The 53,639-nt window shown below is 36.7% G+C and overlaps 6 protein-coding genes across 11 annotated transcripts; 2 read left to right on the forward strand and 4 right to left on the reverse strand.

The window, feature by feature from the left end:
* Nucleotides 1–682: 682 nt before the first annotated feature.
* LOC128856833 (E3 ubiquitin-protein ligase Ubr3) lies at nt 683–29,645 on the reverse strand. The gene is made up of 12 exons (XM_054092208.1): nt 28,143–29,645; nt 26,463–26,935; nt 26,136–26,399; nt 24,692–24,920; nt 24,216–24,628; nt 22,750–22,908; nt 3,685–6,690; nt 3,183–3,609; nt 2,336–3,117; nt 2,140–2,271; nt 1,905–2,044; nt 683–1,834 (listed from the first exon to the last, which is right to left on the reverse strand). The coding sequence occupies exons 1-12, from the start codon at nt 28,768–28,770 to the stop codon at nt 1,717–1,719; spliced, it is 6,771 nt and encodes a 2,256-aa protein (XP_053948183.1). The 5' UTR covers nt 28,771–29,645; the 3' UTR covers nt 683–1,716.
* Nucleotides 10,932–17,428, forward strand: LOC128856836 (uncharacterized). 2 transcript variants are annotated; one of them, XM_054092213.1, is made up of 8 exons: nt 10,932–11,448; nt 11,518–11,835; nt 15,431–15,572; nt 15,633–15,988; nt 16,057–16,149; nt 16,220–16,347; nt 16,424–16,810; nt 16,868–17,428. In XM_054092213.1, the coding sequence occupies exons 1-8, from the start codon at nt 11,179–11,181 to the stop codon at nt 17,160–17,162; spliced, it is 1,989 nt and encodes a 662-aa protein (XP_053948188.1). In that variant the 5' UTR covers nt 10,932–11,178; the 3' UTR covers nt 17,163–17,428. The 2 variants fall into 2 exon arrangements, with proteins under 2 accessions (XP_053948188.1, XP_053948189.1); XM_054092214.1 differs by lacking the exons at nt 10,932–11,448; nt 11,518–11,835 and adding exons at nt 13,304–14,286; nt 14,381–14,545.
* Nucleotides 29,646–32,596: 2,951 nt separating the features above from the next.
* On the reverse strand, nt 32,597–37,588 carry LOC128856837 (F-box/LRR-repeat protein 4). Of its 4 annotated transcripts, none has more exons than XM_054092218.1 (12): nt 36,855–37,588; nt 36,692–36,785; nt 36,414–36,624; nt 36,223–36,356; nt 34,351–34,544; nt 33,913–34,163; nt 33,729–33,838; nt 33,565–33,662; nt 33,268–33,497; nt 33,024–33,215; nt 32,891–32,960; nt 32,597–32,824 (listed from the first exon to the last, which is right to left on the reverse strand). In XM_054092218.1, exons 1-12 carry the CDS (start codon nt 37,152–37,154, stop codon nt 32,744–32,746), a joined length of 1,965 nt encoding a protein of 654 aa, XP_053948193.1. In that variant the 5' UTR covers nt 37,155–37,588; the 3' UTR covers nt 32,597–32,743. The 4 variants fall into 4 exon arrangements, with proteins under 4 accessions (XP_053948193.1, XP_053948192.1, XP_053948194.1 ...); XM_054092217.1 differs by having other exon boundaries at nt 32,610–32,824; nt 33,271–33,433; nt 33,498–33,662; nt 36,855–37,586; XM_054092219.1 differs by having other exon boundaries at nt 32,610–32,824; nt 33,268–33,433; nt 33,498–33,662; nt 36,414–36,594; nt 36,855–37,585.
* A 355-nt stretch (nt 37,589–37,943) lies between these two features.
* Nucleotides 37,944–40,814, forward strand: LOC128856840 (zinc finger protein OZF-like). The gene is made up of 5 exons (XM_054092223.1): nt 37,944–38,529; nt 38,601–38,858; nt 38,929–39,226; nt 39,278–39,809; nt 39,868–40,814. The coding sequence occupies exons 1-5, from the start codon at nt 38,149–38,151 to the stop codon at nt 39,956–39,958; spliced, it is 1,560 nt and encodes a 519-aa protein (XP_053948198.1). The 5' UTR covers nt 37,944–38,148; the 3' UTR covers nt 39,959–40,814.
* Nucleotides 40,815–42,008: 1,194 nt separating this feature from the next.
* Nucleotides 42,009–44,090, reverse strand: LOC128856841 (zinc finger protein 239-like). Its single transcript, XM_054092225.1, has 4 exons — nt 43,386–44,090; nt 42,947–43,325; nt 42,349–42,880; nt 42,009–42,270 (listed from the first exon to the last, which is right to left on the reverse strand). Exons 1-4 carry the CDS (start codon nt 43,755–43,757, stop codon nt 42,132–42,134), a joined length of 1,422 nt encoding a protein of 473 aa, XP_053948200.1. The 5' UTR covers nt 43,758–44,090; the 3' UTR covers nt 42,009–42,131.
* A 4,020-nt stretch (nt 44,091–48,110) lies between these two features.
* LOC128856843 (zinc finger protein 62-like) lies at nt 48,111–49,665 on the reverse strand. 2 transcript variants are annotated; one of them, XM_054092229.1, is made up of 4 exons: nt 49,190–49,665; nt 48,610–49,129; nt 48,223–48,543; nt 48,111–48,168 (listed from the first exon to the last, which is right to left on the reverse strand). In XM_054092229.1, exons 1-3 carry the CDS (start codon nt 49,559–49,561, stop codon nt 48,314–48,316), a joined length of 1,122 nt encoding a protein of 373 aa, XP_053948204.1. In that variant the 5' UTR covers nt 49,562–49,665; the 3' UTR covers nt 48,111–48,168; nt 48,223–48,313. The 2 variants fall into 2 exon arrangements, with proteins under 2 accessions (XP_053948204.1, XP_053948203.1); XM_054092228.1 differs by having other exon boundaries at nt 48,219–48,543.
* Between the last annotated feature and the right edge of the window lie 3,974 nt (nt 49,666–53,639).

Consider the following 53,639-nt stretch of genomic DNA (forward strand, 5'->3'; position numbering starts at 1 on the left):
GACAATTGAATCCGGCTTATTTGGGTCCCACGACACAGGGGTATAAATGGGAACGAAATGGCGCATGCATTGGCGAAAGAGGCTGCGGTCTTGCCTTTAATAGGACGCGAACCCTTCCTTGCTGTGGGATAACACACCATCAAGAAGAAGCTTAGAAGTGAAGAGCTAGGGCTGAGAGAGGTTTGCTGGCACCAAACTATGGGGCTACGCCAGGCGAAACCCCTTCTTTGAGGGTACAAGCAACCCTCCCCAAGGATAAACTGAGAATGCTCACGGGCATTCTCACAGACTACTACAGACTGCGAGTTCATCCGCACTTGATCGGGATTTGCAGCCAGAAAAAAGACACATACGCTCATTTCAACCCAACTCCATCCTGAGTTTAATAAGGGCACTGGGTCTGGTTGAGATACTGTGATGAATAGAAGCCACAAAAGACCATGAGGTCAAATTGCAAAGCTCATAAGGATCTAATCTAATCCAATATAAATCCCTAATATTGGCAAACCTACAAGCTCCGTCTGCATTTCGGTTTCTAGGGAGGAATGTAAATTACACAAGGCATTGGTTATCACTTAAGTTTTGCTACTCCATTCCCAAATATGTAAACAAAAATCAGCTGAAAACAAACGAAAATATCTCATGCATATATCTATGTGCATATATAAAATGAGTTCAAATATATGTTGGAAGTACGATTTATTTTTCTTTATTTCATTAAATAATGTGTCTCGAAAGAAATTTATATCTTCATCTAGCTAATGATAATATTAAATATAAGAGCATTATCGTAATTTAAATGTCACCCATTCATTCAATTTGATTACTATAGTTTCTTATTTCGAATGCAAAATGAAAAAAATAAGTCTCATTCCGAATATTCAAATACGTTTAGTTCTTTCACATTTTTATTTAATTGTCGCATAATATTATTTTATATCACATAAATGAATATTAAATATTTTACGTTTTAAACTATTATATGTTTCCATTTTGCTTTCTCTAGCCTTAGTCAAATGAATTTCTCATAGCAAATATATTACACAAGCATAAAATACACCATACCAAGACCGGCTTGAAATCGCCATATGCCATATGCCAACCGCCATTGCAAATCTGTGCATACAGATTGTATATTTTTTATATTTATGCTGTTTTAACCGCTGTAACCGGATGTTTTATCCTATATTTATTGTTTTTCGAACACTACTCCAAGTTATTGTAATATCAATATAAAGAACACTTCAGCAATATTTGAATATCCGTTACAAAAGTTTGTAATTGGATATCACTTAGTTTCTAAGCTGCCTTTTGATTTTTGCTTAAACATTTCATATGCTTTAAATATTAGATCTGACAAACTCCAGCTTCTCATAAGCCATTTTCCATTTCGGGTTTCATATTTATTTTCCGCGTTTTCAGCTACGTTATTTAAACGCAAATAAACTGCATTACAACTGAAACTCCTATAGCTTATAAATAATATAAAAGCAAAGCGATTATTTGCTGCATTTTACTTGTAACGCATTTTACAAACACGACTGATTATTATTTTACTGCTTTGTCTCGTCAACTTTTCGAGATTTTTCATATTTTAAATTAGACTTGAACATATTGTTCATAATATACGTATTTCGTTACATTTTTTGCTAAGCGAACAACTATTTAGATTTGTCCCACTAGCTCTTGTATGCTTCTTAATAATTCTTCCATATTTCACAACAAATCCCGATGGAACACCCAAGTGTGTTTCGTATGCGCAAACTTATGTGAAAGCCATTGCGACTCTAATAATGTGAAGCGGTCCTGGCTGAGATACAGTGGCTTTCCACGCCTGTACACGAAATGAATAGATGGTTAAGAAAGTTCCTAATATACAAAACATGCGACAGCATTCAACTCACTTAAGATCCCGATCTTCTTCATCGAAGTCATCTAAATACAGCGATCCCCAAAGGCAGGCGCGTCGCCCCCGAATCACTATTATGTATGTGGATGTAACTACAAGAAATATTCCGATTCCCCCTCCACAAGTTATTGTATGCTAAAGTTGAGTCCGAAATGAGTCATAATAGGATATATTATACAAACATACACATTCAACCATATTTTTTCATGCTTAGATAAATGTATACTTACGCGCACAGCCTCGCAACAATCGTTTTCTGCACAGCAAGTTTGTTTAAGGCACACTATTGTGCCGCACAATAAACAAATGGAGCTCTCCTTTGGCACTTTGTAGCAATTCAGACAAGGTCTTTCGTGATAATACTGCAAGCAACACCAAAAAGAAATCAAAATACATTTTCGATACCTATTTTGATTACAATCTTACCGTGAATAAGCGCTCATACTCGCGTGGTAGCTCAAGAAGTTTCGGTTGCTGCCAGGATGCGTGCTGGTTTATGATGACGAGCTCGCGCACCGTATCGGTTGGTGGTCGAATATCCATCAGTTGCTCACACCAAAACTTGGGCAAAGTTTGTTCAGTGCCAGCGATAAAACATAAACCTTTTGAAGCATTAAAGCAGTCCCAATCCATGGAGTCAGTTACTAGTTCCAAGTAATAAACGAGTCGTACAAACTCTAAGCCTGGTGCTGATATCTCAGGCATGTCATGCCTATAAAGATGTTGCCTTAACAGTGCTGCAATACGTAGAAAGGGCAGGCAAAGTGTTTGCAATCGAGCTTCCATGGATTTTAGGTTTACTTCAACCTCAGAATTTGGAGCTCCGGCGCCAACGCCATTTCCACTGCTAGTCGATGGGTATGCAGGATTACAGAATGTATTTAATCCAGCCGATGCTGTCATTGCGGCCATTGCAGCGGCCGTTGAAGTACTCGGTATGCTTTCACGACGCAAATGCGACATGCGATTTGTGTGGTTCAATACCAACGCCATAGCGCGGCCTAAATAGGGCATATTCGATGCACCGCCTCCACTTGTTCGAGAGGAGTTACGACGGGAGCCAGCGTCACCGTCATCCACGGAAGGAGATTTGTTATATTTGGATATGATGTAATCACATTCCATGTCAGTGAGCGTAACACAAAGTTGTACGACTATTTGATAGTACAACAAATTGTACATAACCTTTACCATGCATGTGAAGAAATCTGTAGGAAGTTGCAATTAGTTTTAAATGTTGCTCAATCATACAGTTCGGATATACCACACATACCTTGGTCCAGATGTAAAGGAGCCAGTAGAATAAATTTCAGCAGCAATGCTATGGGATCGGCTAAAAGGCTTGGTATCAGTTCGCGACAATGCGAAGGCACTGGAGCCGCATCGGTCACTGGTAAACCAGCAAGTGAAGCCCACGACCGCCACAGGGGCCATTCGACCAGCACCCGAACATGTACTGACAATACATGCAAAAGGGGAACAATGCAGTCACGCTTGGGCTTGTAACGTGTGAGATTAGTTGTGCATAGAGATCCGCCACGCTGTATAATTTCAGACTCTAAGTTCGTGCGGGCGATTGAAGTGACGAAGACAAATAAACTGCGAAACGTTGGTGGCACACGCTTCATTTTACGATGAGTTATATTAGTCATGTCCTCCATAGCACGACCCATGGCTTCCGAGAGCTTCGTAGACGTCTGCTAAAGCGAGAAAACCCGAAAAGGAAAATATTCAAGTAACAATTGAGGCAATAATTTATATGCATATGCGCTTACCATTGGTCGCACGTTTTCTTTGATTAGGTTCGTCAACTCCGCAACTAGTTGCTCAAAGGGTTGCGTACCCGAGCGCACCATGGGAGTTGGTCTGTCCAGTTGGGGGCTCAATGGCAATACCGAGTTTGACAGCTGCCTGCATACTGGACAATAAAACTCCCCGCGTTCATGTTGATGCTGACGCTGTGTCGCGTACAGTGTTTTTAAGTAAGCATCGAGGCAACTGAGGTGAACATGGTGGCCACATGATTGCACGTGCACACCATTTTCATAAGCCATGTTGTTGGACAGATACCAAGACTCTTCGCCAAACTTCAAACTCAATAGGTCAGTGCGTCGGTTAAACTCAGTAGCTAACCGTGTGGTCTGCTGCAGACGCTTTTCGTCTTCGTCGCAAAGCGGTAGCGGCAAACGTTCAGCAGTACGACGTCGATGTCCGACAATGCCACTAGATTCTACTAATACCACAAGCCCAATAGGATTGGATTCCGTACTAGGTGTCGTGCAGTTGCAAATAATACAGTCGTACTCCTTTTCGCGCGGCTGCTCTTCGTACAGATCGTCATCTTCGTCGTCCATACCGCACTCCATGTTATGAGCTGTCGTTTGCATAAATTCCTTTTGTTTATTTGCGAAATCTTGCATCATCTTCATTTGTCGTTCGCGGGCGCGCTTCCGACGCTCTTCTTTTTCCCTGGCTTCGCGCGCCTTTTGTTCGGCTTGCTTCTCTCGTTGATTTGGCCAAAGTCTCGAACGTATCTCGTCAATGCTTTGCGCACACAACTCATCGCGTTTGGCTATTTTACGTATAAGATTACCGATAAAATATGGGCCATCGCCAATACGCGAATCAGATACGCGTATTTTTTTATAATTACGACTTCGCTTCCTACTTGTGCTGCTGTACTGGTGTTCTCGTTGACTAGAATCCAAACTCAAGTTGGAAGCAGCAGCCGAAGTGCTTGCCTCCGAACAGTCTATATCCATGGCGGCAGGGGTTTCAAAGGTGTTCTTCGATTTCTCACTTGATGCGTCTACCTTAAATACTTCTCCTATGTCGGAAGTACTTACAAATGAGGCTGTCGCTGTTTTTCCTGATTCAGCGTTTTCTTTTTCCACGTTTCTATTAGGAATTTGCATCATTTCTGCTGCATCTTCTTCTTCCTCCTCATCTTCAACATCACTCAATGAGAAGCTATCCAATGTACCACTAAGTTGGGAATGCAGCTTTAAAAGCAGAGAAAGAATGCTCTCCTCGATGGGAACTTCGTCCTTGTTTTGTCCCCCGATTGCGTTGTCCACCAATTGTGTAGTGCGCTTACGTGTGCCCGAATCGAAACCTCGACGTCCGCCCAAAGTAGGTACTCCTAAAACGCCTCGCATTGTTGTTGCGGGAACTATACTTCTGTTACTGACCGGCACAGCCACAGGCTGCACTCGCTGAAATGGCAGTAACATACTGTTAGTATTATTAGTGGTAGGTGAAAACATCTCATTCTGTTGCTGTGGGTGGTGTTGAGCTTCCGTAGTCCTTCTTAAGCCACCGCCCGACGTGCTACTTGCACCACCAGTCGTAACGCTACCGCCAGCTAGCATCTGCAATTCTCTGCGTATAGCCACTTCCATTCCGCTCTCAGGCAATGTAATAGGTTGCAACGAGAAACGAAATCCAACTGATGGCGAGGCACCCTCAATAGCATCATCCGTCTCTGGCAACGTATCGTCTTCTTCACTATCCTGTCTGATTACCAAGCCCTGTTCTGGCACTACAGAAAGGTCCGGTGGCAAAGCCACCTCCATATTCTGCATGCGTACCATTGCAGTCGAAGTCGGACCCATCACACTTACACTCATCGAATCTTCATCCAAGTCATCATCACTACCACCAATCATAGGCAAAGACCCCGCCGCATCTGTTTCCACATCATAATCTAAATCTCCGTAAAATTGACTGGAACGATAATTCGCAGGCGAAACCTGTGGCTCGTGAGACTTTAGGGAAAGTTTCGTGACAACGTATCGCAAATTACATCTAAGATTATCTGTCGGATAGCAATGGAAAAGTTTGGGTGGATCGCGTCTCATTGCAAATGAGTAACCAGGTTTGCCTTTCGGCTCACACTCTACTACAGCAGCCTTATCATTGCTAGAGCTGATAGCATCCTCGCTCTTTTCGACAGCAACTTCCAACAGAAAAATTGCCAGTGCTAACAAGTGCTCAGACACATCACGTGAGTGCACCGCCCGAAACAAAATCGACAGTATGGTCGAGTGAAATATCCGAGAGTTCAAAATCCGACAGGGATCGTTGAAGGCTTCACCCACAGGACGTGGCATACGAAACGGTGGCCATAAATTGCCACTCGCTGGCATCTTATTTTTACTCTTGACGTAGTTTGTAAACCGATCGAGAGACGATTGAAAATCCCGACGATGTACTGCACGTAGTAGTACATGCAAAGGATCATAATACTCCTCCCACACATCGTCTATAGGCGTGAAAAGACCCTGTTCCAAATTCTCCGAGCCTGAAGACGGTGCCTTGTACACCGACAACTTTTTAAGAAAGTTTTCGAAATTTTTCGTATGCACATTACCAGATCTCTCAGGCATCAACTCGAGCAGTTGTGAATGCGTTTTATTTTCCGTAGCCAGTAAGGCGCTGATCTCAATAATACATTGTGTAGCCTCGTCGTTACCAAGATTGGTGCGACTGGTAACTAGTGTTGCTAGGAACGTTAGAAATCCCTCTAACATTGAGCATTGCTCCATCTTTTGAGGTTGCTTCAAAGGTGCCAATTCTAACCATTGGCCAACACCAAACAGCTCGATTGTGTTCTGCAAAAAGAAGTACTGTGGCAAATTTGTAGCGCAGATTTGCAAAAAGAATAAGTCCATATCAGCCATAGAATTGCAAAAGTTCGCCTGTATATAGGTCATGGCTTGGCCTTTGATTTGTAATCCGTTGCGCACCCATTTACCAGCCAGAATCTCATAGAAGAAACTCTATCAAAGAACACACAAAAAGATTTTATACATTATAATGTGCCCCTAGAAAGTGGTCAGTGAGAGTTACATATTTAAACTATATCGATACAATAAATAAAACTCACACTAATCAATAGTTTAAAAATAAGGAAATATGAGAAAATTCGGAGAAATTAATATTGCCTACATTTCAAACAACTTTTTATAAAGGGCCGTGTGCCAATACTTATGTCCGGGTCTGTATATCCGGCATGTGAAGGTACCACGCATGGCGCTAACCACCTATTCACGTATCACGTTAAACCTACTCATTTAACACCCCTTTTAGCCTCTTAATCCATCCCGTCGAAACAGCATGTTGAAGATGAGAAATTCACGATGACGAGGTTGGTTCAACAGCAGCAAACAACAGACAGGCGGTGGAGGTAGTATAATGCAGTGGGGCTGCTTTTCAGCAAGCGGAGTCGGGCCATTATATAAAATTAATGGCATTATGGGCAAATACCAGTACAAAATATTTTAGGGACTCTTAATTTGCCATATACGGAGTGGAAAATGCCGTTTAATTGGGTATTTCAACAACAAAAGCTCAAAGTACAGAGCTAAATATGTTAGTGCCAAAAACGCCACGCTCAAAAACCCGATTGAGCTTGTGGAATCTGGTTAAAAGGCGGAGAAGCGTGAACAATTTCGATCATCTTTTCAATAGACTTCAACATATCTGGAAACTAATTCCTATGAAAACTATAATAAATTAATTGGATAAATGCAAAGACGATGGTATGGCAATGATAAAAACGAATAGATTAGTTTATTGTACATATGTACATACATACGTATTCATATATTCGTATATATGTATGTATTCATGAGATTTGATCGTTTTATCGTTTTGAAAAGAAAATTCCTTGTTTCGAAATATATATTATACTAAAATTCTTTTTTAATTGTACAATGTTTGTATGTATTGTACTCTTCTAACGGGCTCTCTTAAGCGGAGAGCTCCCACAAACAAACCGTTTTTTTTAGTACTAAAAATATCCTTAAAGATTCTTTAATTTTTCTCTCTTGAGCGGACAACTCTCTCATAACAGATCGCGGGCACTTGTATTCCACCCCAAAGGGTATTTTAATTCCCCTTAACCGGATAGGCAACAACATTCTTTTTCCGTTTACTCTTTACCATATCCCTATAGCTGTCGCTTATTCAATAATACATGAACAAGTATGTATGTAGGGGAATTCCCTTACTTGCTTTTAATGCAGTAAAAAACATACATAAGTATGTATGTATGTACACACACACACACATGTATTTAGTTTCTTATCATATGCGTACAAGGCAAAGCTAACATTTCATTCATTGAAAACATAATCCAAACTCAAGAATGACAGACAAACAGATTGATTGTGCCGATGAGCCGATGAAAAAACAAGCAAAAGGAAGGGAAATTACTTGTTTGTGAAGAAGAAGAATAGGCGAAAACAAGGGAAAAAAAACCAAACACAATGAATTATACACACACTTCCTTGCCACTTCATTGGTTTGATTATTTTAAATCTCACAAATCACAATACTACCAAGCCAAATTTGTTAATTTGAATTTCCTACTTTTATTTGTTTTGTATTACGAACTGAGCTGACGTCATAATAAAGTAACTGTTTTTTAATGGCGCCACCAACTCAAAAATACTTCAAAGATATAGAGTGCAAAAGTCTCCGTACAAATTAAGGCAGGTACTAAGCACTTAGAACTACAATTAGTAAGACGTTAGATAACCTTTCCTTCTGATAACCTCTAGTAAATGTCTTGGCATAGATTCCACTAACTTTAACGTTTCGTTGGATGTGATTCTGTCCCACTCATCTATCATTAAATTTTTGAGCATTTCCTTGGATGTAATGGTATTCTGGCGAATCCTACGCTCCAATAAATCCCATACATGGTCTATAGGATTTAAATCAGGACTGTGGAGGACTTTTAAGCTGTTTTGGGACGTTGTATAACAACCAAAGCTACGTAACAAAAGCAGTATGCTTGGGGTCATTGTCTTGTTGAAATAAATAATCGGGCTCCAATCCTAATTTATCCACACTTGGCTTCAAATTATCTTTCATGATGCCCAAATACACTTTGTGATCCATAGTTGCCGGTATAACCTCCCACTCATTTTGCACAAATGCAACCCAAAACCATAACTCCGGCGGAGGCCATGTTTCACATTCGCTTTCAAATTTTGAACATCAAGGGCGCTTCCTGGTTTTCTCCACACAAGTTGTATACCTTTGAGACCAAAAATGCAGCACTTACTCTAATCTATGAAAAGCACCTTATTCCATAACTCTTTGGACTTATTTACATATTCTTTGGCAAAGGCGAGTCACTTCTGTAATTTACTAGGGCTATAAAATGCAACCTTTTTCACAGTTCTTCGCACAACATCTTTGTTTTCTACAATTTTTCTTGCCTTAACCGTAGGCTTATTTTGTACTTGCTGCACGATATATCGTTCTTGCCGATTTGTAAGTAGTGGAGGTCGGCCAGTTCGTAGACGGGATGCGTAACTCTACTTTCTTTAAAGTTTTTAATGACTCTCTGGACTGAGAACTGGTTCTTCCGACGGTTGCTCCTATTTCGGGAAAAGTTTTTCCTTCCTTCCAGAACATTGTAATAATTTTTCTTTCACCAACTTCAAATGATGGGCACACGCATACATACTAAATACCAATGACGCACCCACGCTACTTCAAGAAAGTACCAAATTGTTTGTACACACACTTTTGCTGCGCAATATATGGCAAGCGTTATCGATATTTATCTATAGCTTAGGGCCAAAAGTAGTACTTAAGATTATTCTTAGTGGAATATTTTAAGTAAGGATTGAGTTAAATTCGAAAAAGTATTTTGTAAAATTTTGATCATTTTCTGACATACATACATATGTATATGAGCATAAATGCTAAGGAAAATAGTTTGTGCGCACAGTTTTGCTGCTCAGTGTAGGTGAATCGCAATCATTTTACAGATCCATAAGTAACATAAGTCACACCCAGAGTGCCCGACAAAAAAAAAAACAGGAAGAAGAAGAGTGCGTTCACTTGTAAGAGTGTGTTTACCTGTACAATGATTGCAATGCTCAAAGCGGAGTATACACACTCCACCCGTTGTATCAACATAGGTATGTTAGATAGACGGTTCTACCATGTATAGTACAACCGATTTCCATTTTGGTCCAACGGTTGCTTGGCCTGGCTTGTTTTTCCGAGCATTATACGATAGACCATTGCATTAAAAGGTGAAAAAGCACAGGTGAAAAAATGGCTAGGAATAGGGTCACGAATTTATACTGCGTCAATATAGCTGGAGAAAATAACGCCTTTTTGTTAATGGGAAATCTGCAAGACCTCGGGCGTTTGTTAAAGCTGGATTTGGGAAAACAGATATGCCCAATGGCGATAGAGATTGAGCCGCTTCCGCTATCAGCACTTGCTCAGTTCTCCAACGTTATTAATCGAGTTTAGAGCGTAATCCAAATAGAAAATGAGGTTGACAATTTAACTTCTTATAAAAAGGCTGATTTAGCTATGTATAAGGAAACCAAAAGCTTCTTCTTTAAATAACAGCAACCTTAAGAGTGTTGAACTGCTTGCTGATCTTCAAATATATCTTCAAAATGCTGAAATTAAAGGAAAACCCCGCCAAGCGAAGATTTCTGATTTATAAATAATTTTGAATATCTTGTATACAAAATTTTGTTTTGTAATCCTTGAAGAAATTGTTATGAAAATCTTGAATTTTCCTATTATGTATGTATGTATGTATTTATGTTCTAGTTTTGGAAATAAAACGGTTTAAACATGCATCTATTAGATATTTTATAAACTCTTTTTTAAACTTTTCTCATAAGCAGACACCTTTTATAAACGAATGAATTTGTCAGTGCCTTAGGTGTGCCCGCTTAAGAGAGAGTAAACTGTATATGTAAATATCATACATGTATACATCCTTACGATAATTTTACTTATCACTTTTAAATTATGGATCCCTAACTTGGAGTGAAATAAAAGTTCCGTTTGCCCATATGCACTTTTCCACTTTTGCAGTTAGCAAACAGTTGAATTTAAGAACTGATGTGAGATTTAACATTTCGGAGTAGGAGTTCAGATAACAGAGAGTATCATTCTGTTGTTATTATAAGATAGCAGCATTTACGAATGCTCTTTGAATATATAATATTTGACACTCTCTGAGTTAGTCAACAATTTTCATTATTCGTTTACTGGCCTCTGACGAGCGTTGATGCGGTGTTTGGTGTTTGGTGTGCGTGAAGCGTCACTTTCGGTTAAACGCGTTTTAATAATTTATACATGTTCTCTTAGTTTTGTGCTAAAAATTTTCATAAAACGCGATCTCCGCTATAGTATAATAAAATATGTGTTAAATTTGTAAAAATTACAAAGATCTCATTCAAACACCTATAACAATAGAAATAAAAAAAAGAACTATGCATTTCAAAAGAGACTGGTCTTGGCTTGTGGTTGTTTTTCTTCTCTTCTTCGCCACACCACCGCCCGCCGATGCTGTTATTGAGGACGTACTTGATATTATTCATGTAGTGAAAGAAGTTACTGTTGGAATACTAAAGGCTTGGGACATTGTTCAACAATCACAATTTGCTCAAAATATCGAGTTTCCGCTGATGCGTGAAAAACAACGTAAAGTTTTGCAACGGCTGAAAGAATTGGGCCGCCAGATAGACCAAACGGAGCAAAAGGTTTGCACACACATACATACTTATGTATAAACATTACAATTCGCTTCAATAAAATTTTCTTTTCTTAAGTATGCTCAAAACGTCGCTGTGGCAGTTGAATCTGTAACAGAATTCATGAATCAAAATGTGCCACTTATGACTAAGATGAATGATATCCATGACACGATGAATCGCATTTCTTCCCGTTTCCAACAAATGCAGAAATACGAAGCCCACCAGCATAAGCTTGAAGAAAGCACTCTAATAACTTTCGCCGAATGGACAGTTTCACCGAACGCATACTCGGTGCACCATTTGATGGAACGCTTGCATTTAATACTACTCGGGCCGGAGGAAAAGGAAAATACAACAACGAATATGCTATCCTTACTAGCACAAACGTATGAGGTAAAAAATGTACATATGTATAATGCTCCAGACACTCACAGTTGCAGCATACTATGCTGCATATCTTATGTAATCTCGAGGCTACGTTTCTTGTCAGTGACTACCCCTCATTACTTTTTTAAGTTTTTTAAAGAATTTGAATTAATTTTTCGTTTCAATCCACTGCTAACAATGGAGATTTTTATTATTTTTTCGGAGTATCATGATACTTAGTATTCATAGTATTGAGCATAATCTCATATTCAGTATAAAGCTAACAAAGGAACTAAACTCAAGCAATCTGTTTATACTTGTGTACACAAGGCAAACTCGCAAATTGCCACAATGAAGAAAGTGTCAGAGAAATCGGAGAAGCTGTTCAGTTGATACTACATAGTAGAGCATAAATAAACATTTGCATGACTCATTCAACCACTCGTGCGCCGACAAAGACTTAGAAGACCAAGAAATAGCAAGTCTACGAAAGAAACTTAAAGTTGATTTTAAATGAATAAATTAGTTCAATCGCAACGAACAGACGAACAATATTAATACAAGACAAGAATGTGTCATGAGTTTATGAAATTATTTACAATTCCTAGAAAATGCAAATGAAATTTAATGCAAAAGTAAATAACTTTTTTTAGAGTGGCAACACTAAATTGTTGACGTTGTAAAAATAATAGGTAAAAAATGTAAGTGCAATTTATAAATTGTGAGAAAGAGCAATTTACTGAGCGCATTGGTGAAAGAGAAAGGTTGGAAGCAATTGGTTAGGGCGAGACATGTAGCAAAAGAAAAAAATTTTGTTCAAAATTATTAAAATATAAAAATTTGTCATTTGCTTTCGCAGTCTTATTAAAGTTTTTTTTTTCTAACAATGACGGTACAAAAAGTAAAGGTGAATTACATTTAATTTTGAAATCTTTGCAAAAATGTTCATTCAAGTGTTTGCACATACCACGCGAACATGACGCACGTCTCCACCCTCTTCACCTACCCCGAGGATGCTAAGTGCATCTTACAAATCTACATGTATGATCTTTAAAAAAAATATTTTAGAAACATTCCGCAATGGAAAACGTATCTATAATCAAAGCCGAGTAAAAAAGATACGAACTGTAAACGGAAAATTGGTTTATTATTAAATCAAACTAAAACAACATTACGATTAGCTCTGATAAATCGCCAAAGCATGGTATATAATATAATATATGATATTTATATACAAGCATCCACTACATCCGTCTACATGCGGGAGTAAAACAATCGAACAGTACAACATACACCACAGAAGAGGTACACATGCATACATGCATACATGCACAACTCTCTTCGCCTCTCTTTTCTTTGGTCTAACAAATCTCAGCTGGTACTGGTTTGTTGTTCGTCAACTAGGCAGTTCGTTTACATGTGCCATCCTCTATTATTCTCAACTCAATTACGGGTTTTGCATCTCTCTTCACAATAAAATTCTCATTTTTTAGTTGTGTGTTTTACTTTAACTTTGCATATCGAACAAAACAGACTAACTGGCTCGGCACCAGAATTATTTTAAAATTAAAAACAGCTTACTTCCATTGGCATCGCATGATACTGAACATTTCTGCATCGAATAATTAATGAATTATATTTGTTAACACACAAGTTTATATTTTCTCGCGAAATCAGCGTATTATTAAGTATTTATAAAATGTAAAGGTGCTACCACTAAAGTGATAAAATAGTGATAAACGGATTTCCCTATCGGTGTGAGTGGAATTTCGACGAAAAAGAAAAGTTCAATGCGCGTTATTCGTCATAAATACAGAACAAGCGTTTGTGTGAACTGAAGGAGAAAACAAAGACTTGCAAATATTGAAATGTGCTGAGGTTTTATTTTCCGTAGAAACAACAAAGCATAATAATACATAGCCATACACACACACACCTATGTATGTACATATGAAAAATATTCGAATGCTATAAAAGTTGGCCACATAGTCTACGCTTTACGTAAACACCCGCATACAGATTTCTAAACTAATATTGTAATGGTTTTAATTTGTAACATATATTCAGGCTCGGAAAAAATTTGATTATTGACATTAAAAGAAATACAACAAATATAAAGTTAATTATCAATTCGCAATGTCAACCATTCCAAACGTCGTTTTCTTCCTGGCGTTAATTGGTTTATGCTTAACTGCGTCTGCCGAGATAAAATTTAAGGCGCAACTTCCGGAATTGGAAGTCAACGCAATACGCCACGACCAATTTGCTCTAGAGGACAAACTATGGAATTACTTGAATAAGGAAGGTACCAGCAAAATTTCTCAAGTGCGAAAAGTATTTGACGCCTTTCGCAAGTTCATTAATAATAATCTGCAAAGCAATTTTGAGGTGGGAAAATATGATATACTAAATCACTACGAATGGAGTCTGCTGGAGCGCGATCTGCTGCAAATCGACAGCATATTCGGTTACTATAAGGTGCGCTATACAAATCAATATGGAACATACATTTGGAGCGACTCCTGACCGCAATTTAAATACGTTCACAATGCTTTATTTCATGCATTTGCAGAATTTCATGAACGAGCACAACAACACCGATGAGCTAAGTGAGCGCGCCGTTCTGGACTTTTGCGAAACTGTGCTTCGCAATGATAATACCTTTTCTATGTCGCGCATTTTCCAGGATATCGAGCTAGTCATGGTGAAGCAAACACTCTATTATAGAGCAATGTTGGTTAGTTTATTATCGTTACTTTGTGAACGATATGTACATACACACGCATTTACGTATATCCATCCCACATGTGAAGGATAGGCTCGAAATAGACACCTAGAAATTTTGACTGCAACAAGCCGCTTTTTATTTATCGCAACCTATTAGTGAAAATTAGTCGATGCTTATATTTATAATAAAATAACTTGATTTATTTTTAGATAACTCCGAGGAGTTAAAAGGATAATAGACCGTTTAATATGAGAGATAATATGCAGTTTACAACATATATGTGCATATGTATGCCAAGATAAACGATTACTGTGAAAAACAAATATCATGGAATAATTTTGCATATTTTGTTTAAAAAAAAGAAAACTGAGTTGCCTCAAAGGGTTAAAGTAATTTTCATGTTGTTAAAAAATGATGACAATTTTCTACCTATATATTCGTTTAAAAGCAGCTGCCTGTTCCCATAACGCTCATCCCATTAGAAAGCCACTAAAACGACTACAAGTATGTAATACAAAGGAGTTATTTTACGATGAGTCTTTCAAATTGGAAGCTCTCTAGTGACAAGCATATTTGTAAGTGACATCTGACCACTGCGAACATGGAATAGTTCTTTTCCAGTCACGATATCAAATGCTAGAAATCATAACTAGATACTAATGATACTACACTATATATTTTTCAAAATTATTTTTTCTCCAATTCAAAATTCTATACCATAAAAGAAAATCTGAATGGGGATGATATTGCTTATGCAACATATTTTATGAAACAATAGGCTTTCACTAAAAATTAATATGAATGGGTATGTCGGTAGTAATTACGGTGTAATTTGTAATTTGAAAACTTACTACTGATTTAATTTTTAACACAATGATGATTGTTTGATTCCAGGAATCGACGGACAAAATATGCCATACACAACAGTCAGCACAACAATTCGTCTATTCACTTTATGCCGATATAGCCCTTACTGAACTAAAGGGATACATTATGATGGAGTTTTCCTGGATGATGCTAAGAATCTACGGCAAAGGTAGATTTATGGGCAAAATGTGTTTATTTGTTTACAACATGAGTTCTACCATATTTACAGGCAATTATACCGAAGAAGTGAACTTGACGCGTATGGACTATGAAAAACGTACTGGTCGAACGCTAAAACTATTGCGAGAGGTTATGCGTCGTGCCGACCGCATTGTTTGGCGATGTGACCCAGCTAAATTTATAAGAGGTAAAAATTATGATGAGGTTACTCGGCTTTTACAGGGCTATATCGAAAATGAAGTTGACTTAAACAAAGAGGAAACATGCCGTGAGACTTGTGATTTTTACCAATCAACCAGATCAGAGGGTTGCTTTAAGGATCTGTATTGCGCACGTCAACCTAGATGCTCAGGCAAGGTGTATCACTGCACATTTGTGGACTCAGACATGTGGGTTTGCCCCGCTGTACGTTGAACAACCATAAATTACTAGACAAGATTTTGTTTAATAAAAATAATTATTTTTCATTTCAGGGCCGAAATAGCACGCGTCGCTATGAATATATTGAATATGAAAATGGCCGCGTACTTGGTCAGAGATCAGCTTGTGTGCGTGGTAGTACAAAGGTAAAAGCATATCTCAAGGTGTCTTTAAATCTACATATCTATATTTATTCAATATTACGTATATCTATAGGTGGACTCCTGGTGGCGCTATATTTTGTGGCATTGCAGCTATTGCTTCTGTTTGTGCGATGAAATTAGTATAAAATCGGATCGCTACTTCAATCTACGCGAAACGGTAGCAGACGTAGAAAACAATAGGCAAGTTCTGCGTGAAGATAGTTGGTTGAACAAATCACGAAATCAGTTTTCCGAAACTCCATTTTTAAATTTGTAGAGTAGTCACAGGTTTACGATTCGTAAAAAGTAATCGCGTATTTCACTTGCAAATCGAAGAAGGACAACTTCTGCCAAGAGGTGGCATAAATAGGACTAGCCAAAGATGGAAACCAGTTGACAATTATCAAATATTCGATAGAAACGTGCGCAATGGACGGGATTATCATACACTCAGTTACGAAAGCCGGTCAATGGACTTGGACGACATCTACACAGACGACAATTCATATGTAGTCGTTGGTGTGCGTTTCCGAGTTGTTGGTGCTCATTTAAACGTAGAAGCCAAATTAGCCGAATACGATTTTCTGGAAGGCAAATTAATATCTCCAGAAATTAATAGCTTTTGGAAGTCTAACGATAACACAGACGTAAGCGGAGATCGAAGGTAACTTTAAATCGAATTAGTAGAAGAAACATTTTGATAAATCAATATTATTTGCAGACAAAAAGTAAATCTCAACAACCCAGATATGTCCACCCGCACTATAGTCAAATCTATACCCGACTCTCGACACAACCAGTATATTGATTTTGTCAATACGAACATGGATAAGGATGCCGCGCAAAGTACGGTGCCTTTCATAGATACACAGGAGGTGGTATCTAACCCTCCGGTGCCTCTTTCCGGTCTCGGTATATACCACAAGGGTCGACAAGGTTATGGCGGTTTTCTAGCACCAAAGATTATGACTTACGATTTTACGCCTCACATTCGAGTGCCGCAAAATATAAATTAATTTATAAAGCTTAGGAGGTACCTATAGTTATTTTATGTAGGTGTATGCGTCTGTATATTTTATAATACTAATATATCGTATCTATTTAAATTGGTATTCACTCGAACTAACAAAAGATATCCGTTTGAAAATTGAGAGTATATAATTTTTTAGTGAGCCTCATGTGCGCTTGTAGGAATACATGCATACATTTGAATTGGAACCATTAATTTCACTTATCAAAAGAAAAATAATTTTATTTAAAATAAAACAGAAACTAAACTAAATGGTGTGTCTGCATTGTTTTCTTTTTAATTTGGTATCAACTTTTTTTACCACAGTTTTAGGAGATAGAAGGGAGAGTTTATAAAGGGAATTATTATAATATAACTAAAAGAGATTTGAGGAAAAGGGTATTAAGTTTTCAAATCGAATAAATTTTTAGTTAGTTTGAGACTTTTATAGCGTCCACAATTTTGAACCAGATGAAGCCTAGGTGATAAATTTGCAATTTAATAAAATTAATAAAGAATCCTAAAGATAGCCTTCTTAGCGCGGCCAATACCGAACCTTTAATAAATTTATTTAATACAAGTTAGATTTCCACACAGTTAGATTACCAACGAGCATTCAAAATCTTTTTGTGGTAAACATTTCGTACTCTGACTTTAATGCATTTTCATTCTATGAAGCTACTTTTTTAGTTAAGGCATATTAAAAGTTATTTTCAAATTTTCTATGTATTTCGTACTGGGGCAAGAAATTTCCTAACAATATGGCACGTGCATACTTGGTTAGGTCTTACCCGAGCTCCGCCTCTAATATGTGGTGTGGATTTGATGTACAGCAAATGGAGTGGCCGCCTCTGAATCGCAGATATTTTTTGTGAGAAGCCTTTTCATTGCAAAAATTCAGCCGCAGGTCTGCCATTCCTTGCCCAAGCGCAGTTGCTGTTTGCTGATGTTTCATGTTCAGAGTAGACATCGAACACAATACCAACCGAATGGTCACCACTCACAAATCAAACAGCCGCCGTTGAACTAAAATTACTTAATTGCAAATTCATCTGAGATGTTAAAACAACATATTAGGTTCCCACGAATTCTGCGCGTATATATTTCTAAACCACAGTCTTCTAGATAGCGACCTTCCCTCGAATTCTCGTTTCAGACGCGTCCTGAACCGAATCTTTTATTAACACACCTGATTTTCTTCAAGAAATATTCGCCGCCGGACTTGTCAAATCCTACTTTTGCAGAAAGCGTATTTTTTCGTTGAATCACTTTTAATTAATATATATTAGAACATTAGGCCAATACAGTTTTTTTTAATTGGGCGAATTGTTATGCCCGCAACTGTATATGAACTTATCTATATAGAATTGGCACTTGCACCCTTTTTTTTTTGGTGTTTGGCCGATTTCCTTCTATTTGTTGGACGTATCTTGATGCTGTTCCTTAAATGGAGAAACCTACAGTTTTAAGCGGACTCCGAACGGCAGGTGGTTTTATATGGGGATCTGTTCATGATAGAAATATATGTACACGGAGATTTGTCATTGCCCGACGAGGGGCGACCGCTATTAGGAAAAAACTTGGTCTATCATTTGGTGTTTCATCCCCGGAGTTTAGTACCTGTGCGCTTCCGAATTGCAGTCACGCATCAATCTATTCAGCTACGGCGGCCGTCGACTTATAAACAGTCTACCTAATGGAAGTATATCTCTCCAACGCAAGATCAAAAGATCATTGATTTGTTTGTCGCAAAAGCGAACTTATCCTTACGTGAAAGCAGTTTTAAAGAAAAGTTGTGCTAATTTATCGAAAGACACGATTCGAGGGCGTTTACGTATAGAAAACACAAACTAAGGGCAATTCAGAACGGGGTTGGACAAACGTAATATTCACGGATGAATCTTATTTTTGGGCGGATAGTTGCATACGTCGGTTCTGATGTACTGGTGATAAGCATCCAGTTAAGGCTCATGTTTAAAGATGTTTCTCCGAAAAAGGATTTGGACACTTATTTATTTTTACTGCAAATTTGAATGCAGTCTTGAATAAAATTTACCAAAAAGCATTATTACAGTCAGAGAAGATTTTTAGAAGAACTATGCAACGTTGAATATTACAAGAACACAACGATCCCAAGCATCGAAGCGGAAGCTGTGTAGAGAGGAAACAACAAAATGGGATTGAAATGTTTCATTGGCTTTCACAGTTGCCTGATGCCAACCCAATTGAAAAGTTTGGCCAGCAGTTAAGCAAAAACTCAAAGGAAAATAAAAGATATGACTCGAAACAATTATTGCTAATAGTGGTGACAAACATTTAATTTAATATATTGCGTATAATAAATATTATTAACACATGCAAATCTAGTTTACTCGTATTAGAATCGAATTGGTCAAATAGTTTTTATAGTTGAGTTTAGGCAGACTGTATGCCTATGTGATTCTTTTAATCCTATTGATTTAGTTTTTTACTATTGAGAAAGGGTGAATGGTTACAACCAAAATCATTCGATCCAAAATTTATCACAAGGATGTAGAAAAGGATGCCTCGATAAGCTCATAAATAAGCGTTTGGGTCAATAGGAAAAAAGATTATAATAATGCTAATGATTCTACATAAAAATTAATAAATCAATAAAAATATATTGCCAACTTAACCCTCTAACCGTTTAGACCGTCTGTAGACGGTCAATAATTTTTTGTCAACAACTACGCCTTAAATATTATTTTAGAATAAAAAACCGTTACTCCGCACTGTTGTGAGTATGCTTTTTATGAAGTGAAGCTAACAATCTCAGTTTTCTCTCTATTTTGAGCGCACACGCTAGTGGAGTGCCGCAGATAAGTGTGATAAGTGAAATAAATTATTTTGAAAACTGGTGAAGTTACGATTCGAAAGAAATTGCAATTTTTACTTATGCTGATGCTTTAAAATTTTATGGTAAGCTTAAAATAATATACATTTTGATAATTTATCATGTTCCTTTGAGTAAGCCAAAGGTTATATGTATTATTCTAGCATTTTGTGATGACCGTCTGTAGACGGTCATAACGGTTAATGCGAAATTTTACATATTCATACCAAATATGACTTTCATTTATATATCGGCTATTTTGTAACGTATTTTTTCAAGTAATGGACAAAAAGAGAAAATGTAAGTTGTCTAGGATGTCGGATGAGGAGATAGAAGCATATATGATGTCAGTTGATGAGCAACTCAACGATGATGGCTTCGATAGTGACGACGATATTTCTGACCCTGACTTTCAACCTGATGATTTCATTGAGGAGAGTACCGATAGGGCAATATTGGAGTGCTTAGATGAAATGGAGGAAGCTAACACAAGCTCTGCATTTTTGAATGCTTTGGATTTGCCTTTGAATGTCAGCTCTGTTGAACAAGGTATATCTGAAAACTCCGTACTTTCCTTTACAATGAATTTCGATTTAATTTTTAAGAGAAACTAGCCCCTACCACCTCGGCAGCAACACCTTTTAAACCATCAAAGCGACCACGATCTCCACTTCCTGTGATTGAAATCGAGGGACCTTCGTCAATTCCATCTAACGGAGGATTTAGCTGCAAAAATGTGGGGGAAATCGATATCAGATCGGAAGAATTTCAAAAAATTTGTTGGAAGAAAAAGTCATTACAACTTCACGTTAACGACATCGCATTTCGAGGCAACACATCTTTGCCAGCATTCATTAATAATTTAGAAACGCCATTCCAATTTTTCAAATACTTTTTTTCTTCAGAAATTGTCGACCTAATTGTTATGGAAACAAATCGTTCTGCACATCAGGAAAATGTCAATACTTCGTTTTCAGCTACAGAAGCAGATATTCACAAATTTGTAGGAATTTTGTTGTATATGTCACTGTACCGATATCCAAACATGGAAAGCTACTGGAGCAAAAACGCATTTGAGCCAATACGAAAAGCAATGTCTTGCAGGCAGTTTGAAAATATAAAGCGTTACTTATCATTTGCTGACAAAGAGCAACGCGCGGAAAGAGGAACTGCTGGTTATGATCCGTTGTATCGTCAGACGTATTGCGGAACTGTTTAATGAAAGGTTTGAAAAACAGCACGCCTTTGTGTTGACGAACAAATGTGTGCAACTAAAACTAAGCATCATCTACGTCATCATCTATATGCCGAATAAGCCGCACAAGTGGGGTATAAAATTGTTTGTTTTATGCGATACTTCTGGATATGCGTATAGGTTTGAAGTATTTATCGAAGCGGGCGATAACACTGTTTTGCCAGGAGAACCGGACCTCGGTCCCACAGCAAACGTAGTAGTTCGCCTAAGCCAATCGATTCCTGAATTTCAAAATCACATTTTGTATTTTGACAATTTTTATACCTCACTGCCTCTTTTAGCTTATCTGCGTGCAAAAGGAATTTTTTCTTTGGGAACTATTCACTCTAATCGAATTCCAAACTCAAAGTTGCCAAGTGAGAAAGACGAAGAATATTCAATTTCGAGCAGGGGATATTCCGTTGAGTATGTTGGTGCAGCATATGGTGTGGACATTTCAACAGTGACATGGAAGGATAACAGAGCAGTTCGACTTGCATCGACATATGTAGGGGTGATGCCGTTTTTGAAGACCAACCCCACAGCAGTCTCAACGAAACTACCACGTTACGATCGTAAAAAAAAATCGTATATCGAAGTAGACTGCCCACAAATAATAAAAGAGTACAATACCCACATGGGAGGGGTGGATTTGATGGATGGACTGATGGGACGATACCACATCCGACTTAAGACACGCAACCCAAGGAACCGAATATTTTACCATTTCCTCGATATGGCCGTAACAAATGCATATATACTCTACCATCGCGTCAATCCAAGCGATAAAATTAATCTTCCAGACTTCCGCGAGAAAATCGCTTGTGGCCTTTGTTCTTTTTCGCTTCCAAAGAAAGTAGGGAGACCATCAACAACCTCCTGTCAGCCAACTACAAGCCAAGGGAAAAGGTGTGTCAGACCTATAGATGACATCAGATTTGATAACACTGGACACATTCCCGCTATGTTTGATAAATCAGGAAAAAGGAGATGCAAATATTGCAAACAGTCCGATACTCAAATATATTGCTCGAAATATGAGATAAACTTGTGTTTGACGCCTAACAAAAATTGCTTCAAGGAATTCCACTCGAAATAAAGTTCATTAATAATCTTTTAATATGATTTGTATTTTAAACCATTGCAATGTAGTATATTTTAACTTTAATTGAATTATTAAAATACATTGCTTACCAGATTTCATATTTGATTTGTTTTGCCTCAAACCGTTTTGACCGTCTACAGACGGTCAAACTTTTTTCCTCTCTAATTTCCTCATTTCGGGAATTTTATTGATCTGCAGTATTACAACATTATTCAGACTGCTAAATTCACCGGAAAATAAAATTCGTATGCATTTTAAATCGTTATTTAAAAAAAACGGTTAGAGGGTTAATATGTATACATATTTCTTTTTTTTTTTTTTTGGTTGGAGGCAATTTTTGTTTTCATATTTTAGTAAAATTAACATCTAATCTAAGAGAGTAAAATTTAAAGCGCACTCACCTGCACGCGCAGAGGATGTATCATTAATAGTGGCAGTATATAGGACCTTGTGGGCAGTACTTCCGATAATGACATCCCCATTTTTGTAACAGCCTGGCAAAGAAACGCTGCCAAATAACGATGAAGTGGAAAGTGAAAGGAGGCTTGCATCATTTCATCCTGTTTCAAAATAAAAATACGTTACGATAGTAAATAGATATATGTAAGAATTAATGCATATAGGTATGTATATATATAGGAGGAAAGAAAATTTTACCATAAACTCGTATTTCCCCTCTCTTTTCATTCCAAAAGGCTTTAACAAACAAAGGTAAGACAAACAAATTGCAAATTTATGTAGGATTGGTACTGTAAATGCTTGCAACTTTTCGCTAATGCCATTATACGAAGTATCCGGAATAATTATTAAAATGCTGGTATTTATTTTTGTTTTTTGTCTCATTAAGTAAGAAAAATTAATATGTGACTTACGCTTTATAGCTAAAACTGAAAACTCTAATTGAGACTTCAATAAAAGAGACCTAAGTTCGAAGTATTTAATTTTTCTATTTTGCTGCCGATAAATAAGCATTCCATTCGATACTACCCTTAACCATTCGAGAGTTTGATTAACTAAAAAAAAATTATTTGATATTAGAAAACGGTCGAAAAACTCTTTAGCCGCAATGCTGGTTAAATAAGTAATTAATCAAGATTGGTGATAAAAAATCAAAAAGTTGAGCAAAAGTCAAGGTGCCCGTCATTTTGAATTTTGGAAAAAATGGTAAATTTTTAGGAGTTTAGCTGAATTGCATTTGAATAGTTTGGAAATCGATCGTAAAGAGCTAACCGCATTTTATTCACAACTTCTTTTTTTTACCACATATGCAATTAATAGAGTATAAAATGAGGGGTTAATATGAAGTCTCTAACATGCCAGGCTGTTTCAAAAAGAGAGTTTGAAAACACGGTTTTATAGACTTCTACCTAGCTGACAAGTTCTTTTGGACCCCAGAATCGTGTTCAGTTCAGCAAAATACTTCGGAAACCAATCTCATATAATAAAAAAACCATTAAGACCTGTGCAATTAATCAGAAATCTGTAAACATATACAAAAAATTATAAAATATAAATTATAAAAAAATATATAAACAACATTTGAAACTAAAGGATTTGTAACATTAAGCAGTTTATGCGAGACAAAGAGCAAAATACAAAGAGTCCCCCGAAATATGCCCAAAATGTAAAAAAAAAAAACCGCACGATACTAACCATCATTTCATATGTCAACTAATCTAGCACCACTTTTCATATGGCCTAAACCTGTCAAAAAAGAATGTTTCCTGGCCATACCGTTAGATGACCTCGTTGGCAAGAGCTACCTAGACACATAGGCTACTACAAAAAACTCAACTTTCTAGCTTGCTTTATTCCCACTCATCAATACTCCAGTGTATTGAATAAAAATTTAATAAATTATACCAACCGGCGACAGTTTGGGTTCCAAAAAGTAAATGGCATCCAACCACTCATGTAGAGTATTGACACAGTATGTGATTATCTTTTTGGCTAAATGAGCATGTGTTCCGTCCTGCAGATGCGATATAATAGACCACATGGGATAAGCGCTTGCTTCCAATTCGCACGAGAATGCCGCATAATATGAATTAGGTTCGAATTCCACGTGTGAGGTGGTTTCTCGCACATTTACGTTCATGCCTTGCAGCATTGATAGAAACTGAAACCACATGTCAATTAGATTATCATCACGCAAGAACACCAGAGCTACTGATTCATGAGAGAGTACATTGTTGAAGTCCGACACCAGAGGCCAATAGCAATGATCCTTCATTACTTGACGCGTACAGTCAATTACAAAGTGAAAATTTTTGTTAGGATCTATAAGTACAGAACATGTGGTTATTACACTTAGATTACATATGTAGAATTGTATGCACTTACCGTGTAAAGTATTTTGTATAAGTATCTTCGACATCATTAGCTTAAGACTGATGATCATTACATGCAGTAAAGACAGTTCCTTAACCATTTTCAAAGCTAAGCTTTCATTTGAAAACAGTTGGACGCTCATGTGTACAACTCGATTACTAAGTGTATCTGGATCGCGCGACATTTCCAAAACGGATGGTATGCGGCTGTAGTGCATCACGAAAGTTCGAGTCAAATGTTCCTAGAATGTTGTCAAGAAAGAAATTTAGTAAATTGTAAAATGTATATACGAAAACATATAATAAGTTCCTCTAAGTTACCGAGCGAATGTGTTTGTCGATTATGTTATATTGAATGAAATATGATTCAGATCTGGACTCAAATATCGAGGCAAATATAAATAAATTGAGTCAAACTGAAAAATATCTTCATTTACCTTTATTTATGTTATAGATTCTTAAAAAAAAGTTTAGCTCCACAAAAAAACAAATAAAAAATTGGCGCGTACACTTTTGTTAGGTGTTTGGCAGAGCTCTTCCTGTTTGTGGCGTGCTTCCTGTTGTTGTTCCACAAACTGAGAGACCTACAGTTATAAGCCGACTATGAACGACAGATACTTTTTTATGAGGAGCTTTTTCATGACAGAATGCACTCGGAGGTTTGCCATTGCCTGTCGAGGAGCGACCGTTATCAGAAAAAACTTGTTGTTGTTGTAGCAGCATAAACAATCCCCATACGTATACTGGGAATGCTGCTGAAGTGATAGTCCTTGGCCGGATACAAATCCGGGTCGTTACGTAGAACCGATTGTCGTGGGAACGACTTGTTATACCATTTTGGTGTTTCATGCACGGAGGTTCGAACCTACGTACTCCAAATGGTAATCACGCACCAACCCATTCGGCTACGGAGGTCGCGGTCGGTTCTACATAGGTGTGCGCACAAAACGTGTGATTTTTCGTGACAATTTCCCACGCGCGAACTGTAACGGTTTTGAGAGAAAATCGCGTAAAATGCGCGACTGCGCATTACTGAAATTTTTTACGGCAAGAACGTGTGTTGAGCTAGTTATATTTTACCCATATCAGTATGAATTTTGAAATTATGGAGAAAAGTACTATCTCGAAAAGGGCAAAAATCACCCGACTTTCGAGAATTTCAAAGATATAGCAGATTAATATGTTGAATTGTTTATGATGATGTTTTAAAATTTTGGGAAAAATCTATAAATTTACCACTTTTAAAATCCTTTCAAGCAAAAGACCACCTCGTTAAAAAATAATTAATTTCATGAAAGTCGCTCAGAAAAAAAGTTAAATTACTCAACTGAAATTCAGTTTAACTGGAAACTTAACCACTGAATCTGAACCACTGCACTATCTAAAAATTATGTACATATTTACAAATAACTAAAGATGAGTATATAAAACTCCATTGAAAAGCTGTTTCTGGTTACCTTATAGTCTTGATCGGGCAGCATATTAAGCAAGAAACACACCAAGTTTTGAGGGAATTCAAATTTAAATGTCCAAAATATGAATTCCTCCAAAAGAGTTGTGTGCACGAGCTTTTCTCCCAACGCAGGTAGATGTTTATAATCATCAGGCGGCTCAGGACGAGGAAAGCGGTTGACAGCCTCTTCATATTTCTCACGATTAGACTTCAGAAATCGGCCATGTCGTGTATCTAAGCAAGGTGATTCAGTAAAAAATTTATAGACCTGTAATAAAAAACATTATTGGCCGTTAAGTGAGGAACTAACAATTCATTTCTAATTACTTACATCAGTATTAATGAGGGCCCGTGTCATCACTTTACGCATTATTTCACCCATATTATTCAGATCGATCAACATATTCGCAAATTCCTCACATGAATATGCGGCCAGGTTATACGTTTGTGATGTTGCGTCACTATGCTCCCGAAAGTGCTGAAGTAATCGGAACAGCAATTTGGGCATTATTGCTTCTGCCACAGCTAGCAAATTAGACGGAACAGGCTCTTTATTGGCTCGGTTATTGATGCCGTGGTCACTGCAGAATCCCTCCGCTTTCATCACAGATGTATCGCCACAATCGCAGGCACCACCTGCTTGCGACAAGAACATGTTGAAGTCATGATTGGTGTGATCACCTTTCTTGAAGCAGTCGCGACAAATTGACATACATGGCGAAATACCACATGTACGACATCGGTACGCCACTACGTGCGGTACCCATACTAGACCACATTTCGCATGATTATCATAACTGCGCACTATTGAAAAAAAAATAATAATAATACCAAAGATAAAAATACAAAATTGGATTCGAATATAAATTATGTATAGTCTAAAATAAAAAGCCGTGTGTACACAATATGCATAAAATTCAGTGTACAATATCCTATGGTGTGCGAGACCTTTGTTTAAACACCGATCACGGGAGTTTATGTCGGTAAAATGCGCCTTTCAGTAAAACGCATCTTGTTATTATTGTTTTAGCAGCTCACTAGACCCCGCCAGTGCTGTACCTATAGTTGCCGGCCATCATCATCTAACAGTAGACCCAGGAAACGTGCTGTTTCGACAGGTTGGGACCAGAGGGTGAGGGGTGTTAGACGAGTGGGTTTAAGAGAGCACGTCAATAGGTGCTTAGTGTCGTGCGATGTGCCTGCACGTGATGGGCATATATTGATATGGTACGATTGGATAGGTAGGAGTTTAAGCTTCTACAATATCCAGACCGTCATTGAGCTAAAGTTATGCGGGTCCCACGCGGCAGCTGAAGCTCTTTCGTCTGCAATAGATGGTGGTTGAGCTCCGATAATGGTACGTGGCTGTCATGATAGCCGTGTTTTGAGTCGTCTGGAACATTGAAAACTGCCAATCACTAATGCCAGGCGACCAGATGTGCGCTCCGTAATTTAGTACTGGCCTGCTAGTTGCTTTAAATGACGCCTGCAACATTTCTTTGTCTTTTGCCCCAAGTGCTGCCAGCAGCGATTTGAGAACCTTGTTGCTGTTTTGGAGCTTAGTGACAAAAACGCTTGTATGCGCTAAGAAGGAGAGCAAACTCTCGAAGGTGACACCCAAAATTTTGGGGTTGTTAACAGTTGTTATTGGTGTATCATCGACTTTCAGCCTTAGCTACAATTTGACCTCCTTCGTCCACGCCGTGGATTTAGTGGGAGAAAGCAGGATTTTCCTCGCAGTGAAAAACGCATCTTATTCTTAGTCGGCGTATAAATGCTGGATGTTCGGTATTAAATATAAATGTTATTTTGATCTTAGCCACGCGATTGTCAGCTCATATTATTAATGATGTCATTAAATGTGTGCGCACAATTAAATTGGAGAGAAAAAATGTTATCAACATGCTATTGGCTGCAAAGTGAACTACAGTACACATATAACGAAATACATACATACTTTTCTTTTAAGCCTAATAGGTATATCTTTGAATTTATAGTTGTTGAAACTTACCAATTTTAACGAATTCCTGCGGTGTACGACCGCCAGCAATTAACCATCGAATCCACTCTATATTATCGGCATTATCTATGGGGGTTCCTGGATTGAAGAGCTTGTCCATGACAGCGTCCAACTCAGGTGTTGCTCCACCACGACAACACTCTGCATTAATAAGTGCTGCAACTTCTTTTCGACTTCTTAAACTAAAAGATGACGATGTACCAAAGAAAAAACTAGGCTTAGCTCCTCCAGAGCTGCCGGCCGTGCTACCTGTAGCGGTTGCAGAAATCGAAGCATTTGACGAAGCATCAGTAAGCAAGCCATCATCCGTTTCTGTCGCGCCTACTGATTCCCAATCAGGAAAATCGAGTACGACCCGCCCGGATGTGGTTGCCGCTGGAGCAGCCACGTATAAAGGCTGTGGTCGCGACTCCGAACTAACTGAGGTGCTAATGGAAACCCCCGATGGTAAATTCACTACCATCGAAATATCAACATCGTCAGATTCATCCTCTTCAGTTGTAGTTGGATCAACATTAGATATATCACTGTTTCCAACTCCACCAGCACCAATTCTATCACTGGAAACTACATCATGGTTTATGTCCCCACCACTGGATGCATTGTCATCTTCATCCATAATGAACAAATTTTAACAATAATCCAGTCTTGTCGGAATTAGTACTTATATCGCTATCAAGCCAATGACTGACGGGATCAATTTTTTCTCGTTTTTTCTTTCCTTTTTACTAGTCAATGGAAACAAATGATTATGACGCGACCGTGATTTTGGGGCCGTGCCCCCTTTGCATATTTTTTGCAGTTTTTTCACGTACGCAATGCAGCAGATAGAGCTGCAATGTTTGCCTAATATTTCTCTCTTGTAGAACTTTAATTAAAGAAACTCACGCGCAACTTTCCCCGGTTGCTCAAATCACGAATCGTAATTATCACTGCGATTCTTCAATACACCAATTTCCTTCTTTTGTTTAGACTTATTCTTCTTTTGCTTTCTCTATTTCCACTTCAACTTCTTCCCACTTTTTAACCTTGTTTTCTTCTCTTTGGAATTTTCTCTTATCGTTTCCTATTCGCACATTTTATCCAAATTTAGGACTTTTCCACACATTTGTACTTTTTCTTTATTTATTGATTATCTGACAACTTTTTTACATAATTTTGACTAAAACAGATTGCCGAATTATTTAAGAAGTTTTAATTTAAAAACAGTTTGTGAATATTGGAACGCATTTCTACGAAAATCCCACTGACGATGACTTTACGCGAGTACGACAGCAACGATATACCTCCAGTGTTGTTAACTCTTCAATTTAGCACCACAATGTACTAATCCCAGCTCTTTAAATTTAAACTTCTGTTAAGGGCCATATACATGCAACTTAATCGTTAGGTTTCACTCAGCTGAGCAGCAAGATGTATAAATTACAAAATACAAAATTACTATAATGTTTAATTTAAAATACCAATTGATTATGAAATTTATTTCTAGAACATTTACAATTTTCAAAGAATTTTATGCACTTGCATTAGCGAGGTTGCAAGGGGCAAGCAAATAGGAGTGTTCGCCATGCAAAAAACTTGCAAAACATACAAGGTGGAGAAAAATTCGTGCTGAGAAAAATTTTACCAGCAAGAATTTATACGCAAGGTTGTATTTTAGCCCAATCCAATCTGATATTTAAAATTATAAAATTACAAAGACATAATTATGAGTGATTTAATAACAATAGAAATAAGAAGTAATTTAATTAAATTTATTTGATTAATTTCATCGATTTAATGAATACAGGCACCAGCTAAAAAAATGTGCATTGAGGAATCAGATACTAGTAATAATAAAAGCAACAACGAAAAAGGAAATTTTGATTGCTTTTAAAATGAAAAACAAAGATTTGATTGAATGTATGTATGTACTTGCCGGCTTTTGCAGAAACAAAATTCCGGACATATTTTCGTATCTCAAGAAGCCTTTTTCAGAATCTAAGGGCAAAATTGTTGCAAGGGGAGATATGCAGCTATATTTTTCCTAACCGAAGACTACAAGAAAACATTTGTTGTTATTTTTATGGCTAGGTTTGGTAAGTGAAAAAATAATGTGTAATAAAATGATTAATTTTATCATAATACTTACCGAAATGCTTGTAAACGGAAAACAAAAAAACCAACTATATATGTCAATAAACAGATTCGAATGCAACTGAGAAAGTAAACAACTGTTTAGCAGCTTTCTTGCAAATGTTTGCAAATCTCTATTTATATAAAAATATGTATGTTTTTTCTTTCTAGTTTTTTTTTTAATGGTCACATCTAATATAAATATGTATACGCAGCACGAAATCTCAGATCGGCCTTAGAGCCGCCGCAAACTGCAGGATTTTTAGTTGGCCAACTATTTGATCGAGTTGGGTTATGGGTACCCACACTTACCGAACAAAATAGTGGCGGATACCATGGTGGAATTAATAAGATTCGATATTGACAATAAACTTTAAAAGATAGGTGTCTCATTATATTATTAATATTGGATTGCAAGGATATTGTAGAAATGCTAAATTTATAAGGTTTTTTAATATTTTTGTTACATGGGAAATAAATAGGTTGTTCCTTATTTCCATATTGTGGTGAATTATGAACATTCGCGAAAAACAATACTGACCGAATGATGTACTAAAACAAAAAAACGAATGAGCGACGACAAGAAAGAAGTTGCCACATATAAAAATTGCGATAGTTGTTAAGAACATGTATCGGGTGTTTCTTTGGCTGCATGAGAACTATCGATATCGATTACTATGATTTGACAGCTGAGAAGGCCAAACTGTGTTGACATTTCTGTTCAAGTCATTATGAGTCAATTATCGCCTCCGAATTGTGGAAATTCCCTTTGAAAAAAATAATAAATTTGTTTCACGAAATTCATAGACCATAGTGTGAAAGAAGACGCCGAAATGTCGATTCGTCATCGTTCTCAACTTGCTAACCTTTTCTTTTAACTATGTTGAAAATTTTACTTAAGGACCTTGACTTACTTATTACACCAAGCCTGACGATTGGGACAATTTCTTTCGCAGGGTTGTGACAGATACATTGAGCCATATGAGCCTGATGTGTTTATGCAATCCTAATCATTTGAGTTTCTCTATGCACTCTAGGACTAGAAAGGACCTAACCTCGAAGGAAAATAAAACTGTCGCTCATTGCGGAGTCTCCTGTCTAGAGTGATCGCTTCACATAGACAGATGGCATACACTCTCGCTTAGAAACCGCTGAAAACTACTCAAAGGCACGGCCAGCTTTATTTTGGAACCATAGATCCCAACACCGATGCCTTTCGGTGTCTTCGAGCCGTCACAGGGTTTCTTCTTCGTTCCTGTGCTCTACTGCCTTTCATGCCGCCGAATGTCGAACGCACTTTCGGTGTAAAGGAAGACATAGATTACAATTTCCTCATAGTCAAAACATCCGACCAGATCAAAGGAGCTCATAGGCACGCATCTTCCCGTTCCAGTCCAACGTCTAGATAGCAGGATGTACGCTCTCTCTTCCTTGCTGCATTTGCATACGCCATTAATACTTATGATATTTACGTAATTTAATGGCGGCCACCGTAGCCGAATGGGTTGCTGCGTGACTACCATTCGGATTTCAGAGATGTAATGTCTCTTTTTTAATTATGCCTTCATAGAGCCTTGGTCTCAGAACAACTTTTCTTCGAACTCCATATAATCGGTAGTTCTGGAAAAGTTGCCTGTACTACTTAAATTCGTACCTGGTAGTATCAGTTTGTTACTGAAGTTCACATAGCTTCCTAGGGCTTCTAATAATAAATTATAATAGAGACTCATCCATCTTATTGGAGTTGGTGCTTCCACATTCCTTGCTGGGCGCATTAGCACTACACTCTATGTCGACCTTTTCTTTTTACAGTGGCTGACCAGACTCTGTCTATATCCATATCGATTCATTTATGCTGTTACATACAAGCGCTATATAAACAAACGTATAATATCCTTGTGCATAAGAGCACACAAGTATTAAAATATCGGAAATCTTATGTTTCGTTACTTGTGCTTATAACAGTTGTACGAGTGGCAGCAAGCAGTCGTCTAAAGAATTCGCAATTCTACAGCCGTTAGATCTGGACCCTCGCAGTAAAGGCGGTACATAAAATTGGGTTTAATCTTAGCAATTATAATTTTCTTCGCATACAGGTGACCTCTGCCTTCAATAATCTCTTCCTGATTGATTTAGGATGTCAGCTCTTGAATCAAACTGTTTGAACTTTAAATTCCTTTCAAAAATAGCGTTCTTTAGAAAACGATGGACTGTCTGAATCAAAGTGGAAAATTCCAATTGGCGTGACGGTGACTGCATTGTTTCCAAGTTTTTGTAAATTTCGTATTTCCATGCTGTGTTGGATATTATAGCTTGTCAAAATAAATGTCAAGAGTTTCTCCCTATTGAAAATGCAAACTTACGGCAAAGAAATTTGTGTGTCTATCCATATTTATATATTATTTGGCTTACATTTGTATAAGTTGTATGCGTACAAAAAATTAGTTACTTTCAATTTTGTACAACGCTAATTTTAATTAATATCTCACATTATTAGGCACATTAGGCATATGACTGCATTTAATGTTAACTTTAAAGGTGCGGGCCCAAAATGCAATCTGAAAGTAATAAGCCAGCAATATTTCTCTGTTGATTTTGCTATAAAATTAGTAAAATACGAGTACCTCTTCACCGTCAATATTATCACAGAAACTTAAATCCAATAACTGCAGCTTTCCACATTTCACCAGCACCCTGCAACATTTCACTGCTTATTTACATTTCACACTCGAAGGAGAAATATAATGTAACACTTACTCATAATACCGTTCCTTGGATATTCCTGAAACTCCCATCAGGTCTAACTGTTCCAAGTTACTGCAAAAGTTTGCAATATTCTCCACATCACTGTCGGTTATTCCACGTACAGTGGCCAAAAATAGTTTCTTGAGTTTAGTGCAACTTAATAACAATTTTTTTAAACTATCTCCAAGAGAGACCTCCCGTAAACTAAAACGATATCAATTAATTTCTATTATTTATAAGTATTGAAAGCATGTACCACCAGCCAAAATCAACTTCCTCCAAATAATGGCATTTTGATAATGCCTCCAAGCCTACAGACGACAGAAAACGTGACTTCCACAAGTCTAATGAGATTAAACTTTGGTTATATTGCCCTATATGCTGAGCCACTGCGTCCATGTTAACAGCTATTCCGCAAAATGCTAATCCGCACGAATGTAAATACATGCGATATTTTATTAAACGTGTAATAATAATAGTGCTTACCTAAATTCAAGTGTTTTAATTTTCGATTATTTTCTAACATGGTTAGTATCAACTCTGGTTCGATTACCGTTTGAAATAAATCTAATCTTTCCAGATTCTTTAAATTTGCCAAGCAGGAGAAGTTCAGTAGTGGCGGATCTGTCGAACAATTTCTCAGGGAAAGTTCTAGTTAGAAGATGCATATTATTTAATTAACGTATTTACAATATGGTGAAAACTCGATTCCAGTACCTCTTAAGTTGTCGCATACTATTCCCAAAGTTTCAATACAACTTGCATTTAATATCTTGCATGAGTCCAATCTTAAGCATATCAGACTGTCACCTCTTTGTTGTATAAATCTAATTTGAAAATTTAAATAGTGTACATTTTTAAAACATTTGTATTACAATTAAATCCTCATCCTCTTACGCACTTCTTAAATTCAGTTGGGGAAATAGTATTAAATAAACCACACCATGATAAATCCAATTTTTTTAAAACAGTAGCTCTCTTTGCTAAAGTGCATAATAAATCGCTTGATGTGAGATGCCAATATGGTTTTAAATTCAGTTCGCTGTACAGCAATGGATGTGTGGAAACGTCAAAGAAGAACTTGGAAACTTGTCCAACTAAGAATAGCGATATTAAATCCAAGTAACTGAATATTTTCAACATAATCTCAAACTGTAGAACACACAAAAATGCAATTATTTGTGACGGATTATTACAACCTTCGTATTGGTTACAACCGTGGGTGCCCGCAAATAGCCGCTGGCATTGAGTAAACTTCTTAGTCAAAAGGATAAATGGAAATGGAAAATCTTCGCTATTGCGGCCACCCAGGATTACAAGTCAAAAATTAACTACACACCGGCATATCGTTGAGTCCAACACTTTTGTAGCAATATTGGAGATCAGGCTCGTCCTTTAATACTTCAGTGCTATTACTTAAAACGTTCAGGAATTTATTAAGGTCGTTCGCAAAAAACTCTCTCAAGTGTTTATGATAGTTGCCTTTGATATTTGGTCGAAATTGAATTCTTTGTAATTTGCGTAAAATGGAACCTGAAAACATCGAAAATAATTTAAGAACGTATTTATACATAAACATCAGTACAGTGTATATAGGATTTTCGGCCTTGAGTCAATTCACTTTAAAGTGCCAACTAAAAAATAATACAAAATGAGAACATTGGGCTGAGAACATTATAGCGCTGAGAATCTTATACGTCAGTTGCGAGCGTACGCCTGGATTAGAAAATATAATGGTTTTGCATGATATTCTGACTGAAGCCATGCAAACGTGGACGTACGAGTAATAAGTGGCCTGTCGGTATGTCGGTACTTAATAATAGAAAATCCGACTTCTATGATATTGTGATACCATAAAAAATATATATACACAAAAAAACTTTATACTTAAAAAGAAAAACTATATGGAAGATGAAGTGCTTAAAAATGAAGGAAACATGAAATTGACGTGGAAGTTGGGAAAGATGCCGCGGAACTAACAGATAGCAAAGAATATATTAACTAACAGTATTTAACTGTGAATATTTAGAGAATAATTAAGAAGTAGCTGAATTATTTAACAGCATAGTACAAATATGGCGGGAAAAAGATGTTATCACGAAGTTTAGAAAACAAAATTGCAAAGAAAATATGATTTACATATACAGAGAACCGAGTCGATAGCTTTAAAGTGAGCTCTTATATATTCCATTCAGCTTTGAATTTATAAGTTTAATAAACAATAATAATAATGTGTAAAAATATGCACACATTTTAATCAACATTATAAAATATTAGTATATCGACCGATTATAGAACTGTTTCTTACTTTGCAACAAAAATACTTTCGCATGCACAAGTTAAGGAACTATAGATTCAGTAAAACAATCGCATTGCTTTGTATTATAATATTGAAATGCACTTCACGAGCATTAAAAAATATCGTTCTAAATAGGAAACAATCACTAAGCATAAAATAATCATAGTTATTATTATATATACATATGTGTATGTATGTGGGTCGCTGACTGGACATGATAGAAGATCAGGAGCTCCCGACATTAACTGCGCTACTCTGCGCAATACCGAATCGAGAGTTTTGGTACAAGACAGATTATCTAAGGCCTTTAAAATACAGACTGAAGTTGGGCAAGGCGACACGCTTTCCTCAACCATTTTTAATCTTTTACTCTGCTGCGCAATAGATGAAGTAACTGATGCAAAAGAACTTAGCATATACTTAACAGAACTACACAAATATACGCGTACGCGGGTGATATTGCGAAAATCAGCAAAAACCTTAATGCATTAGCAAATACTTTCAGTGACTTGGAAAAAGCAACCGATAAAATTGGATTGAGAATTAACGAGGAAAAAACAAAATATATGTTGATGTCCCGAAAAAATTATCTGGTACCGGCCACAATCAAAATCGAAGCTTTTCTATCGTGCCTGGGGTTTCGAACATGTGTATAAAATAAAATGAAGAGAGGACTTATTTTAGTTGGTCCGATCTACATATTTCTTAGGCCTCTAAGTTACCCTGAAAGCAAAATCTAATGGATCACTTATTTAGGCAGGGCTTAAAAATATTGCTGCACTAATGCATTTTTGCGTTGTCTAAAGTTTGTATATTTTCCTGTAGTTATTGATTCTATGAGTATGCTTTGGATATTTTTGTAGGCCTGGAGTATAGATAAACTAGTAAAAGTTATAAAAATTATCTACGTACATTTGCGTTGACGTTCGTAATAGTCGACTATTCGTTGGGCGCTTTCAATATTCACCTTTCTACCTCCTAGTAAAACAGCATCGATTTCCGTAAAGTAACCCAAACATGAGTGATTAAATTCTAGTCTTATAGTTCTAAAAATTTAAATCGGTGAAATAATTACATTTTCTTTGACAATAGTTAAAAATTACCTAGTGGGCAAATTCATTTTTTTCAGTTGCGGAGAAAAACGGCGTACTTTGTTTACAGTATGAGGTGGAGGTTTGTATAATTTATCAGCTTCCCAAAGACAAAACCAAGTTTTGGTTATGCTATATGCCCAAATTCGAATTAAGGCTCCGGGATTGAATGTTTCAAATACCGCTATCTCCTCTGGAATAACATACTCCTCGAAATATACAACTATCGCGTGAAATAAATTTTACTTTTTAACTTAACATAACATAAGTCATTTGTAATACATATTTACCAATATAATCATCCGCTGGAATATTTGGAAAGTTTTGAGGTTGAATTTCTGGAACATAACTTGATGCCTTTTTCCACCAATCGCCGTAAGTACGCTTTAATTAAAATTGTAAAAAAAAAGTATTTTGTATGATACACATATATACATATGTATGTATTCGAACCATTGCATATGTTTCTGGAAAGTCCCCATATTCTGGATACTTTCGAGGTTTGCCCGTAATGTTAGGAGCTGTATAAGATATACTGTAATCGCTGCCATATTGCGAGCTAAAATCCGCTACATCCTGGGCGTATTGGTCCAAACGATAACCAGCATAACAAAATCCCTCTGAAATATTCATTAGTTCCGAGTCCTTAAAAGTATTGCATAGCTCATTATCCGCCTCAGAGCTCGACTTAAAGAAGTCGACAATAGCTCCAGCTTCTGTTTTGCCCACGTCCTCATCCGATGCAGACGACATTTGATAATATCTTTAATAACCTATGACTTTATTTTTCAATATAATATGGCTTTTAATTAGCCAAACTATTTTTTTAATCTTTTGTATTGCGTCATAAAGATGTTTCCTTTCGCATACTATTTTCAATACTTCATAATAAAAACACTAATTAATTGAAAACACAGGACAATGAATTTCTTCAGTTGACGTTTTGAGAGAAACAGCTGACAAAATAATGGCCGTGTTCCTGGCAATGAAGAAATAATTATACAGGGTGGCCCATATGCTATTTCTTGTTAGCCCTTTCAACTCCGATTTTTTCTCATGCCTTGAAATCTTTATTGCTCTTATTCATGTTGTATTCATTGAAGGCATGGTAAACAGATTTATAGAGGAGTACTACATGCCGTTATTCGGCTCTGAGCGAATTTGACAGATGGGATGATGTCACTTGGAATGTATTTAGGAAAATTTAGCTTGTGCTAGTGATATACGAAAAAAAAAATAAACACAGTTAATATGCCAATGTTCATACTATGGCAACAGTTTGTTTACGAATACGGTGAATATAAATGTGCAAAAGTGCGTAGTTTTATTGTGCGTTTTGTTAAGTGATTTTTTTTAAATTAAAGTTGATATTTTTATCTAAATGAAGTGCGCGGTTTTAAATTGAGACAGTGTAAAAACCATATTCAACCAATCTTTAAGTTATCTTGATTCAGTCAATTCAAATATAGCAACATGTAAAATTTCGCAAACATGTAATTTCTCCTAATTCAGTTTGTTTTGTATTGCAAAATCGCAGACTTGTCAAAATCGCGAAAAATAAAGTAACTGTTTTTAATGACGCCACCTGAGTTATTCAATTTGCCTTGGTCTTGTATCACAGGGACCCAGATATTCGCTGTGAATAAAAGTCGATCACACAAATCGACTATATTAATAGTTTCATATCTACTAGATTTTTATAAAATATTTCCTTGTGTTATTGTTATATTCGTTATCAGTTGACGCGATGGCGGTAAATATATGCCGTGCGTGCTTAATTGAGAAACAGTTTTCGGAGCTTTATGATTGGTTCTTGTCAGTAGATATTATGAATGAATCGTTAACATATCAGAAATGTTTTACAATTTGTACCCAATTGGATGTTGAAAAAGCGGATGCTACATCATCCTACTATGAGAATATGCATTTTTTATGCTCTGACTGCGTTCAAGAGTTAAGAATTTCATATCACTTCTTAAGAAAAGCACAAAAATCGGCCGAAGAATTATACTTCTTATCACAAAAACATGATAATGTAAATGTTGCCGAAACAAATGAATTTGAATATGTAAATATACAAGAATCGCGTAAAAGCGACTTTTCTGCGGATTTATCGCCAAATGCGAAGGTTTGTAGTGTATTTCACTGTACAGTTTTTATACACCTGTAGTCCGTAGTAATAATTATATATATATCCAGCACATAGCTCGTGAAAGCATTACTAAAACGGGAAAAGTAAGTTTAACATTGATCGATGAATGCAAATCAGAAAATTGTAAACAATCGGATCCTGACAATAGCCTATTGGGTAGTCCTATATTGCAGCCTAAAGATATACCTCCTAAAGGATCGACTGATAGTATAAAGAAATGCATAAAAAGTGTGGATAATTTAAAGCTTGAATCAGAGCCGACGTTGAATCCTTTTGATTGCAAAACAGATTTTAAATTAGAAACGGTATTTGCTACAAAATTATTATACCAACTTTTACTAAATAATAATTTATAATATATTATATGTATATTAGGTCCAGGATGTACATGACGAAACTTTTGCAAAAGAACATATTTGCTTACAAGAAAAGGAAACATCTGAAGAGACAATTTATCTTGTGGACTGTAATGCCCATTTATTGAAAAAGGAAAACTCAAAATCCAATTCCAAAAGAAATACTACAGAAAGAAAAAAAATGAAAGCGAAAAATGTTAGTATTGAATATATGCAAACTCCTTGTGAATATTGTAAAAAACTATTTCCCGAGAACAAGTTAAGAGAGCATAAATCGCGTTATCATAGACCAAAGATCTTCCTTTGTGACATTTGTCGTAAGTAATTGACAGTATTTCCCGTTCAAAGGCTAAGTAATTTTTTGGCAGCAAGTTCTTTCAGTATTGCAAACAACCTGAGACGGCATCAACGCACACATGACATAAATCGTGAAAGAAACTTTTCTTGTAGCGAGTGTGGGCGTAAATTTTTTACGGAAGACGTTTATAAGACCCATATTAAAATACACCTGTCAACGCGTCAAGCCAAATTCCGGTGCACTCAATGCGATAAAGTGTTTATGCACAAGGGTAGTCTTACTCTACATCTTCAGAAACACACAGGCCCGAAAAATGAGTGTAGCGTTTGCATGAAACGTTATGTTCGAAAAGTGGATTTGGAAGTTCATATGCGGAACCATTCCGGTGACCTGCCCTACCAGTGCTCTAAGTGTGAAAAGGCATTTATGACAACCAGTGCTTTAAGAAAGCACGAGTTACTTCATAATGGTATCCGTTATAAATGCGATATCTGCAATAAAGAATACTCACACCCCTCAAAACTTAGTCGTCATCGATTGGATCACACAGGTCTACCACTAAAATGTGCTATGTGTGACAAAGGATTTGCCGAACCTAATAAGTAAATAATTTTTATTCTAATATTTTTACATACTGTTATAGAAGTCTCAAATTTTTAGGATTCGACGGCATATCAAAAGTGTACACAAGGTGGAAGATATTTCGCAAATAAATAAACTCACCATTAAAGTATCAAAAAACGATGAATAATCGACAAAGGATCGAAACAGTTTAGAGTTACGTTAGTTCTATAAATTTAGTAGCCTAAGTTTTCATTTCGGATATGTTACAAACAAATGATCTAAGATTTTTCTGTTGCACTATTTATTTTATTACTTTATATTCTGTGTGAGTGCACACCCAAAATAATATAATACAAGATTACGTGTTCCGAATTCGGTGCGACGTCATCGTGCAAGAATAGGAAAGGAAGGGAAATGACTTGTTTTTTATGAAGAAGAGTAAGCGAAAGCTATAGAAACTGCCAAACACAGGGAATTAGGTTTGTTCATGTCAAAATTATCCAGTAACTTAATTTCCGAGAATGCGCTCTCAAAGAGAAAATTAGAAAAAAAGTACATGAACGCAAAACCAGTTACAATTTGGAAGTTTTACGAACAGCAAATTCAATTCGTAAATTTTAGTTTGTGTTTATTTCTACTTTCCGATCAGCTGTTTTTCTCATTTGCAAATTCTTACACGTAGAAATGTATCCAATTGTAGCAATTGTTACAAAGTTTTTGCTTCATGAACAGACCTATTATGTACACACCTACTTTCTTGGCTAGTGTCATTAGCAAAAAAAAAAAAAAAAATGCAATTGGAGGCTTTATATTCATTCGTGCATTCACAATTTTACAAGGGGAACTTAATTTTCATAAGTTTGTTTAATTTGAAAGTCACAAATCGGAAAATTACAATAATAATGGTGGATAAAATCCTGAAAAATAAAGCAGCGGTTTTCGGAAGACGCCACCTCTAGGATCCTGTGCATCGTGCATCGTGCATTTCTACTGTTATTTACTACATATTTACTAAAGCTAATTGCAATGTCAGGCCATTTTGAGCCGCTAAAAATGTATGTCATTTGGTGCAGATTGGCGCAATCGTGAAGATAAAAAAAATACAAAAAGGCGGTTAGAAATTTGTGTTTTATTTATAATTGTCATTATATGGTATGTACAGTGGCTCAATAAAGAATTCGGATACCCAAGTGATATGGTTTTAAATCAAAAAATATGTATTTAAATACAAATCTAATGAGTTTATTTTCGTTCGTCGAGCGTATTTTGCAAAACTACAAAAAACATAAACAAACTTCAACACATTCGTACATAGAAAGTACCAACATAAAAACTTAGCAAAATACATAGCAAAAAAGAACTCGGACATTTATATAAAGTGGAGTTAGGTAAATAATATTTAAGAAAAAACAGTGTAATTAACATTTAGTCGGTAAGCCTTTATTTTTTTCTCACAGCTTTCAGACTTCTTCGACCAGCTTCTTGCATGTTAAAGGATCTGTTTTCCCCCACACTTCTTTAACAGCATCTTCTAGGTCTTTCTCGCTTTTTCAGTTTGTTTTCCAAATGAGCCCATAGATGTTCAATTACATTGATATCTGGAGAGTGTGGAGGTGTCTCAAGTACTTTAGGGCAGTTGTGCATAAGCCATAGACGCTTATGCTTGGGATCGTTGTCTTGATAGTACTGGAAGTTGTCCTTAATTCCCAACATTTCAGCACTTGGGACCAAATTTTCTTTCAGAATTGTTAGGAATTGTTTGTGGTCCGTATTGCCGTTAATGAAGCACGAATTTCTAATAACAGCACCGGACATACAATCCCATACCATTACCGACCCACTCCCATGTCTAACTGTCGGACGCTTTTCCGAACGGTTTTATCCTTTTCATGATTACAAATAACTAAAATTTTGACTTCAATTGAGCTTTGTCCACGCTGTCTACCCATGTTTATAATTGGGACTTTTATTCAACAAAACGCGACTGAAATTTTATTTTAATTCATAAAGTTTGGTTCTTTCTTTGCACTGTTCTACGGAGAGCAAATTAATTGTGTTTTACTAAAACTGTTTTAGTAAAAGAAATATGATTCACTGGTACAATCAATTTAGTTCTGCATTCATTGTTCTTTCACTTGCCGAGCAACATTGCACCTTCTTATGATCAAATTATTTATTGCAAAGAATGCGTGGTCTACTTCCACTTATAATGATCATATTTCATAAGACCAAATACATAAAGATAACTAATAGAGGTTTGCATTTAATTATATTACTTACATTGACATTGTAATACTAGTTGGTATTATTTACTTCGAATAAATTTTTTGCATAACCGATTGCTGGATCTGTAATTAATATTATTTTTCATTTTCTGGATTCTTCAAAATTTCAACTATTCGTCCTCTATGTTCCTTTGTTGTGTTTATTCTCACTACGAGTTTTTCTACTTCTTTCTCCTGTTTTATTTTATGGACAGCTTTAATATGGCGCTTAATTCTAAAAACATATAAGAAAAATATTATAATAGAAATTAGATAAGTACAAACATATTGTTGATTAATACAAAAAACTTACTTGTAAGCATCTGGAAATTGTTTTTCACATGAGCCACATTTATAAGGTAAACCAGTGTGCTGCATGCGATGTAAATAGTATTTGTCATATTTTGAGAATTTTGCTCCACAAGTTAAGCAAGTGTAACTGAAGTATCCCTCATGATATTGCAAGTGCCTATTTAAGATACGTTTGTGGATAAACGATTTATCACATATATGACACTCAAACGGAGATTCTCCCGAATGAGTTCTCAGATGGGTGTCCAAGTCTATTTGTCGCACATATCGCTTTTGGCAAATATGGCATTCTAATGTGGCTCCTTTATGATGAAGTTCATGGATTGTTAGACCACTTTTATGAAGAAACGATTTTTCACATTGAGTGCATTGATAGATCGGTTTCCGGTTGTCTTCATGCGTCTGTATGTGTCTTTTGTATGTATACGGTGTTGAAAATGTTTGATTGCATTTGTCGCATGGGTACCTTTCCCGATTTTCTGTGTGACTAAGTTCATGATTCTTTAGTCCACCTGCTTCTCTAAAAGTTTTTGCTAATAAAGTAATACTAATAATTTAGTTATGCGATAAAAATGATGAATATGCAGTAATTTACTTACGGCAGGCTTGACAAAGAAATATTTTAGGTTTGTGTCTGGGCTTATGATTGCTTAAAGCCTTTCTCGTCATGGTTTTCCCGCAGTCTTCGCAGCTGACAAGTTCATTAATTCTTCGTATAATTTTCTTAGCAGGATTAGACCCATTTTTTACTCTGCTTCTCTCTTTTACACTTTTCAAAATTCTGGGAGCAGAGTCATGGTGATCACTCTCATTTGATAAAACTACCGCAGCTTCGTCCATACAATGCTCATACGGTTCGTTTGCCAATTTTTCGTCCGTATTTTCTTCGCGTTTGATGTTATTTGACATATCCATTCTAGCATCGTCTAAAAAGCGTTCGTCCCACACATTTGTCTCCTTTATATCTTCCTTGCAGTCCTTTTGAAAAAATAAAAATACATATTGTATTACATATTGTACAAATTATAAATAAAATACCTTCTCCACTGGCTTATTAGTTTCCATTAGCTTAACTTCTACTGGAACCCATTCAAAATTGCTTTCGATGCTCTCCAATTCAACTTTCTCGGCCTTTGCGCAACGTAATTCATTATCGGCTCTCCTCGCTTTTTCAATGAAATCATACGCGTCTTTTAGCTTCTGGGTGCAGTAAAGGCACAGGTATTGCGTTCGGGTTTCATCACATTCGATTCCGTCATCTTTAAAACTGAGATTGATTTGTGTGCATTTACAAAAACACTCTTTGTATGACAAATCGTATTCCAAGGAATCAATAGGCTGTCGCCAATCTAATAGATGAACTCGATCTTCTGTCGCCAGACAAGCACGACATATCTTCACTGAATCCATTTAAATTTGACAATATTTGGAAATTATGATATCAAAGTAAATATACCCAGGAAGTGCCTCGATTCCATAAAATTAAGTTTTATTTCTACAAATACATAGCGGTGTTTTCTTACAAATAAATAACAAATATCCAACGGAGAGCGTACTCAAGGCGAATATGCTAAGGTAGTCATCAAAGCGAATTGAGTACTACTGGTGGCGTCTTCCCAAAGCAGTTACTTTATTTTTCCCGATTTGGCAAGCCTGTTGTCCGGTCCCTTACCAATACAAAACAAACTAAAAGGAAGGGAATTTGCCTGTTTGTGAAAATTTAATGAATGGCTTGGTAGTATTGTGATTCTTGAAATATATACTATTCCAAATTTGCAAACACTCTTCTGATCGAACGTATCTGTAAAATCTTCGCTGCATACGAACTTCAAAGGATGATAGAATACCATGTTGCGTCTTCTGAATTCGCTGTGTCGTCAGAACCCAAGAATAAACAAACAAAAGGAAGAAGAATTACTTGTTTGTAAAGAGGAAGAGAAGGCGAAAGCAATGGAAACAACCAAACACAAGAAATTGTACGCACACACTCACACTTTCCTGCCACGGAGTCCTCCGCATAAAAAGCAAAAAACTGCATTTAGAGACATTATATTAATTTGTGCTTTCACAATTAACATACGGCATTTTGTTTTTTTCTTTTTTTGTTTAATTTAAAAGTCACAAATCTTCAAATTGCAGTATTACCAAGCCATCCAGCGAATTTTCATAAACATATCATTTATTGTTTATTTGTTTTGCACTATTATGGTGTTTGAAGTCACACTTGTCAAAATCGCGAAAAAAAGTAACTGTTTTGGGAAAACGCCACCTTTAGTATTGAATTCATTTTGGGTGGTGGATGAGCCCAGGTGATTTTTTCGCCATAGATGTAATTGTGTCAAAATTTCCTATCTTGTTTACGTTCGTTTGTTTACTTTTCTATTTACATTGATATTGTATAGTTGGTTGGTGTGTTCAAAGCAAAATATTGGGTGGGCAACTAAGTAATTGCGGATTTTTTTAGAAAATCACGGACAATTTTTTCATGGAAACGAAATTTGGCAAACCAACTTTGACATTGCCGTTCTTTTGAGACTTCGTCACCATAAACAGCACATAACTTTTTATAAGCTTGCGATGTGGTTTTCCCTTTGCGGAAATAAAAAAGCAAAACATGACGAAAATGTTCCTTTTGATTTTCCATTTTTCAACCAAAGCCAAACGAAAACTACGCAACTGATCAAAAAACTTTTTTTTACTGATTGACAACTGAATTGCAAACTATCAAAAAACAAAATGTGTTTTACATTTGTAATACGTTTGCAAACCTAAAAGTTCAACTGAAGGCATCTATGAGTGAAATCCGCAATTACTTAGTTGCCAACGCAACATAATATTTAAAGTGAAATGTAACAAAAAAAATCCACAACCGGATAGGCCAAAAATCCAATTTGACTGGGCAAGACACCAGCACGCGCATGACAGTTTCATTCCTCACTACAGAATGTGCAAGTTCCATTGGCGTATATTCTCAGGTTAGTAAAATGATGATTCAATTTACACTGAGTGTTAGAATTCCTGTGCTCATTCTAAAGTTATTTTTATTTAATTCCATACTACCTTTAAATCGGTTTAGGTCAAACCTATCTATTGTTGATTTTGGTTGCGAGAAACCCGTTAGATTAGCTAATTTTGTCTTTCATCTTCTTCTTGAATAAGAGAAGTTAGTTTTCCCAAGGTCACAAAATGGTTCTGGGCTTATAAATGGGGAAGTCATCCTTTTCCTGGCTAATTTACATGCCATTTCGTTTCCAGTAATTATTATGTGCCTTTAATTGCCTTTGAGTTGGCATATTTTTTCAATCGGTTAATTACAATAGTTTTTGAAATATTAACAATATTTCTCAATTGAAAATTGGAACTTAGGGGATAGTAATTTTCTCTGCCCAATAAACAGCACAAAAACTCGATCAAGCTCCGCTTTCAAATTTTTATAACTAAGCGATTTAATACTTTTTAAAGCCGGGTGCATCCAACTAAAGGTAACTCGGGATATGATTCAAAAATATTCAACTCAATTCATTTTCTGTTGTTGTTGTTTTAATAGCATAGGTAGCCCTGTCTGTGTAGGCATATCATTGGTCGTCTTCGTCTAGCTCATCTAGGGGTAGGCCCAGGAAACATGCTGTTTCGACAATTTGGGTCCTGAGGGAGAGGGGGATTAGATGAGTCGGTTTGAGGGGGCATGTGAAGAGGTGGTTAGTGTCGTGCGGGGTACCTTCAGAAGTTTAACCTGCTACAGTATCCAGAACGTAATTGTGCCAGTGTTACATGAGTCTCACGGGGAAGCTGGAGCTCTTCATCTGCAATCGGTGGTGGTTGGACTCCGATTACGGCGTTCACAGGACGGGAGTTCATGAAGTAACGGTCTCCCGGTGGATGTCGTTTATTGACTGTCTAAATACTTTCCGGTCCAGTAGGTTGCGGTCAGTTTTGTCCTGGATTTCGTCAGCGTAGTCTAAGATGTGTCTCCTGACGTGCCTGGGAGGCGGCTCAGGCTCAAGCAGGTGTCTGCAGGGGTTAAACCTGCGGTAACATCCCAGCAGGAACTGCTTGCTGAGCAGTTCGTTGTGCTCCGCTACTGGGAGCATTTGTGCCTCGTTATGTAGATGTTGAATCGGGGACATCAGGAGGCACCCGGTCGCTGTCCGAATGGGGGTATTTTGACATGTCTGTAGCTTTGTCCACTGCGAATCACTAGGTCCAGGCGACCAGACAGGCGCAGCATAGTTTAGAACCGGCAGGCCAATTGCCTTAAATGTCGAAAGCAACAGTTCTTTGTCTTTGCCCCAAGTGCTGCCGGCCAGCGATTTGAGGACCTTGTTGCGATTTTGGACTTTAGTGGCAATTGCGGTTGTGTGCGCAGAGAAGGAGAGCAAGCTGTCAAAGGTTACGCCCAAAATTTTTTGGTTATTTACCGTCAGAATTGGCGTGTCATCGACTTTTACCTTAAGGGACAGCTTGACCTCCTTTGTCCAGGTGGTAAAGAGGGTCGCCGTGGACTTGGTGGGGGAAAGTTGGAGATTCCTCGCAGTGAAAAAGCGAGAAAGGTCGGTGAGGTAGTTGTTCACTTTGGAACACAGGTCATCGATGTCATTGCCCGACGCCATTATCGTGCAGTCGTCAGCATATGAGATCAGGGAAACTACCGCTGGTGGTTGGGGGAGCTTCGAGATGAAGAAGTTGAACAGCAAGGGAGAAAGGACACCACCCTGCGGTACACCTTGCTTAATCTTTCTCTGCTTTGAAGTTTGATCTCGAAATATCACTGACGAGTGCCGACCGCTCAGATAGTTTGCGGACCACTTCTTCAGCCCTGGCGGGAGAGTCGACTGATAAATATCATCTAGTAGCGTGGAATGGCTGACTGTATCGAAAGCCTTCTTCAGGTCCAACGCTACTAGGACAGTCCTCTCGCAGGGGCGGTTTTGGTTAAGCCCGCGATTTATCTGGGCGTTTATGGCGGTGAGTGCAGTGGTGGTCAGGGATGATGATACTAGCCCTGTCTAGTGTACCGCATATCTCAATTCATTTTCTCATTAATTGTACCTTTATGTCCTTTTTTTAATTGAAGAGCTAATGTTTGCATATCATATTCAAAGGCACACCCAGAACACAATATTGCATAAAATGCAACTGTTGAACTTAAAAGAATTGTGAAAATTAAAAGAGGCCATAAACCTTATATTAGGGGACCGGCATGCCAATATTATATCACTCGATTTTTAAATTAATTGATGCTTTCTATTACCTTGTGTCCCTATGTCAGTCGGGTCAACATCACCGGAATAACTCACTGTTAAATTTTTCATTCACTAACGACATTTCACATTTAATTAAACTACTTATGTATAATATATATACCTACATATATTGATGCCATAAATTCGGCTAAAGTTTATTTCAAAGCGCTTCGAGTAAATGTTTTGCATAACCGATTGATGGATCTGTAATTAATATTATTTTTCATTTTCTGGATTCTTCAAAATTTCAACTATTCGTCCTCTATGTTCCTTTGTTATATTTATTCTCACTACGAGTTTTTCTATTTCTTTATCCTGTTCAATCTTGTGGACTCCTCTGATGTGGCGCTTAATTCTAAAATAGATATTTGAGTCAGATGAAACAAGTGTTTAAATGTTATTGTTATACACAAAATACTTACTTGTAAGCACCTGGAAATTGTTTTTCACATGAGCCACATTTATAAGGTAAACCAGTGTGCTGCATGCGATGTGAATAGTATTTGTCATATTTTGAGAATTTTGCTCCACAAGTTAAGCAAGTGTAACTGAAGTATCCCTCATGATATTGCAAGTGCCTATTTAAGATTCGTTTGTGGATAAACGATTTATCACATATATGACATACAAACGGATATTCCCCCGAATGAGTTCGCAAATGGGTGTCCAAGTCTATTTGTCGCACGTACCGTATTGGCAAATATTGCATTCTATTGTGGCTCCTTAGTGATGAAGTTCATGAATTGTTAGACCGTTTTTATGAAGAAATGATTTTTCGCACTGAGTGCATTGATATATCGGTTTCTGGTTGCATTCATGCGTCTGAATGTGTTTTTTGTATGAATACCTTGATAAGAATGTTTGATTACATTTGTCACACGGATATCTCTCCCGATTTTCTCTGTGGCTAAGTTTGTGATTTTTTAGACCACTTGCTTCGCTAAATGTTTTGGCTGATGAAGTTTAATATTAAATCATATAATTTTGGCCAAATTAGTGAAATGCATTAAAATACTTACGACAGGTTTGACAAAGAAAAAATTTGGGCTTGTGAAGGGGCTTATGTTTTCTCAAAGCTTTTCTCGTCATGGTTTTCTGACATTCGTCGCAATTGACAAGCTCGTCCAATCTTGTGAAATGTTTCCCAGAAGGATCGGACTTATTTTTCACTTTGCCTCTTTTCTTTAAATTTTTGCGTTCGTCTTCATTCAGCTTCCCAAATACGTCCATGCAATGCTCATCCGATTCGTTTGCCAATTTTTTATCAATGTTGTCCCCATGTTCGAAGTCATCTGAAATAGCTATTCCATTATCGTCCATTGTGTTCTCATTCCACGAATATGTGGGAGCAGAGTTATGGTGATCACTCTCATTTGATAAAACTACCGCAGCTTCGTCCATACAATGCTCATACGGTTCGTTTGCCAATTTTTCGTCCGTATTTTCTTCGCGTTTGATGTTATTTGACATATCCATTCTAGCATCGTCTATAAAGCGTTCGTCCCACACATTTGTCTCCTTTATATCTTCCTTGCAGTCCTTTTGAAAAAATAAAAATACATATTGTATTACATATTGTACAAATTATAAATAAAATACCTTCTCCACTGGCTTATTAGTTTCCATTAGCTTAACTTCTACTGGAACCCATTCAAAATTGCTTTCGATGCTCTCCAATTCAACTTTCTCGGCCTTTGCGCAACGTAATTCATTATCGGCTCTCCTCGCTTTTTCAATGAAATCATAAGCGTCTTTTAGCTTCTGGGTGCAGTACAGGCACAGGTATTGCGTTCGGGTTTCATCACGTTCGGTTCCGTCATCTTTAAAACTGAGATTGATTTGTGTGCATTTACAAAAACACTCTTTGTATGACAAATCGTATTCCAAGGAATCAATAGGCTGTCGCCAATCTAATAGATGAACTCGATCTTCTGTCGCCAGACAAGCACGACATATCTTCACTGAATCCATTTAAATTTGACAATATTTGGAAATTATGATATCAAAGTAAATATGTCCAGGAAGTGCCTCGATTCCATAAAATTATGTTTTATTTCTACAAATACATAGCGGTGTTTTCTAACAAATAAATTGTTTTTTTTTTTTGGAATTTGAGATGTGTTTGGCGGGATTTTACATCCACAAAAAGCCAGGGTGTTCAACGTTTGGTATTGAAAAATACCTATTTTCGGTATGTAAAACTAAGTGCTCTGGTGCATCAAAGTTTTGAGAGTGAAATTATTTAAAAAGAAAGGTTGGCAGCACTAAGAAATGAAATAAAAGACTTAAAGACTTCATTGTTTTTAAATATGGAAACGAGGTCTGTGTATGAATCAAAAAAGCTGTAATTTGTTCTGATGTGATTAAGGAGTGGACAGTTAAAGATTCTGTGAACGTACGAGTTAATTTCACCGCACATACAAAGATCAGTGTTATTGGCCCCTATTTTGTGCAAATATACGCTGTCATAAGTACATCCTACTAGTATTCTATTTACCATTTTGATAATTTTGACATCAAAGGAAGCTTTATGAAACCAAGGTTTTGTCGGCAAGCAATCATGCAGTTTGGCAAAAAGGTTTGGTTTTTCTTCTGAGAATGAACGAAAGCCGTCATACCAATCCCTGAGTATTAAATTTCTTATAATTCTGAGTGCCTCTTCAAAAGTGAATTCTACGCTCAATATTGAACCGTAGCAAACAGCTTTTTTTGCAATAGCATCGGCTCTTTCATTTATTGGAATACCAACATGTCCAGGCGTCCAAATCACCCGAACACTATCAAAACCGTATTCATTTACGTTTTGTTTAAAAAGAGTAACACAGCAGTTGTTGGAGCTCGCTTTCTTGAGCAGCAGACATGAACTCAGACTATCAGTAAAGATACAGATCTTACTCATTTTGCATTCTTTCGCAATATCTAAGGCCTTAAGCAAGGCCCACAATTCACCAAAAGTGGAGGAGGTTCGCATTTCTATTTTAAACAAATGCTCCGTGTTGTTTGTAACATTAAAAATGCCACACCCAACGGCATTAAGCTCAACAGACGCATCAGTTGCCAGAAGATCGACACCATCACGCTTGAGTTCATCGATTTTTTCAGCAAAAATAGCTTTAATTTCATGATTGGAAAATTTGCTTTTCGCTCTAGACAAGGAGTCATCTATCACCACCAAGTTTTCACAGTTTACAGTCATTAAATTTACATTGGTATTCACAAAAATCTCTTCAAATTTTTTGAAAACAAAGCTATAACTGGATTTAACCTCTGCAGAGTTTTCAATCATTTTGTAAATGCTAGAGTTTGTTTGTTTTAATTTTACGATTTCTTTGGCAGTAAGCCAAAGAGATCTTTCAGTGGGTGGTAACTCATGGGCAACAGCATACAGCAAGGGAACTGGTGTAGCTGGAGGAACCCCTAAACTTCTCCTAAGGAAGCAATTTTGAAAGGTAGTAATCTTTCTGATCACAGTCTTATTTGCATGACCGGCAGTGGTCCTACAATACTCAATTTTTGATCTTATAAAGCTTCTATAGAACTTCATAGCAGTCTGAGGGTGTAACCCAGCCCTGACAGAAGTCAGCATCTTGAAAAAATTTAAATTGAATGCCGATTCCTTGATTATCTGATCATAGTGCGTTCCTAGGGTCAGTGATGAGCTTATTACACGGCCAAGGAACTTAATACTTTTTGTCTGTTTAATCATCACACTGCCAAAATTATTGTTTAGAGTTTTACGGTTTCCCTTTGCAACATACATCAGGTTGCATTTCACAAGGTTGAATGACAGATTTAACGTATTTGCCACAAGATTAAACTCTCGAACTTTACTGTGGAGATTGGCCTCAGCCAAATCAAAATCTCTATGATATGAGGCAATAATAAAATCATCCGCAAATTGATAGATGGAGGTACAATTATCCTGAATATCGTGCAACTTAGCCGTATAGACATTAAAAAGTATAGGCGATAAACAGCTACCTTGGGGTAAGCCGTCATTTACAACAATCGAATCCGTACCAATTTTTAGGATTCTATTGGATAGGAAATTCGCAATCCAGGACGTATAATGACTCTCTATGCCTTTTTTTCTGAGTATATCAACTAACAGATTACCCCTTACACAGTTATAGGCATTTTCTATATCCAAGGTAAGGAGTATAACCTTAAGACCTCTATTTTTCCATACAGCAATTTCATGTTGTAATTGATTGATGCACATAGCAGCCGATCTATCCTTCCTGTACGCAAAAGAGTTTCTGGGGAGGGCGCGACTCCCATCAAAGGCATCGGTTATTCTTAGCTTGAGCATTTGGTTAATTAACTTTAACATGACTGAAATCAGGGAAATAGGTCTAAAATTTTTGAAGTCTGTGAGGTCTTTATCTTTTTTTGGAATGGGAACAATCTTAATATATCTCCACGATTCTCTAATATTATTTGCAAGAAAAGCATCATTTAGCGCTGTTAAAAGGTTGCATAAGCTTTTGTCAGAGAGAGCGCGAATCATGTCGTATGTTATTCCATCACAGCCTCCTGCTGAGCGCCGTTTTTTGGCATTAAGCACCGTGACCACTTCATCATACTGAAAGGCTAGCCTGGATACAGGAGTTGTATTGGGTAGTTCCTGCCAGACAGCAGAGTTGGGTGGTACCTGTGATTTCAAATGCTTAAGGTACACATCATTATTATCTGAGTTCCACTTAGAGTCTGCAGAGTATCCATTTACTCCTCTAAGGCATTTAACAAAATTCCACGCCTCTCTCGAATTTGAATTACAATTTAGCTCCGCAATTTTTTCCTCAAAATTTTCTTTTTTGGCCTCTTTCACTTCAGCTTGCCACACCTTCTTGCGTTGCAAAGCTACTTCCAAATTTTCCGGAGATGGGTAGTGTTTAGCTTTTTTGTAAGCAGCAACAAGTAGACGATAGGACTTGGCTAGTCCCTCATTCCACCAAGCCTTTGGTTTGCATTTCTCAGACCAACGGAAGGTGGCAGCAGATATTTCTTCTTGAAGTTTATTTTCAATCATTTCAAAAGATGGATCAAAGGAAATATCCCCTAAGGCATTTAGAAGCTTCTTTTTGGCCAGAAATTTGGGATTGTTAATACTAACTTTGGAGAACTCTATTAGAATCGGGAAATGGTGGCTACCACCAAGCTGAAAAGGCAGAAGATTCCAAGTACAGTTGGTAGGAGCATTTGTGAAGGTTAGATCCAAAACCGACCCATTGGTCCTGTTTAGATCTCTTTTAAAAGTAAAACAAGAATTGTTCAGACACCAGAAATCGGATGAATTTACAAGTTCAACCAATTTCTTACCTCTGGGTGAATTTAAACTGTCACCCCATACAGTCGATCTGGCATTGAAATCCCCACAAATTAACACATTTCTAAAACCGTTTAGAAACTGAAACAACCTTTTGACTTCGGTCGCAGATTCATTTAAGTGTAGACTTGAGTAGTATGTATATTCCGGGCTACAGGACAATATCAAAAATATTAAAATTTTAATATTTTTATCATTTTAACTCAAAAATTTAACATTTTTACCATTTAACTCATTTTTTTAACTTACAGTTACTCAAAATTTTAACATTTTTTAACATTTAACTCATTTTTTTAGCTTATATTATCTCAAAAAAAAAGTTAAAAATTTTGAATTGGGTCGATTTAGTCCACCCCTAAATTATAGTTACTCGTAGTTAATATTTTTAAGATATTAAAGATATCTATTTTTGATGTACTAGTAATCAATATTTAGGTTGGTACAGTTAAAATTTTGTGTTGGGTCGATGTCTATTAAGTGAAAAAATGTTAAAATATTTATTACAAAATATTTAAAGTAATCTATTCAAACAAAAATAAAAAAAAAAAAAGTTAAAAATTTTGAGTTGGGTCGATTATTATTGATTGATAATTTTAAATATTTATTACAAAATATTTAAAGTAATCTATTCAAACAAAAATAAAAAAAAAAAGTTAAAAATTTTGAGTTGGGTCGATTATTATTGATTGATAATTTTAAATATTTATTACAAAATATTTA

Source organism: Anastrepha ludens, chromosome 3 (assembly GCF_028408465.1).
Source record: "Anastrepha ludens isolate Willacy chromosome 3, idAnaLude1.1, whole genome shotgun sequence".
Taxonomy (NCBI): domain Eukaryota; kingdom Metazoa; phylum Arthropoda; class Insecta; order Diptera; family Tephritidae; genus Anastrepha; species Anastrepha ludens.

Coding starts and splice junctions, on each gene's coding strand:
- LOC128856836 (XM_054092213.1), top strand. CDS start 11,179: ATGCATTTCAAAAGAGACTGGTCTTGGCTTGTGGTTGTTTTTCTTCTC. Junction 15,573..15,632: donor GCTAAGAATCTACGGCAAAG/GTAGATTTATGG, acceptor CCATATTTACAG/GCAATTATACCGAAGAAGTG. Junction 15,989..16,056: donor ACATGTGGGTTTGCCCCGCT/GTACGTTGAACA, acceptor TTTTCATTTCAG/GGCCGAAATAGCACGCGTCG.
- LOC128856833 (XM_054092208.1), bottom strand. CDS start 28,770: ATGGATGAAGATGACAATGCATCCAGTGGTGGGGACATAAACCATGAT. Junction 6,691..22,749: donor TACATCCTCTGCGCGTGCAG/GTGAGTGCGCTT, acceptor GTTCTTTGATAG/AGTTTCTTCTATGAGATTCT. Junction 3,610..3,684: donor AAGAAAACGTGCGACCAATG/GTAAGCGCATAT, acceptor TTCTCGCTTTAG/CAGACGTCTACGAAGCTCTC.
- LOC128856837 (XM_054092216.1), bottom strand. CDS start 37,154: ATGTCGTCTGCATCGGATGAGGACGTGGGCAAAACAGAAGCTGGAGCT. Junction 36,625..36,691: donor TCCAGCGGATGATTATATTG/GTAAATATGTAT, acceptor TTCACGCGATAG/TTGTATATTTCGAGGAGTAT. Junction 33,434..33,497: donor ATTAAAACACTTGAATTTAG/GTAAGCACTATT, acceptor CGTGCGGATTAG/CATTTTGCGGAATAGCTGTT.
- LOC128856840 (XM_054092223.1), top strand. CDS start 38,149: ATGGCGGTAAATATATGCCGTGCGTGCTTAATTGAGAAACAGTTTTCG. Junction 38,530..38,600: donor ATTTATCGCCAAATGCGAAG/GTTTGTAGTGTA, acceptor ATATATATCCAG/CACATAGCTCGTGAAAGCAT. Junction 38,859..38,928: donor CAGATTTTAAATTAGAAACG/GTATTTGCTACA, acceptor TATGTATATTAG/GTCCAGGATGTACATGACGA.
- LOC128856841 (XM_054092225.1), bottom strand. CDS start 43,757: ATGGATTCAGTGAAGATATGTCGTGCTTGTCTGGCGACAGAAGATCGA. Junction 43,326..43,385: donor CTAATAAGCCAGTGGAGAAG/GTATTTTATTTA, acceptor TTTTTTCAAAAG/GACTGCAAGGAAGATATAAA. Junction 42,271..42,348: donor CAATTTCCAGATGCTTACAA/GTAAGTTTTTTG, acceptor ATATGTTTTTAG/AATTAAGCGCCATATTAAAG.
- LOC128856843 (XM_054092229.1), bottom strand. CDS start 49,561: ATGGATTCAGTGAAGATATGTCGTGCTTGTCTGGCGACAGAAGATCGA. Junction 49,130..49,189: donor CTAATAAGCCAGTGGAGAAG/GTATTTTATTTA, acceptor TTTTTTCAAAAG/GACTGCAAGGAAGATATAAA. Junction 48,544..48,609: donor TTTTCTTTGTCAAACCTGTC/GTAAGTATTTTA, acceptor AAACTTCATCAG/CCAAAACATTTAGCGAAGCA.